The sequence below is a fragment of the Rattus rattus genome, chromosome 10 (genome assembly GCF_011064425.1).
Source record: "Rattus rattus isolate New Zealand chromosome 10, Rrattus_CSIRO_v1, whole genome shotgun sequence".
In the NCBI taxonomy this organism is placed as follows: domain Eukaryota; kingdom Metazoa; phylum Chordata; class Mammalia; order Rodentia; family Muridae; genus Rattus; species Rattus rattus.
In genome coordinates, this window is record NC_046163.1 from 8,716,187 (window position 1) to 8,788,275 (window position 72,089).

Consider the following 72,089-nt stretch of genomic DNA (forward strand, 5'->3'; position numbering starts at 1 on the left):
TCAAGACAGAGGCAGGAGAATCAGAAGCTCAAGGTTAATTTTGGCTACTTGAGACCACGGGGAGATGGCTCACCGGGTAAGAGCATGTGCTTCACAAGCGTGAGGATCTAAGTCCCAGCACCCTTGTAAAAAGTTGGGCATGGCCTGTGGGCCAATAACCTCAACATTGTTAGGGCGAGAGGATCATTGGGGCTTTCTGCATGCTGTCTTCTCTTTAGGTTCAGGTAGAGACTCTGTTTCAAGGGAATAAGGCAGAGATCAATAGAGCAGGGTACTCAATGTCCTTCCCTCACCTCTACCTGCATACCACACACACACACACACACACACACACACACACACACACACACACACACACAACACAGTACACCACACGCATACCATACCTGGACCTTCCTCTTTCCAATAAAGGACACAAATATTAATGAACTTGGGAATAGAGATTAATGTACTAATATGGGAGCCAGGAGATCTCCCAGATTAGTATCCAAAGAAACAGTAATACCTACACATCATTGGTAGCTCCCTAAAAGTGCTGTTGTTCACAACAAGCACCCCCAAAACCTGTTTTACAAAATTTGTGCATTTACTATTTGGAGAAAAAAAATGAGACATATAAATAAAAATCTTTGCACATTCTGAGCTTCCAGGACTGGTTTATCGCTCAGTCCCTGGTGCCGAGCCCACCCTAGAATCCACAAAAAGGAACGTTGAGGGAAGGAGCGAGGCAGCCCCCACCCCAACTGCCGCCACCACCCACCAACTCCACCACTCTAACTGCAAATGGATATGTGCTCCATCTTGGCTAGCCAGCTGGAATCTCACGGGCCACTTCCCACTTGCTCCCTCTCTACTCTGCACTTCTTCAATCACCGCCCAGCCCCCTCCCTCTTCTTCTTCATGTTTCACACCGGCCCGCAGTTCTATATTACAGTGTGAGATTAAAAAGCAACTATGGAGGAGAGCCCTGGGCGACTGGCTGATGGGTGAATTCAGCTACTATACTATCTCCCACAATATTATATTTCTTTCTCCCAGAAACCTCCATATATACTTTTGCCCCCTCCTGCTATGATTTTAAGCAAACAGGTTCTGAGAATTCAGGGGGCAGCTGGCTTTAGGCACAGGCCAGGGCTTTGTGTATGCTCTCTGAAAACACCAAGGTTTCTCAATGGTTGATTAAATGATTGATCCTGCCTGGGTTTAATTTCTTGCTTTTCTGGAACTCGGCTGCGGTCTAGCTTAAAGCGTTATCCATTTATTTAGGGACCTGAATTCAGTTTCATCTAGTGCACCTGTTAGGAGCAAATCTCTACCCTTCAAAACACAGCTGAGCCCACCTGCTTTCTGAATGCTTTCCCTTTTCTGCCCAACCACCACTTTTTCTTCTTGGTTTTTATTTTGAAACAGATCTCGTGTATTCGAGGATGACTTTGAACTCACTGTATCTGAGTGATGGTTTTGAACTGTCAATCTTACATCTCCCTCCCAAGTGCTGGGATTACAGGCATGGGCCACTAGCTGGCTTATATGGTGCTGGGTGTTGAATCTGGGATTTCTCATACACTAGACAAACTCGTTACCAATTGAGCTGTATTTCCAGTGCCCCTTTCTCTCCCTTCTTTTATTTTTACTTGTCTTTTTTTTCTGTTTCAAAAAAGCTTTATTTTTACCTGGTCCAAGACTTGGGAAGATGCTCCAGGGCGGTTACAAAGCTGCCTAGTGGCTTTAGAGGTTCATTCAGGTGGAGGTCCTGAGGCGTCTGGTGCAGAAGCAGAGGAGGGAGCCCCTTGGAAGGCGTAGAGGCCTCCTAGTCATGCTTGAGATACCTGGGGCATGCCAGTTTGCGTTGGTTGTGGTCCTGCCAGCCAACGGAGATGGGTCAAGTGCTTGCCCATCTTCTTGATCGGCTTCACTTCTTTATCCAGGAAGTGGCTTTCCAAGAAGTCACAGAGGTGAGGTTTTGTGCGGATCGAACCCAGGGCATGCAAATCCAAGAGGGCCTGGTTCAGGTTCTTCTCCACAGCCAAGGCAGCTTCCATGGCCTCCTGTGTTTTACCTCATTCATTTTGAGATGGCTTCTGCACATCTTGGATGAGTGCACTGCCTCCACGATCATTCTGCAACTTGAGGAGACATTCAGTGCCCTCGCACTTCTGCTCCGCCAATTCGTGGAAGAAGCGGCCTACGCCCTCCAAAGCCACATCATTCCGAACAAAAAGGAAGCCCAGAGAGAGGTAGGTGTAAGAGGCCCGCAGGTGAAGCTTGACCAGGCGGTTCACAGCAGCTTCCACTTCGGTGGAATAATTCTGACAAATGTGGAGGTCATTGCTGATCCAGGAGTATGGGGCTAACCACGAAGATGGTGCTGGCTGGTCCTAGGAGTCGAAGGCAGCAAGGAGATGGTCCTGCGACTGGAGAGACTTGCAAGATGGCTGGAAGCTAATAAAGTGGGAGTCCCCAAGTCTGTTCAGTCCAAACACTGTTGAAGCAAGTCACAGATCCATGGGACCTCCAAGACGCTGCCTTATTGGATCTAGACAGGATCCAGCACAGATTGCTCCTGTGCTGTACGACAGTCTGTTACCTGTCTGCTCTCACCTTGCCAAAAGGCACAAAGCTCATATGTCTAAGCTCCTTCTATTTGAGTACAGTTAGGACCGTGTGTATGATGGGAAGTCCACAGCCAGGGACCTTTATAGAGCAGAGGAAACTGAATAGTTAACCTGTGATTCCCTACGTTATACATGGTGTAGTCAACAGCATGTCAGCCTTACCCAAGTATTAACTGTAGCCCACTGAGCCTGACTGAGCACCTCTGGTTTCCAGAGCTGTGTTGAGAGGGAAAAACACTTGTGTTCTTTTAAACCTCAAACCGTGTGGCAACTTGTTGAAGCAGCAATGGGAGGCCCTGCAGGCTTCCTGTCTTTTATTGGCTTGGTGGGCAATTCAAGCGCAGCCTAGATTTTCTCCCTTGGCTCGCTTAACATTTTAAGTGAACCGAGACCAGTATAGGAAGGGATGCATTCGGAGCTATAGAGGTCCCAGAGGCAGAATGGTATGTGGTATGAACTTTAGCACCAGAGTTCTACTGGCCAGTCCCAGGATAAGGTCCATTTCATCTTTAAGAAACACATATGTATACATATACACATACAAACAAACATACATAGCAAACATAAATATACATATGTACACATGTATATACATACACACATATTCAAGTACACATATAAACACACACACACACACACACACACACACACACACACACACACACACACACACACACAGAGGCCAAGTTTCTCATTGTCACCTATGTATTTCCCGTAGCATCTGGATTCAAACATGGGTCTCCAGCAGGAGGTAGCTCAGTTGGTAGAGGGCTTGCCTAGCACACGTGAGACCTCAGGCTCTATCCCCAGTACCACATACACAAGGCCTGGTGGCCCACACTTCCAATTCTAGCACTGGGAGTGGGGTGGGGATAGGAGATCAGGAATTCATTGTCATCCTTGGCTATATAGTGAACTCGAAGTCTGCCTGGGGTACATGAGCCCTCATGATACATGAGTCCGAAGCAAACAAACAAACAAACACACACACAGCTCTCAAGGGTCCCTTTGCCTGAACACACGGCTATCTTGTTTTAAAATAAGTAATAAGCACCACAGAAAGATAAACAAAATGTTCACCACAGAGCACAAGGCTCTAAGGGAGAGGATGGGGGAGGAGAGCAAGGAGTTGTAAGTATAGAAAATGAGGTGGGAGAGCATTTTCTGGAAGGAAGAAACCCAAGAAGTAGAGGAGCTAATGAACTCTTGGTTGTCCCAAGCCCCACCCTGTGCCAACCTTTGAACCATGATGTCTGAACAAAACAAGATAGAGAGGGCTGAGAACAAGAAGTTTCCCTGACCAGACCACAGAAAGAAACAAGCTCTCGGGAAGATTATGCGTACAGAATGAACTTAGTGAGGTGTTTGGTAACTGCTTGGGCTCAGTAAACATTTGCTCTCACCCCAGGACCAAGCCATCCTTTTGTAAGGAGAGATTTTCCCTTGAGATACAGGCAAGGTTCTTCCAACTGAGACTTGCCCCAGCCTGCAGCCTCAGTCCCAGGCTGTTTGGTTTTCTGTTTGCTTGCCTAAGGATGATCTTATTTTTCTCCTCTTTAGTGAGTTCCCTCTAGGGCCTTTGTCCTTTGACCACATCAATTACCACCCATACCTAGTCAGGAGTGGGGTGGGCTGGGATGTTTTTCACCCCGTTACCCCACTTCCTGAATGAGTGGCCAGAATACCCTCTTTGATGGGGAGGAGTGGTTTGTATAACAATCATAGCAACCCTGTTGAAGGATGGCTGTGTTCAGTGATCCCTTCCCAGGTTGCATTGCTCAGCTCAACAGAGGACCTACAGCTCAGTCAGTGAGGTGCCTGCTGTCCTGCAAACATCAGGGCCTGAGTTCAACCTCCAGCATCTCTGTAACATAGCCCGTGTAGTGGTAGCATGCCTGAAACCCCAGCATCAGGAAGGTATCGAGAGACAAGAGGAGCCCTGTGGATTGTTGAGTGGATAAGCTCAAAGTTCAGTGAGAGATCTTATCTCATAAGTAAGGTAGGACTGTATGGTTAAGAGTATTTGTTCTTACAGAACATGTAGGTTCAACTCCCAGCACCTACATGGTGGTTCACAATCATTTATAGCTCTGGTTTCAGGGGATCTGAACACACACACACACACACACACACACACACACACACACACACACACACACACACACACACACACACACACACACAGACATGCACGCACACACACACACACACACACGCACATGCACATGTACACACCATTCTATACAAATACAGTATCTATCAATATCTATCCCAAGGAGATGGAAAACCTAAAACATTTCTTTCTAGCGCCATCTAGGGGAAACTAACAGGTAGAGTAGTGGTCCAGATCATGAAGGGTAGAGAGATGACATCATCTATAAAGGGGAGCAGAACTGAGAGTGAAATCTGGAGTGTCTTACCTTGTACATAATGAGGATTGTACAAAAGGAGTGAACCAGCCTGACCGACCATTCTAGAAACGTTCGTGGACATTTACTGTATTTCGGAGAACATGTTTTGCTGTCGTGGTTTGATTCTGAGATAGTCTTAGGTAGCTCAGGTTGGTCTTGAACTCACTATGTAGAGCTGAGGATGATTTTAAACTTCTGATCCTTCTACCTTTACCTCCAGAGTATTGAGATGACATGTACCATCATGCCTTGTGCATGTAAGAAAGTATGCTACAAACCGATTACTAGAGTCTTCTAGATCTGGTATATGTTTTGAAGGAAGGCCTAGGGGTATGGTGGAATGGTGGCTTGGATTGGGCTTGCCACCAAGCTTGGTGACATGAGTTTGATTCCTAGGACTTACAAGGTGGAAAGCGATATCTGATCCTGAAAGTTGTTCCTCTGACTTTGACCTGTGCTCCTGGCACGCATGCGTCATCCCCCATACACAAACAAATAAATGAAGGCCACTAGTGCCACATCCTGCACAGCTTGGTCCTGGAAACTGGGCCTGGGGTGGCATAGGAATGAAGAAATGACAGACTGTGAAGAAACCACAGGGTACACACGTGCAGAAAGACTGGGATCAGCTGAGCTGTATTCATTCTCTCTCTCTCTCTCTCTCTCTCTCTCTCTCTCTCTCCTCCCTCCCTCCATCCCTCTGGTGGAGGGCACCTCCTATGAGACCCAGAAGTTCAGAACATCTATTACATGCAGCACAAAGAGAAGGGGATAGCTAGTCTTGCTAGGAAGTCTCTATAGGGAAGCAGCCTCCGGTTGCAGCCATCTGGGAGGAGGAAGCTGCAGTTGCCAGTGTTTGTCCACACTAGTCCCTCATTGGTAAGCACTCATAGGTGGACAAGAGGGAGTTTAACATTCTCCTTAGTTTCTCTTGGTAGAAGTCTTTGCCATTCCCACGGGTCTCAGTATTGGGCTCTATTCCATGGCTATGCCCACAGCGACAATATGTGCTCACTTGGAACTTCCTCTACTCCCCACACACAAACCTTAAGGGACCCTTACAACAGTGCAGGTACAGGAAGAAACACCCGAACTAAGGGAGAAAGAAGATGGTTTCAGAGATTGATCAGTGCTGAATGATAAGACAAAGATACTAGTCTGTCACACAGTGCCCGGGGAGGAGAGAGGTGGCCTGGGAGGGTCTCTGAAGTTTCATAGTCGTGTAGAAGACTAAGCAGCAAGAGGCAGCATCTGGAAATGGAAATAAACAGTGTTCTAGCAAAAGAGGACGGGCTTGAGCTTGGAGCATGGCTCAGCAGATAAAGCCCTGGCTTTGAAAATGTCAGGACCTGAGTTTGAGCACTGACATGTACCCTCATGGGAAAAAAGCTGGGCGTGGTGTTGGCAGAGGCTTGCAGTCCTGGCACTGGGAAACTGAGGCAGGAAGATCCCTGGGGCTCACTGGCCAGGCAACCTAGCCAAAGTAGTGAGAAACACTATTTTAAAAAAAAAAAGGAAGGAAGGAAAGAAGGAAGGAAGGAAGGAAGGAAGGAAGGAAGGAAGGAAGGAAGGAAGGAAGGAAGGAAGGGTAGATGGTATCCTTAAAAACAGTGCCTGAGGTTGCAACACACACACACACACACACACACACACACACACACATTCACACACACTCATACACACACTCACACACACACAAATCACACACACATACATTCACACACACTCATACACACACTCACACATACACACACACATACACATAAATCACACACAAACACTCACACACACACACTTACACATACACACTCACACTCATACACACACACGGTGGGGGAAGGGAGGGGAGCACTAAGTTCAATAGGGAGGTAAATAGAAAGTATGATTCAGCCAGGAGAAGAAAAAACAAAGCCCTGGTTCTTGTGCTGGTGGCCATGAACTTGATATAGTCCATCAGTGAACCCCTGGGATGGCTGTTTATGCACAAGCCTTAGGATGCACATGATTGTGTATGGTGGGATTTTGGTCTTCAATGGCATCTGTCAAGGGGATAAGTTGGGGTGAGAAGGAAGAATTGCAGGCACAGAACATTGTGAAAACAGGGGATGAAGCTTGGGCTAAAACTCAAGTTCATGGAAGACTCTTTCCCAACTGTTTTTAAGTAGCCCCTCCCCCTCCCCTCTCCTCCCTCTCTATCTCCCCCCCTCCCCTCCCCTCCCCTCCTCCCCCTCCCTCTCTGTGTACACCCCCTTCTCTCTGCCTGCACACAGAGGTAAGAGAGTATTAGGGGTCCTTCTTTTTTACTCTGCAACTATTTGCTTGAGGCAGGTCTCTCTGAATCTGGACTCCATGTTTTCTTGCCTAGACTGGAAGGCAGCAAGCCCCAGTGATTCTTGACCTCTGCCTACCTCAAACCTGGAGTTACCCGTGTGGGCGGAATGCTAGACTTATTAGCTAGACAGTGAGATCTGAGCCTTCCTGATTGCATAGTAAAGCACTCTTTCTTTCTTTCTTTCTTTTTTTTGTTTTTTGTTTTTCGTTTTGTTTATTCTCTCAGATATTTTGGTCATGACAATTGAAAAAATAACCAACACATCCTCAAACCATGAGTACAACACATACATTCCACTTGACTTCTCTTAAAATTTTAGCATTCTCATGTGTTCTCAGTACAGAAATCCTAAATCTCCATGGTCAAATTTACTCCAGACTCTATTTTAGTGCTATTATAAGGGTGGAATTGTTTCTCTCTTTTTTTTTTCATCTTTTATTCACTTGGGTATTTTTATTTACATTTCAATTGTTATTCTCTTTCCCAGTTTCTGAGCCAAAATCCCCCTAACCCTTTCTCTTTCCCTTCTCTATGGGTGTTTCCCCCTCCATTCTCCCCCTATTACTGCCTTCCCCCCAACAATCACGTTCACTGGGGGGGGGGTTCAGTCTTGGCAGGACCAAGGGCTTCCCCTTCCACTTGTGCTCTTACTAGGCTATTCATTGCTACCTAAGAGGTTGGAGCCCAAGGTCAGTAAGATGGATGAAGCAAAAAAGTGCAGGCTTACAGGAACAGGATGTAGATACAGCCAGAATACAGCAAATACATAGGCGAATGCCATCATTAAACCGCTGAACTGAGAACGGGACCCCCATTGAAGGAATCTTAGAAAGGACTGAAAGAGCTTGAAGGGGCTTGAGACCCCATATGAACAACAATGCCAACCAACCAGAGCTTCCAGGGACTAAGCCACTATCCAAAGTAAAGCACTCTTAACCACTGAGCCATCTCTCCAGCCCTCCATGTCCAGGCCCTGAACCACTTGGTTTCAAGGTCAGTTCTTGTCTCTCTTACTACAGTGTGATAGGCTTGGTGACAATCCTACCATATTGTTCCTGTTTCCCTCCACGTTTCTTTCCCTCTGTGCATGTGATGAATCCCTTTTCCACCCATCTGCATGAGCTCTGAACATCTTTTTGGTGAGAGGGGATGCAATCATTTCCGTATCCAGTAGAGAGGGCAATAGGTTTTAAACTACACTGTCCTTTGACAACAATGGGGTACTGGAAAGATCTCATCTCTCCCTCTATTACAAAGTTCTCACTTCCTTTAATCATAGGCCTTCAGGAGCTCTCAAAGAACACCAGAGGTCTAAAATTCTATGTGGACCCTGGTTACGACACATGTTCTAGCTCAAACCCCAGAAAATCTAAATCTGTGTACACAGAACACCAACATAGAACACCAACCTATCCCTCAGTTTGTTCTTCCCTTTAAATCAAATGTAATCTGAACCAAATGAGATTTTAAAACAAAAGCTACCTTCATTATCTGTAGGAACAGAGATGTGTATACATGTGTTCAGGTGGACATACCTGTGTGAGTGAGCGTTCATGTGTGTGTAGAGGACAGAAGACAAGCACAGATGGCCTTCCTTAGGCACAGTCTACGTTGTGCTTTGTTAGTTTAGTCTCGAGACTGAGGCTGTCAGTGGACTGGAACTTGCCTAGTAGGTTAGCCAGGCTAGCCAGTGAGCCCCAGGAAGGTGCTCGCTTCTGCCCACCAGCACTGGGATTACTACTGTGTACCATCTGGTTGGGTCCTCATGTCTGGGGCAAATACTTTACAAAGTTAGCCATCTTCGAAGTCCTGACTTGAGTCATAAGGGTTTCAAGAGTAGGATTTGGTATTTCTTAAATATAATTGGGATTTAATATTGAGAATACATTGTTTACTATCACAGCAGCAGAGAAATACAATAATGTCAGTCCCATGAAACTCAGCAGGTAAAGTCACTCTATGGCCAGGAGTGAGGTGTGGAGGGGTGGGGTTGTTATCAGATGTTCCCAGCCTAGACTCTGCGTCTTGGCTTTGTCACCTTAGGTGAGGTCGTTGTACTGCTTGGTTTCAGCTTCCTCACTGGACCTGGTGATCCTCTAACCTGTCTGTCAGGTGCTGTGAGGTAAGTGTCTGGCTCCTGTTGGCTGTCCAACATGATCTCTCACCTTCTTTTTCCTTTTGGCTCTCAGCTAGGAAAACTCTCCTCCCTTCCTTCAAAGATCTAAAGGAAGGCTTTTGAGAATTTGTTCCATGCACCTGACATGACCGCACATGTATGTAATCCTAGATCTTGGGAGTTTGGGAGGCAAAAGCAAGAAGATCACAGTTTCAACATCAGCGGTGACCTAAGTAGTGAGATCTTGTCTCAAAAACTTAAAAAAAAAATCACAATATAGCAAGTGGTAAGTGCTATATGCATGCCAGCCCACGGGACTAGTTTATTGTCTGTGATGCAATTCAACCTTGCAGTCACATAGTGTGTTCCTGTGTGGGGTTGGTAGAATAACAGGTCAGGTGCAGCTTATACACCAGACACACATAGTCTGTGTGCACCGAGACACATACACACACATAAACACACATAAACACACATAAACACACACATACACAGTGTGTGTGCACACACACGCACACACACATACACACACACACACACACACACACACATAAACACACACACACACACAGTGTGTGTGCACCAAGACACACACACACATAAACGCACACACATAGTGTGTGTGCACCAAGACACACACACACATAAACGCACACACATAGTGTGTGTGCACCAAGACACATACACACACATAAACATAAATACACACACACACACACACACACACACACACATACATGTATGCTCAAAACTTACAGAATCCCCTGTCTATGTTAAAGCAATATATACCTTGGGAATGCCAACATTGGGGATTCTTCTATGGTCTGAATAAGGTCCATGCATTAGTAAGATTATAGAGGAGAAAAGCAATTACATCAAGATATAGTTATTAAGATTTTGAAAAACAAACACACAATGATGTCATATGTAATCATAGTTAATGTACTGCTTTTTTACCAATGCATTGAATATTAATGCTGGCTTCAGACTGCCATACATTTGGAACTCAGACAAACATAAATATTTAAAAATAGTTGCAACCACTGCAGTAGGAATGAAAATACCTATAATTTCTATTAGTCACAAAATTGCAGAGAGTTCTCTGTCTGTGTTCATTGGAAGAAACTCTTCATTTTACTTGGAGGGTAGCGAAAATTGGGCTGTAAATTTTCCTGATCCAAATTCATGAATTTTCCTATATTTTCTGTTTGCCTCAGCCTGAGGAGCCCTGCTCCAGAGTATAAAACTGAGACACCGAGACACATACACACATAAACACACATAACAACTGGGGGTTGAAGAGATGGCTCAGCCCGTAAAGTGCTTGCTGTACAAACATAGGGGCCTGAGTTTGAACTCAGAACTCAGGAAAAACCCAGAGCATGGTGGTAGATACCTGTGATACCTTGCTGAGGATGTAACACAGATATATCTCTTCAACTCAATGGCCAGCCGGCTTAGCCACTTGGTGAACCTCTAGGCAGTGAGGAATCCTGTCTCAAAAACCAAGGTGAATGACACCCCCAAAATGACAGCTGAGGTTGATGTCTGATCTCTACATTTGTGTATACATACTCAGAACAGACACACACAAATACACACACACACACACACACACACACACACACACGTGTGTACATACCTGCCCCCAAAAGCACAGAATCCCCTGTCTATGTTGAAGCAAGATATATACCCTGAGAATGCCAACGTGTAGAGGCTACTCATTCATCTGGCCCTTTCTTCCCTTTTCCCTTTGGAATGACAACTTGGGGTAAACACAGAGACTCCCATGACCATTAAAATAGTGTCCAGCACAGAAGGTTTTCAGTGGCAGTTACTGAGTAAGAATTTATTGAGAGACCAGCACATTACCCAAGGGGAAATGGATCCTTATCACCCAATTCAAAAGCTCTCGGGATCTGTGTACCTGATGCTTTTTTCCTGCTCTTCAGGTTCCGAGGGCACTGGCTTCTAGAACCTTCTGGAATCAGCTTCTGGAACTTTCTGTCAGCATGCCTCATCCTTCCCTGGCACCCAGTCATGTCTCAGCACTTCCTCCTGTACTTTTGACCAAAAGCAATCTTCTTCTCCATGCCAGTCCTCATCCCACTCCCAGTCTTTTTTTTTTTTTCTTCTGTCTTCTACCCATGAACCAGGAATCTTCTCCTCCCTTCATAAGCGAACTTGATAACAGACAAAACCCAGATCCCAGAGTCATAAGGAAGCCTGAGATGCTGGACCCCTGAGCTGCATTCTTACCTTTTATATCAGTGACATTTCTTTAGCGCTGAGACAGAAGCAATTTGAGGGAGGAAGGATTTCCTTGGCTCACAGAATCCCCTAAATGTTAGCATTCCCAGGATCTATATCTTGCTTCAGCATAGACAGTGGATTCTGTGGGTTTGGGGCATGTGTATGGGGAGTGGGTGGGTGCACACAGACTGTGTGTCTGCTGCACCTGGCCTCTTGGTTCACCAACCACACAAAAGCACACACTGTAGGCTGCAAGGTTGAATTGCATCACAATTTTTAGTTCCATGAAGCATACGCCCAGGGAGGGGCCCAGCCCATGGGGATAGTGCTACCCCTTCAGTCAGGATAGATCTCCATCCTCTGGTAAGCTTCTCTGGGATCCCTCCTATAGGTACCCCGAGAGGTGGTTACCCTGGTTAGTCTAAGTTCGGTAAACTTGACAAGGAAGAGGAACCACCACAATGCCCAATACACTTGTTTTCATGGAAACGAAGTGGGTTTTATGAAAAATAAAATACAAAGAAGTAAGAGGGTACCCTTGGTAGAGAGGAGGAGCCAGAGAGGTTGAAAAGGTTGAATACCCAGCGTCTGCGTGCCTGCTCTCTTTCATATTGGTCTTCATCCCATAGAACATTTCAGCAGGAGGCATGTTTCAGACCTGAGATAAGGTCAGGCAACATGCCTAGGGCTGTACTGCTGAAAAAGAACAGATGAGATAGGATCTCTCTCTCTCTCTCTGTGTGTGTGTGTGTGTGTGTGTGTGTGTGTGTGTCTCACACACACCCTCAACTACTGCCTGTTCTTTCCTAATTAAAGTTGGGAAACCGGATGGAGCAGCCTGCAGTAACCTGCCTCCCTCCCGTTGGCTTTCAGACTACGGAAACAGAAAACCCCCAAGAAATGGACATTTCCCCAGGAATTTCACGCTGGAAAAGGGAGAGGGCAAACCCTGAGCTAGTCCAAGGAGGGACTTGCCTCCCTCGAAAAGACAGTTCAGACCTTTGTGACAACCGTGGCCTACTTTCTGGCAAAGCCTGGAGCTGAGACTGGGATGGGTTAATGGTGAACAGGACCATACCTTGACTGTGTAGTTCTATGCTTCTTGCCCTCTGTTTAAATCTGAAGTACAACTTGGGTGGGGAAGGTCTCTAGACCTCTCTGCCCCTCTTCTCAACGTGGCCATATTAAATACATGGCATCTTTCCTGCTTTTCACTAATATTTGTGTCTTTAATTGGCAGATCTTGTTTATTAGGGCTGCCAGGGCCAGATCCAGGCCCTAACTCCAGTAATGTTTCCTTCTTAAAAAAGAAAACTCTCCTCTCTCCCTCTCCCTCCCTTCTCCTTCTCTCCTCCTCTCTCTCTCTCTCTCTCTGTATGTGTGTGTGTGTGTGTGTGTGTGTGTGTGTGTGTGTGCGTGTTTGAAAAGAGAAAGAGAGACAGAATCAGAAGGTGGGTACACAAATTTTGTGGAGTCTATTCTCTCCTCCTATCTTTACAAGGATTCTGGGATCAAATTGAGCTTTGCAATAAGCATCTTCACCTGGTAAGCCATCTTGCAGACCTGTCCAGTAACATCCTCCTTCCCAGAGGGGCCTGCCTGGTCACACTGGCCACAGCCTCTCATCCTGTGGTGATGTAAAATGGCTGTGAAAAGTTTTTATATTCAGTCACTTCTTGGCTCCCTGAGGAGTGAGAGCCTGAGGAGTGAGAGCTTTCCAGAGGGCCAGCACTCCACGGGTTCGATGTTGAGTACCTGTTTCTCAGGGTACCACATCCTGGCCTGTAACTGGGTCTGCAGCCCAGGGACACAGTTGATGTTTCTGCTGGAAGCAGATTTGTAGACATTTACAAACCTGGTGGAATTCACAGCTGCTTCTACATAAATAATTTGACAGTGTCCTCATTCTAAGGGAAGAACACCTAGGACTCCTCCAAGACCTTAAACGAAATATTTTCTGTGTTCCCCTTGCTTGGCATGAGATGTTAATTATAGTGTGTTTATGGCGGTTGCTATGGCTTAGACTAAGAGGCAGCTGAATCATTTAAGACTTGCTTTTCAAACAAGGACATCCTTGAGGCTGGGAACTGCGCCTGTAATTTTTCTTTTTCTTTTCCTGTGTGTGTGTGTGTGTGTGTGTAGATCTAGGCACACAATAGATGCTGGAACAGAGACATTATGTTCTGTGGTGTGGCCACTCCTAAGCTGTCCATTCTCCTGTAAATAAACCCAATTAAATAGACGGGTTCACCAAACTGGGCTTGGGTGGAATCCTTTCTTTGCTTTCCCATGTCTGCCCTACCCATGGTGCATAGGTATGCATTCGTCTCCTCAGGAACAGTTCACAAGACACTCAGGCACAGCCGGCTTCTGAAGGGAGAGACCAGTCCTTCTGGCTCCTCTCAGCAGAGAGAGGGTAAGTGCTCAGACAGGACACGTGGACGCTGAGAGAGAAACACTGTCTCTCTCACTGTTGGTTCACAGCTCTGCTCTTGATTCTTCTTTGCAAACAAAATGGACCTTGGAGTTGGTGTCTCTTTTTGGTATATCTTTCATAGAAGTAAAACATTCTACCTTAAGGAGCTTGAGAAGTGAAACTACACATTGGGGGTTGGCTTTTGCCACTGTGAAAGGGCAAGAGATGAAGAAAAGGTATTTCTCATGACATTTAAGGCATTTGAACACGATCCTGACTACCAAGGCTCAGTGTGTATACCAGGTTTTTGGTACACACATCTTTTTTTTTTCTACAGGGCAGTTGCATATTGGAAATGGAAAGTGAGCCACTAAAAATGACAGAAATGGACTTTCTTTGTATACACTTGGGAATGTACACACCTAAGTGCTATAGAAACATGCCTTTTGTGTTTACTCAGAAACTAGTAGTCTCAGGAAGAGCACAAGTCTAGTTTTGGGGTAGACTTGGAAATGTGACCCTCACAGGGTTCTGGGTACCCAGCACCTGAACTGAATTGGGCCCCAGTGAAGATTGAATTCCTTCTTTTCTGAAGGCTTGACCCTGGCCAGTACTCACCATGAATACCGGGAATGGGTCTGGAAATGGCCTTGTGTAGCTCCAGGCTTCAGAGAGAGGCTCAGAGCTGCAGAGATCTGGTCTCTAAGATAGAGTGAGGCCAGCGCCTATAGATGCTTGAACTTCTCTTCATGTTGCCTTTTGCAAGGCCCCAAGTTCTCTGTTACAGCGTGTGCATGAGTGCGTGTGTGTGTGTGTGCGCGCGCGCGCGCACGTGTGTGTGTGTGTGTGTGTGTGTGTGTGTGTGTGTACACTGTATGAGGCAGATGCTGAGTAGGTGAATAATCCTCAATGCTGAGAATCTTCCACAGGAGACTAGAATGTCTCCATAGAGCATTTGGGAAAGCACCTCTGTTCTATAACTGGTCAGTGGGAGAGGAGGGCCATTAGAGGTGAGACAGGCTTCTGAAAGTCCCAGACACGGGGGCCTCACATGACAAGCCCCTAGTAAGATTGGGGAGCTTATTAAGGTCTGGATTCTGTCTTCCTTTCTCCCAGCCTTCTCCCTTCAGGGCCAGGTGAGTCCATATTGGCTGTCCTGTGGCTCCCCATGGAGGCCATACTGTGTTAAACCTCTCCATTTCTGGAAAAATCTTTTCCTTTGCTGCCTACTTGATTAACTCCAACATACCCTTGATTTTCACCTTTTTTTTTCCTTTATAGAGTCGTCTCTGATTTTCCAAACTGAATTAATCACCAGCTCCCTCTGGGAACCGTCTGCAGCGTGTACCATGTCACCTCTGTTGTTCCACTCAAAATTGATTTTTTATGAGTTGTCTTTCCCATTAGACCATGAGCACCAAAGGGCAGGAACCTGGTCATATTCATTTCTGTTATCTTCAACCTGTGGCTCGGGGCCATAATGTCGATATTAAATAGACACTCAGGTTCAGACCTCAAGTGTCTCACTGAAGACCTTCCTGCATTTAGAAGGGCTTGGCTGAGGAAATGATCTACCTGGCGCCCAGTTGACACCCCGGTGCTGCCTGGCTCTCTGAGCAGCTCATACCCGTCTGTCTCCCTCCCTGGCTGGGGCACCCCATTCTGTTCTCAGAATGCTTGAATTCTGTGCTTTTCCTGCTTGCTGGTAGACCAGTTGGCTAACTCAGGGTCAAAGTATCATTTCCAGAAGTGGTGGTGCTTGCTTGTAACTGCAGCACATAGGCAGTTGAGGCAGGAGGATTCTTATGTACTAGAGTGAGACCATATGTCAAGGTATGTCTTTGGTATGCTGGGGGTAGAAATAAGAAATCAAGGCAATAAGTGTTTCTGAAATACAATTGTTCTTCCTGCACTTTGTGTTCAATTGCTACCAGTAATCAGGATTTTCTAAAATAATCTTGGAATTATTTGCTCGATCACTGTCAAAAGAAATGATATTGATATGACTAATAGAAAAGACTCTCATATAATCGCTGTTAGCTAAATGTTTCTTCCAGCACTCTGTGGAGTTTTAAAAAGCCTTCTAAGACTTGTAAAGAAGATTATAAGATCTGTAAAGAAGTATAACCAGCTCGTGTGTGTAGCTACCTGCCCTGACTTGAGACTTTGTATACCGGCTCTGAATTTTTGTAATGACTTATTTCAGGTCACACCCTCCTCTCTGGGTCCTAATCCACCTGTGGCTATCAGGAAATTCCCACCTACCCAGAGACTATGGGAAGGGAATGCTCAAGGCTTAGACATGGCAGTGGAGTGTCGGGGGAGGGGGGGTTCTTTCAACAAACATGCATTCGTGAGCACACACAGGCGAATACTTTCACATACATATGTGCACACGTAAGCTCATTGTTTTGGGGACATCATTGTAACCACATGGGTTTTCTGAGATTATAGTTAACGGGAGAGGGAGCAAATAGCCTGAAACTCAAATGTCACACACAGGGACCCTGAATCTTCATGACATTATAGCTGTTGATTCTTTCACAGAGCCCCTCTACAGATGGAATTCCCATAATGTGAACCAATGAAGCCTTCTCCTTGTTTATGCCAGTGTTTAGGAGGCTCTAAACAATTACAAACCAAAATTTCCCATAAGCCGGAAAACTACGCTAAAATCCAAAGTTGATAGAAAGCAGAAAGCTAGCAACGAGGACCCTAGAAGAAGTGGAATGTCTGAATAGATCTGTAGCAAAAATCAGATGCCTTTCATTTCCGTCACTGCTGATAAGAAGATACCACAGGGAAGAAGGGGTTTCTCAGCTTACATCCAGGCTACCGTCTACCGTAGAGAGGAAGTCAAGGTGGGAACTCAGCCTCTGGCTACGTCAAAGCCACACATGAGCAGAGCGAACGGAACACACCCGTGCTGCCTGCCCTCTGCCCCAGAGATTTCACACAGCGTTTGCCTGTCCTCTAGCTTTGAGCCCTCAGCCTAGGGACGGTGGGCTAGGTGCTTCTTATATTAACAGCCATGACAATCACCCTCAGAGATTTCCCCAGGCCAATTTCCCCCAAGACAAGTCTATAACTGGCGCTTGTTTCTCGGGTTGTGGCGAGTTGACATTTAAAGCTAACTATCAGGGTTTGTAATAATAATATAAAGAAAGGGCCAGGTGATGCCACCTGGAGAAACTCATTGGTGGCCCTGGTGCACTTTGGGGGATTATACTTTGCCCTTGGGAATCTTAGGAGGAGATATAAATCTTATTTACATCTGTCCAGCGAAGGAATTCTTGCAAAAGTAGCAGAGAAAGCTGTCATTCTGGAAAGACCCTGAACCAGGAGTCAGTCAGCCAGGGAATGTGATGTCACTCCTTCCCTCACTTGCGGCACAGCACCACTTGATGCTTTCATCCTGCTTTGTTGTAAGACAAAGACTAGCAGAATAGCAGCAGCCTGCCACTCTTACAGGATTAGTGGGAGGATCCGACGGGATGAAATTATTATCCTATTTGTAAAATGCTATAAGTGTATTCTTTTTCTGCCTTCACTTGGAGCTCCCCGAAAGCTGTCAGCGAGTGGCAAACAAAAGGATGTCACAGCTCCTGTCACCTTTCATTCCTTCTTAATGAATATCCCCCAGCTAATCTGCAGTCACGGAGGACTCTCATTAATATGGAACTTATATAATTCATAAACAGCTTTGGCAGCTCAGAAAGGGTTTAATCAGTTGCCTTCACACTTAATTATTTTAAAACCTCGATAATGGTCAAATGAGCTGCATGGCACTTTAATTAATTTGCATTAAGCCCAGAGGTCTTGAGTGAGCAGCTGAGTTTATGAACACACAGTCTAAGGGGCTTGGCAGAGACATGTCAAGCCTGAATGAGCATCTGGGTTAGTTCCCATTGGTACCTCCCAAGTCAGTCTCTTTGTGTGTGTGAGTTCTATTTACATAATTCCTTTCTTTGTTTATTTTATTAAAATTGGCCTCGGAGCCTCTGAAAGTGAGCTCATTGCTGTAATTTGCGGGGAGAGCTCTGGAGTTAGCTACAGATCTCCATTGTTTATTTCTCCCTCCTCCAATGCCTATGGCTAATAGAGAGGTGGAAGGATGCTACTTAAGTTTTCAATTTTAAGCTTAAGTTTGTGTGTGTGTGTGTGTGTGTGTGTGTCTGAGTGTGTGTCTATGTGTCTCTCTGTGTGTGTATGGGTCTATGGAGAGAAGAATTGGTGTTTTGAACTCCCTATAACAGTGGGCTGATAATCTCTGCACCGTACGAAAAATTCCCATTGGATATCAAAGACCTTTTGCACCCATTTGACCTGAGCCACATGCAACTTTGAATTGGCTGTGCTCAGTTGTGGAGGGCAAGGATGACCTTGATACAAGGCTTTCTCCAAGACCCTGATAGAAGGAACACGAAGGAACACACTTGGCAGAGCCAGCTATGGCTTGGGGCCAGGGCTCCGGGGGAGTTGTAGATCCTGACAAGTCGACCCTAAGAAGCTATGTTGATCAGTTCCAAGGCCACTGGTTTCTGACACCCTTGAGATATTCAGTGTTCCCCTTTGCAACATTGGTTGATTAGGCAACTTATTCCCATTATATGATGGAGCGTTCCTTTGACACTGCCCATTTATCCCCTGGAAACAGTATACCTGCTGCTGTACTTCTTAATAGGCTTGCTTGACATAAATATAGCTTGCTCAAGACATCTGGAGGCCACCTACTCCATCTTCTTTTTCTCTGATTCCTGCATCCCTTCTTCCTCAGGACCCTGTCACTGAAGAATGACCTGCTGGTCCAGGTCACTCAGTGACATTACCACTTGTCCCAAGCCCCAGATGTTGCTCTCTCAAGCATGGCTGTGGAGTGAATGTATTACCCACCTCTCTAGATTTTGGGTGAAAACCTGTCCCATCGTGAGACATTTTTTAAATTGAAATTATTGGTTGGACAAAAAAGAAAAAGAAGGGGGTAAGAGAGCCATGCATGCGGATTAATTTCACTGCTCTATTTTCTATTTAAGATTTATTTCTGAAAACCGTGGTGTGTGTGTGTGTGTGTGTGTGTGTGTGTGTGTGTGTGTGTGTGTGTGTGTGGTATGTGCACAGATGAGCCTAGGTGCCTATGGAATCCAGAAGATGGCATCAGTAATGTCCTGCAGCAGGAGTTACAGGTACTTGTATGCCCCCTGATGAGGGTGCTTGGGACATGGGTCCTCCGCAAAGACATGGTGTGCACCTAACCACTGAACCATCTCTCATTTGTCCCTGGTACATTTCCCATCATTCCCAGAATGCCGTTGGTTCTGGGAGAAGAAGGCAGTCTTGTGTCAAAGTTGATTGTCATAGCTTCCACCTCCCCCTCCCTCCACTCCACTTCAATTCCATCAGTGGCATTGATTTTTATCAAGAGACAAAGAAGTGAAAGGCAGCCATTCAGGATAAAATGGTTGGGGTGCTCCCAGAGTTTGGAGCAATTAAATCTGCTGTAACACGCAGTGTGAATTGTATCGTGGTTTGTTAGAACACCTGTTAGACCTAGGTTAGATTTTGGAGCCAAGTGTTGACAAGAAGTTGATGATCTGGCCTGTGTAAACTTTTGGGGTTAATTAACAGAATGTATATTGTTGGGAAGTCTCATGTATTAACATTAGGACCTGCCAGGCATGCCTTGCAACAGAAATGCCACGCTAGGAAGGGCATGGAACTGGCAGTATCTGCTACACATGTTTGACTCAGGTTAGACTCCCAGTTGATGCCAAGAGTTCTAGTTTAGATCCGACCCTCCAGTGATCAATCTGGTTTATTCAGATCTACAGACAGCTCTTGATTACAAGGTGAACGTAGAAGTTATCAAGGTTGCATGCAAGGAAATCAGGTCTTTTAGGGGTATCTTGTGACAGAAGAGAAATGGACAGAGAGAATGGGGTTAGCTCTTGCCTACTGTATAGTAGTTGAATGCAGAAACTTGTGAGTCATAGAGATCCGTGTTCAAGTCCCGACTGGAACGTACAATGTAGTACTGATACACTGAGTTTTTGTAGCCTCCTATACAAAAGGGGTCATTGAACAATGAATTGTATCCTTCCTGTTCATATTAACCTCTCTCTCTCTCTCTCTCTCTCTCTCTCTCTCTCACACACACACACACACACACATACACACACACACACACACACACACACACACACACACACACACACACACACACACAGTGGTGGGGTGAGGGTCGAGTAGCCCAGGCTAACTTTGAACTCTCTGTGTCACTACAATGACCTTGACCTCCTATCTCCTGGCCAGTGCTATAGTTACAGATGTATGCTAGCATGCCTGGTTAATGTAGTGCTGAGGATAAAACCCAGGTCTTTTCATGTGTTAGGCAAGCACTCTACTAACTAAGCCACATTCCCCAGCCCTGAAATCCTAACACCAAGTACCTGAGAATGAGATCATTTGGAGCGGAAGTCCTTCAAGGTAATAACAAAGTCAAATCAAGTCATTGTTATAACTTCTAATTTCATGCATTTGGTTTGCCTATGTTGTGGTTTGAATGTGAAACACCCCCCATAGATTCCCATGTTCAAATGCTTGTTCCCAGCTGAAGGCACTGGGTGGGAGGGCGGTAGACTCTTCAGGAGGCAGTGCTTTGCTGGGGGAAGCAGATCTCTGACTATGTGCCTTCGGGTCTTTATAGCCTGGTCGCTTTCCCCTCTGCCTTCTACTTCCCAGTGCAAACACAGTGTGAGCAGTTGCCTCATATTCCTGCCACCATGCCTTCTCCACCAAGATGCACTGTGCCCTCAAACTGCCAGTCCAAATAAAACCTTTCAGCCCTAAACTGGTTTTGTCAGATAGAGTAACAAGTAGTGATACCCTTGTAAGGAGTGAGAACACAGGTTCCAGGGAGGAGACTGCCATCTACAGGCTGGAGGAAGAGTCAGAGTGGAAATTGCTAGAAACTTAACTCCAGGATTCCCAGCATCCAAACATTGAGAAAATAGTTTTCTCTTGTTTAGTTAGCTTGTCTGTGGCATTTTGTTATAGCAGTCCTTGCCAGCGAATGCAATGGGTAGAGAATTTTTATAAATCTCCTATGCTGTGTGGATTTAGTAAGCATCTAGGGTCAAAACAGGTATCACAGAATCTGACATTCAGTAATGCAAATTCTCTTGGATATTCACCTAGTGAATGAAGATTTCAGGGGACCAATCAATCACTGGGCAAGTAGGCGGGACTTCCGGGTCAGAGGGAGAAAGAGAAGAGACAGGAAAAGGTGACTAGCTTTGGGACCGGGAGAGCCTGGGGGAAGCAACATGTAGCAAAACATAGGCCCCCGGTTTAGATGGCAGATCCGCCAGGATTCCCCACCAGAGGATTTAACTTAGAATGGCTTACAAATTAGGATGCTAGTTGCTGCACCCAGCGATTGAGTTACCTGTTGGTTCTAAATTAAGTTTGTGTGGCGTTTTCCTTCACATGGCAACCTGAGTTCCAGAGAAAGGTACAGTGGCAGGGCACCCCAGCCAGCCATGGGGATTTGGATGCATGGGGCTGGCGTGGCAGCGACCCGCCATGAAAACTTACTTAGGGAGTCGGGCGGAGAGATTTCAGAGCTCCCTGGTCAAGAGTCTGCGGAGAGAACAGGCCAGGCCCGCCGGTGCCCTGAGGCGATAGCATGGGTGCTTGGAGGCAGGCTGTGGCGTTGGTAAGACCACTGGGGCCAGAGAGTAGCATTTTTTTTTAGTATTTAACGCTGTGTGTGTGTGTGTGTGTGTGTGTGTGTGTGTGTGTGTGTGTGTGTATGCACTAGAGAGTGCGAGCTGAGCACAGGCCCAGGCATGCATTAATTTACTGCTCTCTGCTCTTGACTAGGAGTGTGATGTAACTGGCTGCTTCAAGGTCCTGCTGCCTTGATGTCCCCGAAGGGATGGGCTGTAATCAGGAATTGTGAAGTAAAATAAGCCCGTTTTCCATTAAACTAGTTTTTTTTTCCCCCAAGATATTTTATCATAGCGACAGATGTGAAACTAGAACACTCCACTACAGAGACACATGTCCACTGAGAGTCACTATGATTTCATTGTCTTTCCCAGATCAATGGTATTTGATCCGGCTACACTTTATGTCCTGTACTAAAGAGCAGATGTAAATATCATTTGAAATACGGTGCATACGGGGCATCCTTTTTATAAGCTACAAATGGTTTCCTTAAGACTTTGATTTATTGCTAATCTCCTTTCCCGTTCAGTAATCACTGAACTTGACTGCGGTTTAATATGCATGTGTGGGACCATGGGAATTATCACTGGGAGGCCTGGGTCGGATTAAGCAGTTAATTCTGAGTGGAGAGCAAAGAGCAAAACCAGATCAGAATGCTATGACAGAAGGGCAGACTTAAGGAAGACTTTGGGGTAGCTGTACTGTGAGGGAGGCATTGAAGAGTACACAAGGAGAAACTGGGGAGCAATGATTCTCAGCCTGGGAGTTGAACAACCCTTTCACAGGGGTCTTCTAGGACCATCAGAAATATCACATATTTGCATTGTGATTCATAACAGTAGCAAAATTACAGGTATGAAGTAGCAATGAAAATAATTTTATGGTTGGGGGTCACCACAACACGAGAAACTGCATTAAAGGATCATGGCATCAGGGAGGTTGAGAGCCACTGTGCTGGAGTGTTATCTGGGGTTCGGAGAATGGATATTCTCTAAAGTATTGTGTTGTTGAATGAATGTACAGCATAAACAATGAAGAGATAATTTCTGCGTGTATGTGAGTTGCGTATATGTACATTTATGTGCAGGTATGTATATCCATGTCCTGTTTTATCATGCCCTACCTTGTTCCTTTGAGGCAACGTCCCTTATTGAATCTGGGATAGGCTGATAGCCAGTGTGGTGGTTTGAATAGGTTTGGCCCCCATAGACTCCTGCGTTTGAATTCTTGGCCCACAGGGAGTGGCATGACCAGGAAGTATGGTCTTGTTGGAGTAGGTGTGGTCTTGTGGGAGGAAGCGTGTCATTGTGAGGGTGGGCTTTGAGGTTTCCTAGGCGAGCTCTTCCCAGTGTAAAATCAGAGCCTCCTCCTGGCTGCTTGCAGAAGACGGTCAGTCCCCTTCTGTTGCCAGCAGATCAAGAGGTAGAGAGCTCTCAGAACCTTCTCCATAGCCATGTCTGCCCCGATGCTGCCATGCTTCCTGTCATGAGGGGAGTGAACTGACCCTCTGGAACTGTACGCTAGACCCAATTAAATATTTTCATTTATTAGAGTTGCCTCCATTTTGGTGTCTCTCTACAGCAAGAAAACTGTGACTAAAACAGCCAACAAGCTCCAGCCATCCTCCTGTCTCCATCCCCAAAGTTGGAGTCACAGGCACGCACGTGACCAAGCCTGGCTTTTCATGTGGGTATAGGAAATTCAAACTGAGGCCCTTATGCATGGACAGCAAGTGCTCTTACTTACTGAGCCATCTCCCCAGCCCTGGGAACTAATTAATTTGTGATTTGAAGTTATTCAGGTAAATGATCACAGGACCAGAATATAGCAGCCTGTCTCACGCTCTTCAGAGAAGAGCCTGCTGCAGAATTGCCTGGCTCCTTTTGGACCTTGGCTGTAGACAGCATCTGAGGGGAAAGTGGTTATCACTGCTGTCACCTGAGAAGGAAGGTTTCCTTGGGGATAATTGAAATAGAACACATCCACCAGGCTGGTTGCCTGAAGCCTGTAGGAGCAGTAGGTTGGCCAAGGAGTCCCCTGATAATTCGGTCTGTTCTCAATTGAAAACCAGTATTTTCTTCTTTCTCTCTTCCCAGACCTTCAGCAGACTGACTGTGAACGAAACTCATGTGGAAAACAGAGGGGATAGACTGGCTGGGTGGTCAGCTCTCCGACCCAGAGCGTGGAGCTGGACTCGATTCAGCAGAAAACAATTTTAAGGGAAATAAGTCTACCTCTCTGGATGTCCAGCACCACAGGAGGCTAAATAACTTCAGTGGCTTTGTCTGTGCTGTGATGACAGCTGAGTATCCAGGTCCTGATGGCACCTAGCAGCAGAAGGGAAGAGGGGATGGACACGATGTCATTAGTGACTAGAGGGAGAGAGGCCTGTTTAACTGGGCCATTTGCTTCAGGGCCAGCTATGGGGGGGTGGGGAGGACCTTGGGCTGAGCCTTCACTGTATGGATGTAGTTACAAAACCTTTGTAGGTGGTGTGTGTGTGTGTGTGGGTGTGTGTGTGTAGGTGTGTGTGTGAGAGCACATGAAGGCCAGAGGTCAACCTCAGGTGTTTTCTCAATGATTTTCTTCTTTATTTTTTGACATGGTCTCTTACCCTGGAGATTACAAGTTTCTCTCTCTAGCTCTGCAGTTACAGGCTTGTGTCTGTACACCTGTTTGTTTTTGTTGTTGTTGTTGTTGTTTTTACCTGCTTGCATGAGAAGCACTTCACCAACTGAGCCAATCACCCCAGCTCCTCTGCTATCATTTGTCTCGCCCAACCTCGACCAGCAAGGAAGACACGACCAGCGAAGATCTTCTTCAAGCAGTTTACTCAGGAACCTTGATACAATCTTCTGACCCCAGGGAGCCCCCGCACCACACTTAAATAGCTAGCGCTGGCCAATCCTAGCAAGCCACGTGGGTCATGCAGATAGGCTGTCACTATGCGGAAGCTAGCAGGCCAGGCAGGCATAGCCAAATAAGGACTTGTTTACTACAAAGAGCGTTCACCCTTGGGAGGGTGGAAGGCGGAAACCAGCGCCATCTTTGAGGTGCGGCACGTCGCAGCTCCCTACAATCATTAAAAAAATTTATCTTATTTTTATTTTTGGCAATGTGTGAGGATGCACGTGTATAATATATGCACTCGCAAGTGTGTACCTGAAGGGACCAGGAATTACTGGATCTCCTGGAGCTGGAGTTCAAGGTGATTTTGTGAGATGTACAGTGTGGGAGCTGGGGACTGAACTCTGGTCCTCTGATGAACAGCAAGTGCTCTTAAAGACTGAGCCATCCCTCAGCACTGTCTACCGCTATTTTACAAAGGAAAGCAAAGCATGAGAACTTTCCAGAAGGCCAGGGACCTGCTCAACTCTCCTCCTCACCTAGCTTCTGGATGATTTGAGAACTCAAACCAAGAAGAATAAGTGAGAACAGTGTAGGATATTTTTCTGGGAGACAATTCCCTCCTCAGGATGACACCAGGCTTCAGACTTTTTCTTCTTTGGGGAGGGGGTTCAACTCCTTAGGGTCCACTGTTTCAATAATCTTAGAGCCATGGGGAAGGGCACAGATGTCTCTTAAGAACATCTGAATTTGGGGTGGGAGGGGAAAATAAAAAATAAAGGAATATCTGAATTCATGCAAGAATAGTTACACAGGGGGTTGGGGATTTGGCTCAGTGGTAGAGCGCTTGCCTAGGAAGCGCAAGGCCCTGGGTTTGGTCCCCAGCTCCGAAAAAAAAAAAAAAAAAAAAAAAAGAATAGTTACACAGGTGGCTCAGGATTGGGCAGGTTCATCTGTGGTCATAGCCACCCCAACCCTAACCTGTGACACATGAGCCTGTGGGCCTACCCTCCCCATGTAAGAAAGACCCTGTCCCAGGGTGGTACCAAGAACAGTTGGCTCCCTAAGAAAAACTCGTTGCCTTGAAGAGAGAGGATGGGCTGGAATAAGCAGGTTTTCCCCTCCTGACTTATCAAACTGACCCTTGACAGGAAGATAGAGGGGAAGGAAGTGTAGAGCCAGCATTGCAGAGAAACAGCATCTTCCTTCAATGACTGGCTGAACCAGGTGGTGTTCTGACTCATTCAGGAACTTACTGGGCAGCTCCCTCTCCTGTCTTTCCTCCCTCCTCCATTTCTCTCTCTCTCTCTCTCTCTCTCTCTCTCTCTCTCTCTGCACTCCCATCTCTTTTACCTCTCCCCTTCCCTCCCCCTTTCCCCTTCCTTTCTTTTCTTCACTTTCCTTCTTTCTCTCCCCCTCTCCCTCCCTCCCTCCCTCCTTTCCTCCCTCCCCCTTTCCTCCCTCCCCCTCTCCTTCCATCTTTCCTTCCTTTCTCCCCTCCTTCCTTCCTTCCTTCCTTCCTTCCTTCCTTTTTCCTTGGATCTAATTTTATGGTGTTCTGAAACCTCAAATCTGTTGAGTTTATTGAATGTCCACAGCGCTGTTCTTGCTACAGGACATCTTATGACCCCATTTTCATGGTTGTAGGTGATCCATGTCGTCTCTCATTGATCTGCTTAAGAACCACAAGTCACTTTATCAATTCCTTTCTTGTTTCTGTCTTTGCCTGTTACCTTATTTGTTTATGAGGTTGTCTCTCTGTAGAGATTTTTGAAAACTGTATTCCATTCTGCCCCAACTTGTTAGAACTGGGTTTCCTAAGGAAATGACCACATAATCCAAAGTGTTAGACAAAGCAGAAAGTTTTCCTTCTGCGGTAGGGTGTGTGGCCATGCCAAGTCAAGCAGGCATGTAACCAGCAATAGTTCAGAAGGGCTTTTACTCCAAAGACAAAGAGCTCCTGTGCCTCTCTGGGAGTGGTCAGAGCTCAGCCTCACATTGTTCCAAGCTGATTTAAAGAGGTAGTGTTGATAAGTGGGACCAACCTTGAATATACACTTTGTTTTAGAAAAGTGCTAAGTTGAGAGGGATTTTTACCCATGGCATTTTTCCAGATATATATATCGCTCTTTTCTTATTTATCCCTTTAATAGAAAATTCGGTATGTTTCCTTTTCACTTTTCACGTAACCTAAAATGCTTGCTTTAGGATGTGGAGGAGACATGCGTATATTAATTACTTTTCTGTTGCTATGACAAAGCATCATGACCGAAAGTGACTTAAGAAAGAGAGTTTATTTTGGCTCACAGTTCCAAAGGGATCAGAATCCATCATGATGAGGAGACATGGCATCATGTGGCAGATATGGCTACAGGAGTAGGAGTTGAAGAGATTCTATGTTCAACCACAAGCACGTAACAGAGATGGGTGAGGTGATGAACTCTTAAAGCCTCCTCCCCACTGACATACTTCCTTTAGTAATGCTGTACCAACTCCCTACATAGTGTCACCACATGGAAACCAAGTGTTCAAATATCTAAACCTATGGGGGACCTTTCTCATGCAAACTATCATAGTACCTAAATATCTTTTAAGTTTGTCTAGAAGGTTATAAGAACAACTGCAATGGTTTGTGCAGAATAGTGGGGTGATCAGGAGTGGCCCATGTTTGCCACATTAAGTCTCTCTGCTGCTTCTCTAGAGACCAGTGTTGGCAGCTGTTAAGGCGAGAGAACAAGTACAAGAGGGCATCACCAATAAACCTGTGAGCAACTAAGTGTCTGAGAGTGTGATGTGCCAAATAAGGGCTCCAGATAGTTTGTGAATATGAAGAAAGTGGATATATAGTGACTATTGTGAGCTGAAGATCCCCAAAAAAGAAAAAAGCCACACATGTGTTATCAATTCTACAAGACCCAATGACTAAAGTCAAATTATTTTGGAATAGTTTTAGTCTATGAAAAAGCCATTCATTGTGTACTTTTGTGTCTGACCTAACATTCGTGTCTGTTAGAACACTGAACATGTGCAGACGACTAGTTTCAGCCAATCCAAAAAGACACACCAGATAGCCTCTGAGGCCCATAACAGCAATCTCCCTTACTTTTCTATGACTTGCCTACCTGATGTTTAAGACAATATATTTGAAAGTGTCTTGATTTATGATTTTCTTTTGTTGTGTTTCTATAAAAACTTAATAAAACTGTTACATGAAACTTGAGGAAAGCTGAGTCCATATTCCCAGGCCATGGTCATTTATCTATGGCTCCAGAACAAATCATCTCTTTTCTGCTTTGAGGAGAGAGATACATTAGCACGCTGCTCCTATAAGATTTCCACAACTCTCCAGATCGGTCTCCTGCATTCACAGGGACTCTGTTTCCAGTGGTCCAGTATGTGGATGAAGCCCTTTGTCATACTATCCTCTAAGGGGTATTGTGGTATCACATGCATGTGAGAGGGTTCATGTGAGTTATTGACCAAAAAAATTCCAGAAACCACAAGGCTTTCCCATAAGAAACTTAGACTCAGAACATTTTGCTTTGAAAAATTAGGACGAGAGACTATTTATTACAACTTTATTTACACCAAGTTCACTTATCCTGTTTATCTACTGCAAGAGCCAACCATCTGGAGTGGTTTAGATTGGATCTAAATATTTTTCCACAGTTGAATGAGCTCCAAGAGCCTGCTCCACAGCCAGAACTGATTGTCTGCCCATTCTAGAGGGGAACTAACTTGTCTGAGTGTTCTGTCTCTGTCTGGCTAGACATGGTCAAGGTAACATCCCTCAGTCAGTTACCCTCTAGCTTCCTCTGTGGCTCAGAGCTCATGGTCAATGTCAAGATCTGGAACTAGGTCAGCATGGGAATCCAGCAGATGCTCTATCCAGCTGGCTCACCTATTAGACACTCATTGTTCATGTTGTGAGAACAAAGGCTCATCAGAGTTAGTACTGTTTAAGAGGTAATTCCACACCAGGTATCGTTCTTAGGCAAGTCCTGTGACAATTCACTTACTAGTCATGTTTTTCGAGGTAGCTACTGCCACTGTTCCTTTGTGGAGATAAGGAAGTTCAGAGGTGGAAAAGCCTTAGGGTAAATGACAGGGGGGAGATTCATTTGTTTTAGTTGGGGAATATATGTGCCCATGGGCAGAGGGCAGAGGATGGTGTCAAGTACTATGCTCTAGCACTCTCTGCTCCATTTTCTTGAGTCAACATCTTTCAGTGAACTACAGATGCTAGCTTGGAGGTAGGTTATGAACCAGCTAGACATAGCCATCCTCCTGTCTCTGTTTCATAGAGCAGCAGGGTTACAAGCATGTATGGCCACACCTGAATTTTTATGTAGGTGCTGGAGTGCAAACTCAGGTCCTCATACTTACTCAGCAAGTGGTTTGCTGATCCATCTCCCTAGCTCAGGGGAGTGAGCATGATCCAGGCAGTGGCCACAGATAGGCAAGGTTTATATACCATAGATGCTATCTAGAAACAAAGCTGACTTAGCCATTGCTGGGGACAACATATGATGACAGGGACAGCCAGCAGTAGGCCGGGATGGAGACATCTAAGAAGCTTGAGGCAGTTCCTTGTAAAGTAGGGTGGCGTCTGGGACCCTGAGAAGCAGGAGACACATCCCTTCAGGGGACCTGCCATCTGAAATAAGAGGCTTCCTGCAGTAGGCTGGGATGGAGACATCTCAGTAGCCTGCAGCAGCTCTTGGTAAAAACTGGTTGCTTCCATTTCTCCTAACCTTAGCCGTGGACGACGGCTGTATAGATTTCATTTGTGCATGACTGCCTTTCAGTTGGCCTTGGTGTGCATAATTATTCTATTATATCTGACTTTCCTACTTCTTTCTCCTTCTGCTCTGGTGAATTTTGTGAAACTAGATGCTCCTTGATGTTATGATTCTTAAACAATTAGAGGCATAGGGGCACAGCACAGCACAGCCCTAATGGTCCAGATGCATGCTGTGTGTTCTCATCTTGGAAACAATGTAATAACTGCACAATAGTAGTTCCAGATTAATGCTTGACTTGCAAAGAAAACTTTAAAGAAATTTTAGAAAATGAATTAGGGCCAACATTGGGACCCTAAGAAAGGAAAAAGTTATTGAAGTTAGGAATTAAGTTTTATATAACATTTGAGAGTGGTTTCTGGATAAGGAAATATAGAATATATAAAATTATATACTAGTAAACTAAGTCAAAATACTGGGACTCTTATGAGAGTCACTCTGTGCAAGGAACAGAAAGCTAGCAGAACCACTGAGTTAAGGGTTAACTTGATTCTTTCTGGCCACCGCCTGGCAGCTTTGCGTATGCCATTTATCATTAGAGCTTCACAGGAAAATGCAAGTAACTGTCCTCGGAGCTCTGAGCTCTGAAATATAATAAGTTAAAACTTAAAGTTTAAATAATGATGTTTATAATTATTATTATTGTGGCCACAGGTCTGGGAATAGGGTAAGCTTGAAACTCTGGGGAACAATTGTAATTCTTAGTTCTTTGTGGGATGTGGTTATTCTTTTGAATTTGATTTGGCAGTGATTATATAATGCCTTTTTTCTACCTGCTTTTGAATTATCAATAAAAGACTGGGGCAAGAGAAAGGCTGGAGAGAATGAGAGAGTAAATGAGAGTGAATGTGAGAACAAATGTGAGAGTGAATGAGAGAGCATGAGACGAGCATGTGAAGAGTGAGTGAAGAGGACATGTGAAGAGTGAATGAGAGACTGAATGAGAGAGTAAATGAGAAAGCAAATGTGAGACCAAATGTGAGTGAAAGGAGAGTGCATGTGGTGTGTGTGAGATACGTGTGAGGTATGTATGAAGAATGTGAGAATGAAAGGATAATGAACAGAGGTGTGCATGAGTGTGGGAGTTTGAGAAAAGAAACCGCAATAAAAAAAGCAAAAAAATGCAGACAGAGACAGAGAGAGAGAGAGAGAGAGAGAGAGAGAGAGAGAGAGAGAAAGAGAGAAGGTTAATCCTGATTAATTGTTTTGGAATACTCTTCTCTAGGCATGGTATGCTTCTTTGAACTCCGCTTCTGTGACTAGCCACAGGAGGAATGTACAAGACTTGCCCCATTAATGGCCCATCTTGGGAGGGGAAGGGGCTTCACACCTCCTTGAGACTTTTCATTGGTGGTGTAGCTGCCCATAAGCTGCCCATGCTCCAACCCCTCACCCATGATCCTATAACTAACTCCAGTCAAACTCAGTAATATACTCAGGCGGAATCATTTCCTCCTAGTGACCTATCTGGGATGAGTGGACTTTTGTTTATCTCCCCAGGCAAAGTTCAAATGATACCAGTGTCCCCACATCTGCCCTTGCTTGCTTAAGCCCAAGGACTGCTCAAAGGTATGGGCATGGAAGAATCTAGGAATAGCCAGAAGGAGCATATATAACCTGTTTTGTAGTATGCACTATTCCAGTGAATGGTCCTATGCTGTTTGATGCCATGGAGAGACTGGCTGTAGAAATGGGGGTTCATTTAGACTTAAGCATGCTTGTCTCAAAGTATCCTCCAAGATCTGATATCTAGGAAGACCTGGTCCTCAAAAGAACAGAAAAACAGCCCAGGAGTATCCTTGAGAACAGCTAGAAGGGGAACCATTCCAACAGAGCTCACTGTTGGGTATTCCCTGGTAGAAAAGTGCCTTTAGAGGAGAGAGGAGCTGGAAACTCAGTCTTAGGATGCTCAACCATGGAAAGAACACTCAGCTGGGAACTCCACCTGATGGCTTCAACTTCCCTGGTTGGTTATGCTGCATATTGTGTGCTTCATATTTGATGATGTCATCACTACCTGTTGCCACATGTTCTTTTTATTAGAAAGCCTCACCCTAGGGGACACTTGGCTGTGCCTGGAACTCTCTATTGGGAACTCTAGCTGGCTACCTCAAAGGGGCTTCTACAGTCAATGTCTGCTGTGTGTCTTGAGTGCCTGATTTGATGTTTTTCTTCATCTATCTATCTATCTATCTATCTATCTATCTATCTATCTATCTATCATCTAATAATCTATCAATCATCCATCTATCAAACATGTCTGTCTGATGATCTATTTCATTTCAGGTGCTTAGTGTCATTCTACAGGGAATTTGATCTTCAAACTGTCAGAAAGGCAAACTAAAATTTCTTTTGTACTCTACCCCGACTCCCTGCCAACTCTCTCCTCAGGATAGCAATGCCCTTCTCTGGAGCTTTCTCCATTTAGTCATCTGCACAGTAGCTTTCACCTCTGTGAGCCCTGAGTACAGCAGGAACATTTTTACTGCCACATGCTGGCACTGGGTTAGATACAACAACCAGAGGGTATATCTCTCTGCTTTGTTCATTCTTGTGAAAATGTGGAACCTGTTCCAGGCCCTGTAAATGTGTGATGGGTAAATGTGCAAAGCATGATTAGGAAGGTGTGATAGGTCAGTGGGGGTGGTACATTCTGCCTGTGGAGTCATCAGGTTCCAACTGTGTCACCATTCGCGTCTCGAGCAGGTGCTAACTTAATCCAGACTGGGCTTTCTCCTCAGCGTAATACACATCACAGTGTTGCTATAGAGTTGATAACAGTAGATGATATATTTAGACGGTAGGCCATTTGTGAAACTACTGTCAGTGTCTGGTACACTGAGTATACTCAGGCAGTGGTATCTATGGATATCAATGGGAAAAGGAATCACATGTCAGGTAGATGTGGGGTTTGGTGGGTGGGACAGGTGTGATAAGAATGCTTGGGCTCTTTATCTCTCTTAAGGTTTGACAACGCTGTCTTCAGTGCTAAGGAGGGGAGGACTAGGTTTCTGAGGGTAGAAGCTAAGGAGAAGAATGTAGTTCTAGAATCTAGCTGCTGTTCAGGCCACGATATTTGCACACCCATTCCCCTCTCACAGATTCAGAACCTGTTAAGACCTTATCTGTGAATTTTAGATAATAGACTCTCAGGGACCAGGCTGTCTCACTTGGGAAAATGAATTTACATCAAAGGCAGTGGTCCCATAGCTGACTCTCCACCCCCTTCCCTGCCTCCTGCCTGAGTATCCTGGATCCAGGCTTACACTGCGAAGTAAACTCGTGGTCAGAAATTTGTAAGACCAGAGTATCCCTTCCACTACATGGGCCCTGATTCCTTTCTTCACAGCCCTCACCATGCTGTCTGTCTGTCTGTCTCTGTGTCTATCTCTGTGTCTGTCTGTCTGTGTGTTCATACTATTAATAACTCTTTTATTCAGAGCTGGGGACCGAACCCAGGGCCTTGCACTTGCTAGGCAAGCGCTGTACCATTGAGCTAAATCCCCAACCCCAATAACTCTTCTAATAAACCTTTTACACCCAACAGTCTGACTCTCTGTCCCTCTTTGGCCTGCATCTGAGACCTTCCTATGTCCTATCCGTGAGACAGACACAGAGATCCTGGAAAAACAGACAGCAGGAGCATGCTTCCTCCTCTGGGCTTTGCTCCTGTTTCTATGGGGCTTTTTGTTTAGTTCACCATCTCTTTCATAGACAACCTTTCTGTCTGTGTCCATCGGGGGCTCTTGGTTTCAGGCAGCCTAGAGGCAATCCCAGTAGAACTGGAACAGGCTTGTGCTGAGAGCCATGACCTCATGAGTCTATCTGTACTTGATGGGAGAGTTTGGGGGTAGTGCTGTTGTTTTCTACATAAACATGATACATCAAGACTCTTCATAAAACACCTCTTGTTCAATTCCCTTAGTTGTATGTGGTGTTTGTGTTAGCTAACCCCTCTTATGTGCTGTGGGAAGATATACTATGCAGGGTGATGGGTGTTCCAAGTTCCAATATTACCAGTTTCAGAATGACTCTCTTCCCTACCTGGGCCTGTGGAGGTCAGGCACCCTTACAGCTGAACTGCATGCTCAGCTCTGGCCACTGAATGGAGGCAAACCAAAGCCCACTTATATCTGTCTGTCTCCATATGTCTGTGACCCAGGAGGAAGATTTGTTGTGAAGACAGAAGCCTAATGCAACCAGGACCCCTCAGCCCCCGCAGGGAGGAGAGACAGGCCTCACATATCCTCTATGACTGTTTTCATTCTGTATGGCATGAGAGCTGAGGAGTCATGATGGGAACAATGGGCTGGCCATCAACCCCAAGACAAGATTACTGGCTGTCAAACTGGGGGCATGTACCAGAAATGTCTGATCATTAAAAAAATCAAAACACAGATTTCTGGCTCCTGTTTCAGAGCTCCTGACTTGTATGATGACCAATACACATCCTTCTGCCCAGGTCTAGATAAAGCTGAGAGTACCTGCTTCACATGGAAAACACATTTCTGGACTCACAGGACCAGAGATCATAGTTCACCAACATCCTCTTGTGACAGACTGTAATGGGACAGAATGTATATGTGCTTTTCTTGGGCTGCTCTTCAATATCCAGGCAGGAGAGGACAGAAGTAAGTGGCCCAGTGCTACTTCTTCTATGGCTCTTGGGCTCAGGAAAACAACTGTTGAGGGGACTAACCCATAGTTACACAGAACTGAAGCCCCAGGGCTTTGGTGATGGAGTTCATGGAGAACATGTGTTTGGAGAACTCTGTGAACAAAGCTGGCTCTAAAACAACCCTTTTATTTATTGGGGTGTGGGAATCTTGTAAATCTGTTACACCCAAGGCAAAAGGCTCCCTGGGTACAGTCAGCATGTCGTAGCTTGTGGTACAGTAATTACTGAATTGCAGATGAGTGTGGTAATCCGCCCGAGCACATCTTTCTGAGAGAGGATCAGCTATTTCACCCTGGAAAGGACACGACAGAAATCAATGGTTGACAGTCTTGCTTCACCGATGTTATTTGCTCACTTTATCCCCTCCCCCACCTTCCTCATCTCATTCATTCCTTGGGACATTAACTAATTCATGCAGGGATTTTTACAGAAGATACCAAAGTAGGGGAGGTGGAAGGTGAGCGAGTCAGAGCAGGGCTAGGATGCAGAGTGGAGCTGATGTCTACAAGAGCTCTTGTGTTTAAAATTCAGCTCTTCAGGAAGAGAGCAGGAATTGAGTCTGATGCTGTGGTAGGAACTTCAGGGGTGACACTCTTGGCTTTGTTGGGAGTTCCCCAAACTTCTTCCACATAGGCAGAAGCATGACGTGAAGGAGGGAGTGTTTCTGGTCCTACTCTTCTATACCTATCAGACTTAGTTTCCTTTCAGGCAGGGCCTGTGTAGATAGCTCCTTAGAGATCACCAATAATGTCAGGTTCACTAGCAGCTGTGCCTTCTTCCCCTCTACCTTTCTCTTTCTCCGTGTGTGTGTGTGTGTGTGTGTGTGTGTGTGTGTGTGTGTGTGTGTGTGTGAACATGAGTACAAGTGACTGTGGAGGCCAGAGAGGGAGTCAGATGCTCTGGAACTGGAGCTATTGATAGTTGTGAGCTTCCTGGTTTGGGCACTACAAACCAAAGAGCAGCAAACGCTCTTAACCTCTGAGACGTTCTCAACCCCTTCCTCTTCATCTGTTGAACAGGCCACCTTCTGGACTCTCATGGAAACTTGGCTGTTGTCTCCAGGGGAAAATCCATACAGCTCCTTTCTGATGTAGCAGTTGGCTTAGCCATACTGATCACAAAGGAGCTGTGCTGACCATGGGGAGGAGGGCCGTCACTGTCTTACGTCAAAAAGGTTCTTGCCATTTTAGTTTTGACAAGTTTTTCCCACCTCCTGATTGGGGCCATCCAACTCTATGAGCATCTACAACACATCTTTTCCCATAAATAGGATTACTTCGCTATGTGCCTGTTCTTGCCTATACCCCTGTTTATCCCTTTATGTTGCTTGTTTAAAAACACTTGATAGCTAGACATGGTGGTGCACACCTATAATTGTAGTGCTCAGGAGACCAGAGCAGGAGACTGAATTCAGAATCAACCTGGGCTATATGGTGATTTCAAATTCGGCCTGGTCATTAAATAGCAGTATCTTCAAAATGAAAAAAATCAATAAACAAGCAAAAATAAAAATACTTGATATCTGTAGTGGGTTAACCTGATGTTGCTTATATTTTAATGCTAATAATATTGGTTTCTCAAGATTTAGTTGCCCCAAAGTTGAGAAGGTCTGCAAGTAGAACCAAATGATGTTATGTGACGTTGCCTCCAAGTTATTTTTGATTGGTGAAGAAAGATGCTGGGTAGAAGAAATATAGGTGGGGTTTAGGGTTTCCAGGCTTGGAGGTTGGAGGAGAACCAGGAAGGGAGGGGGAGAGGAAGAAGAAGGTACTGGAGGAGGAACGTGTCATGGGTTAGGTGAGTCGAGAAAGCATGGTCATAAGGGCTGGCCAATTGAAGAGCAGCCCAGGTAAAACATAGTAATAATTTGGGGTTATTGCTAGGAAATAGATTTTAATAACATAGAGGGTAACTATCTGCTCAGTTCTAGCAATGATTAAGACTTATCGTAAATATAAAGTTTGTATATGTCTTCCTCAAAGGTGGTGTAGAAACCCTGGATTGGGATTAAAAATTTCTACAACATAGTAAGTCTTCCCAGTGCTTAACCTCTAATAAGTCAGCAGTCTTCATGGTAGGCTTATGAGGTGGGCACTAAAGTGAAACTCGCCTCGCAGATGCAAAGCCTCGTCACATGAAGGTCACACAGCTTCTGGCTGGCACAGGTGCCGCAGCAGCCAGGGCCGGCATCTTAAATAGCCACCCTGGCTCCAGAGTCTCAGCTGCTGCCAGGGAAGGACAGCGTGCCTGTCCCACTCGTTTAGAATTTTGAGCTTTTAACCAGGCCTGGAAGAACGCAATACATTAACAGATGGTTTGGAGAAATAGAACATAAGGTCTATTTATTATAGAGCGAAAGGAAAGAATGATTGTTCTGGAACCAGCACCTACATTTTCCATCTAATGAAATCTGTGCTCTACTAATTTATTATGTTATTTGTCTCTGAACCCATTTCCCTAGGGGAAAGATATATGTGTGTGCACATAGCAAAAACCCTTTGTAGTTCGCTGTTATATATTTTCCTGGTGTCTGAGTGCTTCTGTGTATGTCCGCTGGATGCATGGGAGAGGCTGGGGAGATGCTCAGGGCATTGCTGTTTCACGGAGCATCAGGAGTTCAGGTCCCACCTGTGTGGGGTGGCTCACAGCTGCCACAACTGTAGCTCTAGGGGATCTGATGCCTCTGGCCTTGACAAACACCTGCACTCATATGAACCTACCCACATATACTCACACATATTATTAAATACATATGCACACTCATACATACAGTTAAAAACAATTCAAAATATTTCCAAGAAGTGGGAGTCTTTTGTATATTCTTTTCAAAAGGAGAAGAAACAGTGTTTTGTTTGTTTGTTTTGAGTATCTTATGTTGACTAGGTTGATCTTGATCTTACCCTCTAGGGTAGCTCAGGCTGCCCCTCACTCTGTAGCTGAGGCTTTCCCTGGTCCTTCTTCCTCTACCACCCAAGGTCTTGGATTCCTGTCACGTGCTGTCATACTCTGATTCTCTATGTCCTTAAATAAGGCAAACCTTCACTTCACAAAGAGGATCTTCAATCCCTCTGTAGCTTCTGTTTCTTTCATTTATTTTGTGTTTTTGTTTTTGTTTTGTTTTGTTTTGTTTTGTTTTTTTTTAACTCAGAATGACTGATAGGAAAACCTAGTGTGTAAATTGTAGGCATGAGCTGGTCTCAAAGGAACAGGTCTAGGAATACTGGAAAAGGCATGACTCGGTGTCCTCCTGACCTTGCCTTGGGAACCAGCATGGCCCCAAGGCTGTGGATTTTGCAGGAGAAATCCAGGCCCTCTTTATTCGCCTTCAACAACTAAGGAAGAACCATAGACTACCCCTCTAGGAGGCAGCCTGGCTGGTTTGGCAGGTTTACATGGTGGGCAATGGCATAGTGTCAGTGATGAGCTGTGTTTGGATTCCTGAGTGTCCCCAGGATTACTGAATTGGCTCTCCTGGATTGTTTGCATTTCAGATTAACCTGGATTTTGTTGAATGTCTGTGACTACAAGCCCTTAACTTGCGGAGAAAGAGCCAGACTATAGGCATGTCCAATACAAGGCTGAGAACAGTCATGGATGTAGCCCAACACAAGACAAGCAAAGAACTTCAAAGGTCATGACATGAATTGTTGATCAAGCAGTTTAATAATAACTCAACTGCATGGTTGTGGAGTGTGAGCTATGCAGATGACTGGGTTAATGTCAAAAGGATAGACATGCATGAGCTGGTGATGGCTGTCCACTCCCACTGGGCACCCTGCTTTGCACAGAACCTAAGACCTCGTGGTTTATTGTCCCAAAATGACAGATGGCACTGCCTTCCCAAGTGGCTACATTAGTCACATTAGGCCTGTATGGTCCCAGAAGAATACATCATTTTCTGAATTTGAACGCATTTACGACACACTATATTTCTGTGAATATGAGTTTATTCGTACTAGCTCAAAGAAAGTGTGGAGTTGACTGTCCCAAGGTGGATTCCACACTGCAGCTTAGACATGCTTGTGAACATTTATGAGGTGTTGGCATACTGATGAAATAAAATGGCCATTTTCCCTTATAAATCATGACGGACTGGATATCCCTTCTAGAATGTTCTCCCCTCCCATAGTCCTCTAGAAAAGTCAACACCATAAAGAAAATAATAATATTAATGATGTGGGCCCTTTGAGGTTGTGGACGGGCACAGGAAAGGGCCCCTTTGTTTTCACTTCTGCCACAGTGCCACACAACCTATTTGTAGCTTAAAGGATGTTGAAACATTAAGGGACTCTCTGCCAAACATAGCTGCCCCCATGTGGCTTTCCTCAGCTAACTCTTCTCTAACTTCTTGTCCACTTCGTTCTACAGTATTAGTATCACTGTCTCATTGAAAACTTTCAGTCATTATTTGTTTTTATTACATGACTTACTTATTCGAGGGGCACATACCATGCCATACAAGTGGATCTCAGAGGACCCGTGGGACTCGGTTCTTCCCTCCCATTGTGCAACCTCCAGGGACCGAGATCAGGACATCAGCTTGGCAGCAAGCCTCTTTACCCGCTGTGCCGGCTTAGTGGTTCTAGAACTCACTTGAACATTTTACTATCTTCTCTGTGTATATATGTATGCCTGTGTGAGCTTACACACACCCCATACGTGTAGGAGCCCCCAGAAACTAGAAGAGGGTGCAGGATTATAGGAGCTGGAGTTTTAGATGGTCATGGCTACTATGTGGCTGTCCTCTTACTTCCATAGTAATGGGAAAGTGCATAGATTTAAGACATTAGAGATCTTTCACATGGGGTATTAAAATGTGGTGTGTATGAAGGCATCTTACGGATTAATAATAAACCCAGAGTGGCCAACAATGCATGGGTGTTGCAGTTAGGAGGAAACAGAAGCATTCTCCTTGGTGGCAGTTGACTAAGAGTGAGCTTGGACTTGAATTCCCTACTTCCAGCTCCTGTACCTTCCGTGGTCTTTGTCCATCCATCTGCTGTATGAGTCTGACTCTATGCCTTCCTGAATGCTGTCTTGGGAATCCAACAATCTCTCTCTTTATATCTAACTAAGGATTTGCTCTCTCTCTCTTACTTGAACATCACAGGAAGCATCCCATGGGGAAGGAACAAAGAATACTTACAGAAATCTTAGAGTTTTTACGAGGGATTAAGTCACTGGCTCCAACTGACCTTAATTGACCCAAACAATAAATAATAGTACAAACATCATTTTTTATCAAACAACATCCATATATTATGTCCAACATTTATGGTGATTATTCATTCAAAATAACATTCCTTGCAGACTATTTGCTGTCTCCAGAAAAGTATTACCACAACACACATGCAAACACAAATGCATTATTCTGGGTCAGGGGCATAAAGAGCACATGATTTAAGATTATAGCTATGAATTAGCTTAAATTGGACAAGTTGCTTAAAAGGGGGGATTCATAGCAAGTAAGGTTGGTTGTTACATTGTTTTCTTTAAGGATCAGGCAGAGTACACGAGCCTAGTGTCTTATGTTATTAATTCTGGCTGTGGGCTCCAGCAGTAGTTCCAGTCAGCGTGAGTGTGAGAGAGATTTCCATCATAATGCATCACCACAGGAAGGAGCTAATTAGGGACCATGCTAGCACCATCATTATCTTCCTCTTGCTCCTCAGACCACACTTTTGTTGTGCATTCATCCTTCGTAATGAAGGTTAAGAAAGAAAATGAGTTATGTTGTGTGTGTGTGTGTGTGTGTGTGTGTGTGTGTGTGTGTGTGTGTGGTGTTGGTTCCTACCCTTGAGCTTTGGTTTAATGTTCAGTTTTTATATTTCCATGAATAACTAGTGGTGGGACAGAGCAAGTGCAAACACATAGGTTCGGTGGCTACCTCCACATGTGGACCAAGGCACGGTTAGAGAAATCAGATGCTCAATCAGAGGCAGGTAACAGGAGAAGCAGGATACAGCATCTCTGGACCCAGTGTGACTTTCATTCTTTTGCTATATAATAACTGTATCTTGATCATCTTAGTGGATGGCTCATGGATGTAGAAACTAAGCTAGGTGCTCCAGAAATAAGGGGTATCTGTCGGCTGAGAAGCCACAGGCAGCAGCTGGCTGTTCTCAACTTCCTGGCGGGGAGGCTAACTGGAAAAGGGATGCTTATGTTGCTTGAGAACAAACGTCCATTCGTCCAGCAAAGGTTCTTTCTGGAATCTTATGCCCTCAAGGTTATTCACACTCCGGTGTCCAGCTGGAGTGAGTACTGTCCAGATGGGTCTTTCTTTCTGTCCTCCAAGCAAGTGTGGGATGGGGAAGGTCAGTTTAGAATCCGCTGAGATGTTGTGTAACTTCTCTATGGTTCTAGATTAGAGTTGTAAGATGGATAGGAAGAAAGTCCTCTGTGCGGGCTGGGAAGATGGCTCAGAAGGTAAAGCGCCTGCTGTGTGAGGGGGAGGGTCCACACTTAGGTGTCAGAGCTCCCGTTGAAATGCCACAGCAGGGCTGTCTACAGTCCCAGTGATCCCTGGGTAAGATGGGAGGTGGACACAGAGACAAGAGAAACTTCAGAAAGTCTGAGGGCAGCTCGGCTGGAGCATGCTACAGGGAAAAGCAAGAGACCCAACCTCAAACAAGGCAGAAGGTGAAGACCAACACCCGAGGCTGTCCTCTTACCTCCATATGCAAGCTGATAACCTGGGGTTAATCCTCAGGACCCAGATGGTTGAGGGTAGGAGAGAACTGACCTCCATAGTTGTCCTGTGCCATGTTGTCACACACACACACACACACACACACACAGAGAGAGAGAGAGAGAGAGAGAGAGAGAGAGAGAGAGAGAGAGAGAGAGAGAGGGAGAGGGAGGCAGACAGATAGACAGACAGGCAGACAGATACATATACACAGAGAGAGACAGATACACACACATACATACACACAGACAGACAGACACACACACATACATACACACAGACAGACAGACACACAGTTACACACACAAACATACACAGACAGATGGACACACATACACATACATATACATGACACTTAGACACATACAACACACAGACAGACAGACACACACACATACATACACACAGACAGACAGACACACAGTTACACACACAAACATACACAGACAGATGGACACACATACACATACATATACATGACACTTAGACACATACAACACACACAGATGTATAGACAGACACATACATACACACACACACACACACACACAGGTGGGGTGTAGTATGATGCACACACAGTTAAGAACGGAAAAATGAACTCTGAGGTCTTGCTGATACTGTGAAAACCATATATCAAACATGATGTAATAAAAGTATAACTGATGGTTCAATAAAAACATTATACCTCCTCATCTTTGGGACGCTCAGCATCCAGAACATTACCTCCATTAGCAAACTGGAGAAATTGGGGTTTAGGGTGGGAGATGTGGATTAGGGCACATGGCCAGGATTGATGGGCTAGTTTCTCATCATGAATCCTTCCCACTAGACTCTGGATCATTTAAATGCAAACAGAAACTATGGGTTGGCAACTATAACCCAAGGGGTGCTTTCCTGAGAAGAGGCCCTTTCAGCTCTGCCATGACCCCAGATTTCCAGTAGATGGTGCCAGAGAGCTGGAAATAGTTTCAGAGACATGACACTGACCACCAAAGTTGGGTAGGGGCGATCGCAGGGTAGGGGGTGGGTTTAAGCACTGTCCACTCTCATAGCTGCAAGTGGGATGGGCGGAATCAGAGTGTGGGGACCTGTGCTTGGCATTTTCCACTTCATTCAGGGACCTGGGAGGTGGTTCATGCCCGGCCCAGACACTCACCCTATGCAAAGGGACATGTGGGGAGTGTTTGGGAAGAGGGTTTACAGTTGAGAGGGGAGACTGTCTTTAGGAATGGAGTGATACGTTACTGGGTGACTGGGAGGAGTCAAAGCAAATACTGTAGCTGGATCTGGAACGCCCTCAGGGCCCACATGTTGAAGACTGTGTGTGCCCAACAGAGCATATTGGGAGGTGGTAGAAACTGGGAGACAGACCTACCGGGAGGCCTCCATGTGGCCGTGGGTGTACCCTCAAGGAGGACTGGGGCAGGGCTACCAGGTACTTGTTTAGGGAGCCGATAGCAGGTTAGGGACTACATGCCTTTTTAGAGTAAGTGGCAGATTAGGAGCACATGGAGGAAGAGTTCTGATAATCAAGGGGTAGGTTCTGAATGATCTAGAGAGAGAGGAGGCAAGGTCCAAGAAAGCAGACAGGTGCCATTTACTCAGGCAGCAGAAGGCCAGCGTGGCTTAGAATGATGGGGCATCTCCTTTGCTGAGTAGTGCTGGCAGTATATGAGCTGGCCCTGAGCCTTTTCCAGCAAAATCCAGGCACATAAAGGGACCCTCGTGGCCAACAGCAACAAATGCCGCCTTGAATTGTGCTCAGGGACTCTCTCCAGGGACACTCCTGGCTCCCCAAAGCAGTCTGGCAGACAAGTCTGGCTAGCATATGGAGTGAGCAGGCAGATGCCAGGCCCTCCCAGCCGAGACATTCCTGTGGACATTAAATAAGGCCACCGTGGCCCAGGGGAGCCATCGCCAGGCTCCTGACCATCCCAGATGTCAGTCAGACAAGACAACCAGATGGATGTCTGTCTCTAGGTAAGTGTTTAAGATCTGGTTCTGGCTGACACAGAGACCATGTCTTATGAGTGTCCCAGCACCACACAGAATATGATCTCCTCTCTCTCGGACCCTTTGAAGAGAAATGCTGAAGCCCACTGTTCAGAGGGGTCACTGGGGGGGAGGTAGGTTGGTACAACTCTCTGTTTACGTAGGTTAGGGGTGATGGTAAGTAGGTCAGATAAAATGGCTTATCTTTTCCTCATCTTCACACATATACACACACAGACACACATGCACACACACACACACACACACACACAGACAGACACACACACACATTTCTATACCAACCACTTCATTTCCTGAACAATCTCTGAGGCTCTGAGGCCACCCAAGTCCTTGGAATTTGGTTTTGGCACAAGCAGAAAAAAAGAGTGCCTCTCCCACTTAATGTCCCCCTTCACCCTACCCCCATCCCGCCCCACCCCTCTCCCCTGTGGGTCTCAGTTACAAATCAGCTCGCAGTTTTGATCTGTGGGATGAACCCAGAGAGACATGGGGGAAATGGCAACCTTTGCCAGGTATCTTGGGTCTTGGCATCGACTCATAATCCAAGCCTGGAGATTCAGCTCTCTGATGTTTGAGTGCCTTGGTGTGGCCCTGAGGTCCCATGCACACAGTCGGATGCTCACTGGTAGCATTTCCGGTTTCTGCTTTATCGGAGTGTTGGCTTCCCTTTGGGCCTAGGTCCTTGCCATGATTTTCCATTTGCTGGTGTGTCGATTAGCCTATGGAATTCTTTTGACTTAAGAGGGGTCATCTGAACCCACTGACTTCCATGTGGCAGGGTGTGGCCAGTGGGACTCTATTCAGCATGTGTTCTGTGTTCCAATAGTGGGGATTGAAGTCAGGCTTCTGTGTATGCTAGACGACTTGTCTACCACAGAGATCCATTCCGAACCCTTTAAAAAAATAACTTTAAGGTAAGGGCTAGCTTTGAACTCACCTGGGGTCCTTCTGCCTCTGCCTGGCCAGAAGCTGGGATTAAAGGCCTCAACCACCAAGCCCCAAGTCCATCACAGAGCACGTCTTTTAATTGTTTTAAATTTGGATGTTTTGATGTCTAGGATACTGCTGACCCTGGACAGACTTCCAAATCCTAGAAATTGCCAATTCATAGAAAGTAAAGGACTTGACATTTCTACGTGTGTGTGTGTGTGTGTGTGTGTGTGTGTGTGTGTGTGTGTGTGTGTGTGTGTGTGTGTGTAGGCCAAAGGTTGCCCCCAAGCGTGTCTTCCTCAATCATTTCTTCGCCTTAGCTTTTTGAGACAGGGTCTGTTGCTGAGTCTGGAGCTCTCTCATTATGGACACTGATGGCCAGCTAGCTCCACACATCTTCCTGCCTCTACCTCCCCTGTGCTGGGGTTACAAACCTTGCCTGACTTTTTGACACAGGTACAGGGGAGAAAGCACTTTACCAGCTCAAATCTGCCTCTCATGGGAACCAATACAAGGCCTCTGTGTTCCACATTCCTTGTCGAACTCATGCACAGGACCAACAATCACCCAGAGCCAGGCAACAATGAGGGCCAGCCCGGTGGTTATTCAACATGCCCAATCTTGGCCTGATTTCCCTGTCTCCCCTTCTTACTTCTCATGGACACCGTAGTAAAGCTCTTGCTTGTGTTTTGCCTTTGTTTACTGTCTCCTGACCATTGTAAGGGCTTCCTTTACACCAGTTGAGTGCAGCGAAGGAAGATATGTGCAGTTGCCTGCAAGTGTAGAAACTTCTCGGAATGGGGCAAGGCTCCCTGGTTGATGAGTGCTTGCCTAGCATACACAGAGCACGGGGTAGTCCCATCCGTAGTACAGGATATACCAGGTAAGGTTGTTCAAGCCTGCAGTCCCAGCTCTGGGGCTCTCGGAGAGTAGAGGTAGGGGGTTCAAGGTCATCATTAGGATACTCAGGAATGTGAAACTAGCTTTGTCTACATAAAGTTCTGTGTCAAAATACAAGCCTTCCTTGATGATACTCACTTCTGTGTTTGTGCATCTTGCCATTTCTAATTAAAACAACTGTGTATGAAAACACTCCATGGGCTTGTGCTCCTATACTGTACAACCTATGGACGTGCAGCCTGTCCCTAAGTTTCTCACACTCTCCCTCAAGGCTGATTCCACATGTGACCCCCACACATTTTAGCCATCCCAGGGACCAGGACCTAAGATGAAGATCTGCCACTACCCCTGATTCCCTGGAACACATTTTCCTGAATGGGTGCTGTCACTTCTGAAGGGGGATTTGTAGAGAGAGAGCAATGTGCAGTTAGTTTTGATGCTGTTCCAAAAAGCTGTCACTATTCATATTTCCACTGAACTCTTTCCCTGCAAGTCCCTGTGGGGGATCTTGTTTCTGGAGTCTAATCCCCCATCACACAGGTGAGTGACAAGCCCAGAGGGCTGCAGTGGGGATGCCCTGTAGCTTCCAGGTGCAGCCACCAAGGCAGCCACTGACTAGTGAAAGCAGGGGACTTCCTACTGGTCTGCCCAGCAGCAGGTCACTGGGGTCTTTGATTTGAGATTATGTGGCGACATGGTCCATGGTTTTCTGTCTCTTGACTGGGCCTCCCGGGGGGTGACAGGGAGAAACGTGCTGTCAAATGCCTTCTGCTCCATTTGCTTTCCTGATTAGCCAAATAGTGAGGATTTTATGGTTCCTGGGTTCATTTGTCTTTTTAATGTTTTTTTTTTTTTTTTAAATCCATTTCCCCCAACTCTTGACTTGCAGGGCAGGACCTGTCTTAGTAGCCGTTAGCTGGTATTGGGGTGGGAAGAAGTTCCTGGGGCAATTCAGATACAAGGCCTGGCTGTTTATTTCACAGAGGCATGCCAACCATTGGACTGAGCACAGGGACACCAATGGAGGAGTTAAAAGAACCAAAGGAGCAGAAGGGGTTTGCAACTGCATAGGAAGAACAACAACATCAACCAAGCAGACTCCCCAGAGTTCCCAAGGACTAAACCACCAACCAAGGAGAACACATGGAAGGACCCATGGCTCCAGCTGCATATGTAGCAGAGGATGGCCTTGTTGGGCATCAGTGGGAGGAGAGGCCCTTGTTCCTGTGAGGGCTCAATGCCCCAGTGTAGGGGAATATGCCTGGGTGATGAGGTAGGAGTGGTGGGTGGGGGAGCACCCTCATAGAAGCAGCGGGGAGGGAGGGTTTGCAGAGGGGAAACTGGGAAGGGGGATAACACTTGAAATGTAAAAAAATAAAATAACCAATAAAAAATAAAATAAAATTAAGACATCTTAGAAATAGAAAAAAAAGGAAAGATGTATTTTACATCTTAGCAAAGTACAAACCTATATTGTTTTATAGGAAAAATATATGCACATAAGACAAATGTTATTTTTCAATTTTACTTTAATTTAAAGATAATAATTCAATATTATTTTTAAAATTTAAATGTTAATAGAAGTTATTTTTTAAACTTTTAACTTCGCCTGTATGAGTATTTTTCTTGTCTGTATGTATTTCCTGTTCTCTGTGTGTATGGTACCTATGGAGGCCAGATCTCCTGGAAATAGTATCACAGAGAGTTATGAGCCCCAGTCCTCTGGAAGAGCAGCCAATAGTCATCTCAATCACTGAGCCATGTCCCAAGGGAAAAATACTACTTAAAAATGTCACAAACTAGGAATAACTTTTACTAACATTTTGAATAAGTTTGCTTTGCAAACTTTTTTAAAAAGGATTTTTGGTGAGTAATCTACCATTAAAGTTTTGTCTTTACCCTTGAGGATGTCATACATGTATTCAACAAAATATGATTATACCTGCCCCCAGTTCCCTCATAAGTCTCTCCATGTGCCTCCTCCCAACTTCGTTTTTTTTTTTAAAAAGAGGTAGCCTCAATATTTTAATCAAACAAAACAGACAAGCAAATGTCCCCATCGTGGTACCTCCCTCATCAGTACCCTAGCTCACAGTGGCAGCCTCTATGCATGTGAAGCTCTGTCAGGCCTCAAGTTGTTTGAGCAGTCTCTGGTTCCTCTGTGGTTTCCCCTAGGTTTCCACTATGGTAAGAGCGTCCCTAACAAACAGCCTGTCTCATATGTCTCCGTAATTGCCCAATTATCCTCTCAGGCCAAATGCTTGGAAATGCGATTACAGAATTAAAACACAGTCAGGTTGAGTAAACACTCGAAAAAAACGTGGACCAATTTCTACTCTGCGAAGAAGTATTTGAACAGTGCGTTCCCCCAAGCTCTGCCTAACACTGAGAAGAATTTGGCCTCTGACAGGTGAAGCATATGTGTTTACCAGTTACTGAATTAAACCATCCTCCTCCTCCTCCCAAGAAAGCCCTCTCCTCACAACCCCACCATGTAATATGAACTTGGGATCTCTGCCTGTAAGAATCCGGGGTCAGGGGGTCAGTCAGTGTCCTCAAACTGTAGCATGAGCATCTTTAAACATGTTGTATAGCTGTATGGGAACATCTCCACCATGTTCGAGACTCTATGTTTCTCAGTAAATATCTTTTCAGAGGGTCTTTAAGATGTCATATGGAACCGGGGGAGGGGTGGGGTAAGTGCTTATAATCCCAGCACTTGGGAGAGGTTGAAGCAGGATGGCAAAGCTGGAGACCAGCTTGATGCTGAGGGCCAGGGATGTAGCTCATGAGAGAAGTGTTTGCTTAGCATGTGCAGACCTCAAGGTTGATCCCTAACACTGCAAGAAAATAAAGTCAGTTGACCTTACTTGTTTTAAGCAGACCCATGGTAGACAAGTGCTATGGAGTAATGCTGAACATAGAGGAGCCCTATGCACAGTCCAAGTTCTAGTTTCAGTGTAGGAGTGGTTAGACATGCACCCTGCACGGACGTTCCCACTACCTGCTATGTGTGCGAAAACACATACATGTGTGCACACATAGCGAATGTATGTTCAAGTTGGTTGATGATTAATGGGCACTCACAGCATGTAAGATTTAGCTTCCGGAGAAGGTTGAGTGAATTGAGCAGAAGTTTGAGCTCCTCGATGGAGAAGCAGGAAGGGCAGAAAAGAGAGGAGCTTGCGTCAGTTTCCCTGAAAGGACATTTGCCAGCTAACAACTGGCTCATGTGTCTGTCTCACTGTCTCTCTTCTAGTCTCTTTAGTTCCAGTATCGCATCAAGGGAGACAATTCCCTCAGTGCAACATGAGCCTGAAAATGCAGCTCAGAAAGCACTGGGCCAGCCTCCTGGCTTTGGGTACAGAATGGTCCTTGGGATACCACCCTGTTTCTTGTCATCTGCAGTGGTTCTCTTCCAGATCAGGCTGGGAGCAGCTCACACTCACTTTCTCTTTTGTATTCAGGTCAAGACCCCAAGCCTTGAAACAGTGCCACCCACATTTAGGGTGGATCCTCCCACCTCGTTTAACCCAATCTAGAATCTCTCTCTCAGACTTGCTCATAGGCTGGTCTACCATGTGACTGACTGCTTGTCTATACTGAGATTTGCCGTCATAGGGACCAGTCCTATAAGACATTCGCCTTCAGGGAATTTTAAAGAGCCAAACAATAGCAGTCATAAAACACAAGGGCCCAACTAAGTCAATGTCTAGAGCCTTATGGATGCCTGATAGTGACAGTTGAAGGACTTTGGGTGATATATGCTGTTTTTGGAGGCTGCCTGGTAGGAACTTTTCCTAATCTGTGACACTAAGAGCTTGGAGGATGTAAGATTGGGACCAGTAGACTGCACTGAAGACAGGGCAAGCTTTTCTGAGCGAGACAACAACACAGAAGGGGATGGAGAGAAGGGCATGTTATCCCAGGACTCTGGCCAGCCCCTTGGTTGAGAGGCAGGGAAGCCAGTTGGTTCTCCATTTGATGAAGTCACCCTGGACTCATTTTCTATTATTTTGAAGCTATGAATTCCAATTTCTGTCACCTAGATTGCTCCCTATAAGAGTGTGCAGGGTTTGCAGGGGATAGGCTGGTCTCGTCAATCTTGCCCATACATCCTTACCTTCTTCTTCCTCCACAGTGTGACGAGGGCCACGTGAAGAAAGGGAGACAAACCAAAGTAATTAGTGGTTGCACAAGGGCCCTCTCTAACCGAGGAAATGGTTGTTGATCCAAATGAGAGGAGGGGCTGTTATCTGGCCCATTTTCTATGTCCTTCCCTATGTCCTTGATCTCTCCTGGTCTTCCTTCTGTTGCCTCATGCTTAAAGAGAGGCAGTGCCACTCAAGACATCATGTCTGCCACTCAAGACAGAATAACAGAGGAAAGAAGGATTTTGTAGTTTTCATGTCCTCCTTTAGAAAGTATCAGTTTGCTCAGAGTTCCTGTGAAATTTTCTGCTCGTGCATTCTTCTATCGAGCTGAGAAACTAAATGTTTAGGCAGGTGTATTGACACTCCTACCCAATATTTGGGTTCATTCAGTAAGGAGTGGGCAGGCAGGTTCTTAGCCACTCAATGGATATAGATCTCATCCCCCACAACCTCATCAACACAATTTCTTTTTCTAAGAAGTTCCTCAAATTTCTGGGCAGAATTGCTTGTGGCACCCTCTCTCCTTGTTAGATGTTTCTAAATCACCCTGTGCCGGCTTCTACATTTGACAAGAATAGACTTGTTTGATAAAAGCAAAAGTCAAGTTACAAATCCTAGCATCAATTTATTCAATGTAAAAGGGTAAAATAGAAATGGCTGCCAATAGACAGCTGAGGTAATAGATGGTGAGGGGTATAACACCTAGCAGGTGCTGGGCCTCTAAGGAAGTTGGCTGCATTGTTTGCTTCTGATTTTGTAGCTCCCCCACTTCCCCCTAGGGTTATTAATGCAAGTATTAATAAGCACTGAGGATTGACCTCTTCCATTCCTGACCCAGAACTCACAGACCAGGATCTCAAGAAACATTACTGTACCCAGGGCTGAAGAAACATCTCTTATCCCTGGCTTAATTCAATTTGCAATGTGCTCAGCCAGAAAACTCAGATCTATATAGCAAACCAGACCCAATTAGTTCTGGTTCTTGCTTCATGGATCTGCTTGTTACCCCGTAATAACGTGATCAATACTGCCCACCTGGCATGGCGGCAGAGGTTCTACCGTGTGCAGAGGAATTCAAGAGGTCGTCCAGGCTGCAGCATGACACAGGAGACCTTATGGAAGTGTCTACTGTGGAGCCATGTGAAGGTTACTGTCACATGGCAGATATTGGGAAAGCACAAACAGGATCATTCCTCTCCCTCCTTCTTCCTGCCCTCCCTCTATCTCTCCTTCATTACTTCGCTTAGATGTGGTCTCTAGTTCAGTCTGACCTCAAACTTATTATATAGCCTAGGACGACCTTGAACTTCTGATCCTCTTAACTCCACCTCCTCAGGACTGGGGTTGCAGGTGGACAGCATCCTAGCCTGATTTATGTAGTACTGGGAATTTGTGCATGGAGGGCAAGTACCATTCAAAATGAGCTACGCTCCAACTGCCCCTTTCTCATGTTGAGGACAGACTCAATCAGGATTCTTACTGCGATTTCAGCCCTTGACTGGCTCTGTGAGTTGAGGAACATTATTTGATAATCTTCTGCCCTTTCCAAGTAAACCATGTTGAGAAGATTATGAAGAGAGCTTTCGTGAAATCACATGATACAGCCCATACTACCTCCACTCTGGTGCCCAAGGGTTTATAAAATGGCAGCATTTGCTGGGAGAGAGAGAGATTGACAGAGAGACGGGCAGAGGATGTTTCTTCAGTGGTATATCTGCTCAGGAATTGCTTACATTCCTGTAGCTAACCCCACTGAATCTCATTGCTTCAGCCACCTCCACTTGGCTAATATCATCTCTTTGTATCTATTGTTGTTGTCCTATCCTCAGGAGAAGCTCACAGAGTACTGGCCTCTACAGGAATTCTCATTTTAGGGGTGGGGTTGGGAAGCTGCCACAGAAAATACAAGGCCCATCCAGCCCAGAGCCCGGAGTTCAGAATCAATCATTGTGAGGTACATAGTGACAAGGAGGATGAATCGGGTTTAGAAGGATGAATCACTTCATTCACACATGAAAGGTACAAGTCAGAGCTGGTGATTGATGGACAGCAAAGGGTCCTTTGAAGTTACCAGGAATGTAAGCTATTTCCATCCCCCACCCGTGTGTGTGTGTGTGTGTGTGTGTGTGCGTGTGCGTGTGCGTGCACACTCATGCACAGGAACTTGCTTCAGGGTGAGTTATTAGTGTGTGTATAAGTGTCTTTGCACGCATGCATGTGTGTTCATGAACATAGCATGTTTCCGGACGTTAGCAGGCTAGGACGAGAGATGAAATCCAACCGGATTTTCCCCTCTGCCTTTCCCTTTGATGCAGGCTCTGTGTGGGCCCCTTTGATGCTTGGCTTCTGATCCCGTTGATGGGTTGCAGGTGGCTTCCAGAAGACTTATGTACCCCTTTGTCCTTTCTCTGTTGCATAGTTTGTCAGCAATGGAGTTGCAAAATTTTTTCGAGGCTGATTTATGAAAATAAAACATGACAGGTACATGTCACGTCTTCATTTGGGGCAGCGGGATGACCTTCCTTGGTTTAAGTGAACGCACTCGGGTAGCTATCAAAATGTTTAGGATTGTGTACAGGAAGGCGGGATGTCTGGACACCATCACGGAGGTCACTGAGGCATCAGGAAACATTTGCAGATGACTAACTGTGTGTTCTACATAAACTGTGGCTGGAGATGACAAGACAATGATGACTCAAAGTTTTCCTGGGGAAAAGGTTGCTATTTTTGTGATTCTAGAAAACCATCCCACACATGACCCCATCCTATGCTCCTCGTGTGCCTTAGTGGAAAAGAATCAAGGAAGCTGAGTCAATTTCTTTAGGGACAGGGATAGTAGCTGAATTGGCTAGTATACTAACCCTGAACTTGAAGTTTTTCCAGCTGTGTTCTTCGATTATCATAGAATAGCCATTGAAAATATTTGCTTGATGATTTTTTTGTGTGTCTGTATATGCTTGTGTGTGTTCACGTAGGTGTGTATGTGCATATGTGTGTGCACATCTGGAGGCCAGAGGTCACCAGCAGGTGTCTTCGCCAATCATTCTTCACCTTGTTTTTTGAGACAGGTTTCCTCACTGAATCTGGAGCTTGCCAATTAGGTCAGTGGGCCCCAAGATCCACAGTCTCTTCTTTCCCATGACTATGATTATAATTATGTGTGACCATTCTTGCCTTTTTTATGTCAGTTCTGGGGGCTTGAACTTGGGTGTTTGTGCTGGTATGGAAATCACTTTACCAACAGAGCCATCTTCTCAGCTCTTAATTTCTTTATGCTTTTCAAGTTGAAACCAATGTATATTACATACATTATGCCCCATATTGCAGACTTTATATACTCTGAGCCCAAACCGTTAGTTCCTGGGCTGTCATGGATGGTTAAATATTTTGTTTGGATTGGTTCTGTGTGGTACAGTCAACTCTGGTGACAGAGCTGCCCGCTGTTTGTGCTGTTCTGTACAGAGCAGCCAGGCAAATCTAACACTGGACATTTTCAATTGAATGTTAATGAATTCCAATTGCACGCGTGGCTAGTGCCTAATTTGTTGGACAGAGTAGCCATGGACCATTGTCTGGGGAGATGTTATGGGCTCCACATGTCTGCACTTGGCTGTGTCATACAGAAGAGACAGGTGTCTCTCTTTGGTCATGGGAATGTGATAAGCCACCAACTGTTTCTCCAGCCTGTCTGAGTGCCATAATTGTAAAGCCTCATTCTGCCAGGTACCAAGCAGTCATCACTCCTGGTCCTGCCTTGCTACCCTGCATGTAGCTATTTAGCATCATGAAGGTCAGCATTCTGTGTCTCCCCCTAGACTGTGCAGAAGTTGTACCATGGGGCTTTTGCATGCTCTCATGCCAGCTCACAAGAAGCCAGGAAACAAGGCATGCATAAATAGGACTCAACAGACAGTGACGGAGTGCTTGCTTGCATAGCTAGCTTTGCAATGTGCCATTGGTCTTGTGTCTTCATTTTCGCGGATCTCCACTTCATTGAGAGAAGCATAGCAGAGAACTTCCCCTGGCATCCCGGCTGGTCCTTGTCGCTCCAGCTTACTCGTGCTGATTTGGTAGAATATTGGCTGTTTTTGCTGGATCGCAGCACTGCTGCTGCTTCGTGTTTGGTATCCTGACATTAATGAACTGGACTGTGGTATCCTGACAGAGGTTGGAATTGCACCAAGTAACTCCTTCTAAAGGGTCCACATTCCCTGTCTTACTTACCGTCTTTCCTTCCCTACCCTTGGATGGTGGAAGAGAAGGAGGGTTGAAGTGTTTGTGAACCCTTATTAAAAGTAAGTTTTAAAAAAATCAAAGCCTACACCTCCCATTGCATTTTAGAAACTCCATTGCCCGGGTTTCCACAATGGCTTTCATCTCCGGTTGTCGTCTTCTGGTCCCCATGATGGGGCCTCTCTCTGGTTTCTGATACACTGTGAGGATTGAACTGTGCTCCTTACCAGTTTGGAGGGGGTAAGCAATTGCATTGTTCTAGTTTCTTTGTTGTTGTTGTGATAAAACCCTCTGACTGAAAGCAACAAAGGGGAGGAAAGGGGCTACTTGGCTCATACGTCCAGGTTACATTCCAAGTGAGGGCAGGAACATGAAGTAGATAGACACCTTGGGATTTGACTTGTTCACAGGCTAATGCTTAGCTGGCTTTCTTATGCATCTCAGGTTCATATTCCTAGGGAGTGCCACCCACAGTAGGCTGGGTCTTCCTTCATCCTGAATTGCCCATGGGCCAATCTGGTCTAGGCAATCCCTCAACTCAGTCTCCATTCTCAGGTGACTCCAGGCTCTGTTAGGTTGACAATTAAAGCTACCTAGGAAAGAGATGAATAGGGTTTAGCACCCCAGAGACTCACTGACATTTGATTGACATCATGGTAGTATTGGAATGCGGGGCTCTTAAGAGAGAGTTTGGGTCACAAGGACTAGGAATTATCAGTAAGTCAAGATTTGATTGGTTTTCTAGAGAAAGGGTTGTTAGAAAACATGTCTACTTCCTTCTTGCTCTTCTGGATGGTTCTCCTTGCCTGTCTGCTTTCTGCCATGCCATGAGGCAGAGTGAGAAGCTCATTTGGACTCCTCAACCTCCAGAGCCACAAGCTAAATTCTATGTGTATAATTATGTGTACGTGCAAATATGTATGTTCATGTGTTCATATGTGTGCAGGGACATGTATGAATAGGTATGTGTGTATATGTGTGGAGGCCAGACTGGGGTCAACCTTAAGTTCTGTCCTCAGGTACTAGTCACCTCCCCCCCAACATGGATTCCAGGCTTTGAACTCAGATCCTCACAATTGCAAGGCTAATACTTTATAAATTGAGCCATCATTCTATCTCCTTTACCCTGCAATATATATATATATATATATATATATATATATATATATATATATATCCATCCAGCCTCAGTCATTCTGTTACAGTAATGGGACATGAATTCAAATAGGGATGAACATGAGCATTCTTCTGAGTTTGGATCCAGTGACAGATCTTGCTAAAGTGGAGGTCAGGACCTCTAGGGCTATCTCCTTGTCTCATTGGGCAACAGAATCGATAACTACTTGTTCATTGTCTAGTGTCGACACAGCTACTTCCAAGAGTCAGCTTTGTTCCTGTGGATTGCTGCAGAGATGAAAAGTGTGTGTAGCTGCTCTGAAAAAGCAAAGTCATGACCAAGGGACAGCATGGTCACTTGAGCTACTGATTCAATCTTTTTTCTCCACTCTGCCAATTCTGAGATACAGTAAGGTTTGAATTCATGAAAAACCATATTATTTAGACCTAGCAAAAGGATAGAGGACAGGTATAGTGCATAATAACGACCGTTCTACTATCAGTGCATGGGTAGAGTGGTCCCGAGGGAGTGAGGGTTTCTTCTACAGAGGAGCAGGAGGGAGGCAGAAATGAGATAGACCTTTGGCAGGTTGAGGGGTGAACAACATGTAGGGGTGGTTAAACACTTGGGGTACACTTGGCAGGGTAGTTTGGATTCTTCCTCAGGCAATTCTAAATGAAAGAGGAAATATTTTTAATAATAATTTGTCTTTATTCTTGAGAATTTTATACATGTAGCAATGAAACATGATTATATCTAGTCCCCATCCCACCAGTTACACCCAGATTCCCCCCATAAAGGCTCCTTAAAAATTATTTTATTTGGTCTCCATCTGTGCCCAGAGCCAGGACTATTCCACAGCCCTCAGGTACAAAACATGCCTGCCGAGAGCTGGTCTGCTAGGAGTACTCTGCCCCTAAGCCCACAGCCCACAGGTAGGACCCCACTTTCTCCCCATTGACTGTCCAAGGAGAGACACCCTGGGAGCACATGGGGTACATAAGCCACAGGGCAAATTAGGACAGGACCCTTCTGGTTTCCATCTGCACTCAGAGCTGAGGATGTCCCACAGCTCTTGGTCCCGAAACCTGCAGACAGAGAGCTGGTCTGCCAGGAGTGCTCTCACTCCAAAGATCACAGACTCACAGGCCCACAGGATGGACAAGCTCCAGTCAGAGACATCAAGACCAACTAATATCAGAGATAACCAGATGGCAAGAGGCATTTGCAAGAACATAAGCAACAGAAGCCAAGACTACTACATCATTAGAACCCAGTTCTCCCACCACAGGATATCCCAACACAACAGAAAAGCAAGATTTGGATTTAAAATCACATCTCATGATGAAGATAGAGGACTTTAAGAAAGACATAAATAACTCCCTTAAAGAAATACATGAGAACACAGGTAAACAAGTCGAAGCCCTTAAAAAGGTAACCCAAAAATCCCTTAAAGAATCACAGGAAAACACAACCAAAAGGTGAAGGAATTGAACAAAACCATCCAGGGTCTAAAAATGGGAATAAAAACAATAAAGAAATTACAAAAGGAGACAACCCTGGAGATAGAAAACCTAGGAAAGAGATCAGGAGTCATAGACACATGCATCTCCAGCAGAATACAAGAGATTGAAGAGAGAATCTCAGGGGCAGAAGAGTCTGTAGAAAACATTGACACAACTGTCAAAGAAAATGCAAAAAACAAAACCTCCTAACCCAAAACATCAAGGAAATACAGGACCCAATGAAAGACCAAACCTAAAAATAATAGATATTGAAGAGAATGAAGATTCCCAACTTAAAAGGCCAGTAAATAGCTTCAAAAATATTATAGAAGAAAACTTCCCTAAACTAAAGAAAGAGATGCCCGTGGACATAGAAGAAGCCAACAGAACTCCAAATAGATTGGACCAGAAAAGAAATTCCTCTGGTCACATAAGTCAAAACACCAAATACACAAAACAAAGAAAGAATATTGAAAGCAGTAAAAGGAAAAGGTCAAGTAACATATAAAGGCAGACCTAGCAAAATTACACAGGACTTCTCAAAAGAGACTATGAAAGCTAGAAGATCTTGGACAGAGGTCATACAGACCCTAAGAAAACACAAATGCTCAGGCTACTATATCCAGCAAAACTCTCAATTAACATAGATGGAGAAACCAAGATATTCCATGACAAAACCAAATTTACACAATATCTTTCCACAAATCTGTCCCTACACAGGATAATAGAGGGAAAACTCCAACACAAGGAAGGAAACTACACCATAGAAAAATCGAGAAAACAATCTTCTTGTAACAAACCCAAAAGAAGATAGCCACTCAAACATAATTCCACCTCTAACAACAACAAAAAAAAAACAAAACAAAACAGGAAACAATCACTATTCTTTAATATCTCTTAACATCAATGTACACAATTCTCCAATAAAAAGACATAGACTAATAGACTGGATACATAAACAGGACCCAGCATTTTGCTGCATACAGGAAAGACCTCAATGACAAAGACAGACACTACCTCAGAGTAAAAGGCTGGGAAAAATTTTCCAAGCAAATGGTCCCAAGAAACAAGCTGGAGTAGCCATTTTGATAACAAATAAAATCAAACTCGTGCTCATCAAAGGAAAAATCTACCAAGATGAGATCTCAATTCTGAATATCTATGCTCCAAATCCAAGGGCACCCGCATTCACAAAAAGAAACTAAAGCTCAAAGCATACATTGCACCACACACAATAATAGTAGGAGACTTCAACACCCCACTCTCATCAATGGACAGATCATGGAAACAGAAACTAAATGGAGACACAGTGAAACTAACAGAAGTTATGAACCAAATGTTCATCTACTGAACATTTCATTGGAAAACAAAAGAATATACTTTCTTCTCAGCACCTCATGGAACCTTCCCCAAAACTGACCATATATTCAGTCATAAAACAGGCCTCAACAGACACAAGGAGACTGAAACAATTCCATGCATTCTATCAGATCACCAATAACAACAAAAGCCTCAGAAAGCCTACATACACATGGAAGCTGAACAACCCTTTACTCTATGACACCTTTGGCAAGGAAGAAATAAACAAAGAAATTATAGATAATTTAGAATTTAATGAAAATTAAGGCACAACATACCCAAACTTATGTGACGCAATGAAAGCAGTGCTAAGAGGAAAATTCACAGCTCTGAGTGCCTCCAAAAAGAAACTGGAGAGAGCATACACTAGCAGCTTGACGGCACACCTAAAATCCCCCACCCCAAAAAAGGGAGCAAATTCATCCAAGAGGATGAATCAAATTCAGAGCAGAAATCAACTAAGTAGAAACAGAAGGAACTGTACAAAGAATCAACAAAACCCGGAGCTGGTTCTTTGAGAAAATCAACAAGATAGATTAGCCAGACTAACCAAAGGGCACAGAGAAAGTATCCAAATTAACAAAATCAGAAATGAAAAGGGAGACATAACAACAGAAACTGCAGAAATTAAAAAAAATCATCAGATCCTACTACAAAAGCCTATACTCAACAAAACTGGAAAATCTGGATGAAATGGACAATTTTCTAGACAGATAACAGGTACTAAAGTTAAATCAGAATCAGATAAACCATCTAAACAGTCCCATAACTCCTAAATATATAGAAGCAGTCATTAAAAGTCTCCCAATCAAAAAAAAAAAAAAAAAAGCCCAGGACCACATGGATTTAGTGGAGAAGTCTGTCAGACCTTCATAGATCTGAATACCAATACTCTTCAAACTATTCCATAAAATAGAAACAGAAAGAACACTACCCAATTCCCTTACACTTATACCTAAACCACACAAAGACCCTACAAGGAAACAGAACTTCAGACCAAGTTCCCTCATGAATATCGATGCAAAGATATTCAGTAAAATTCTCACACACTGAATCAAAGAACACATCAAAACGATCATTCACCATGTAGGCTTCATCTCAGGGATGAAAGAATGGTTTGATATATGGAAACCTATTAATGTAATCCACTATATAAACAAACTTAAGGAAAAAAAACACATGATCATTTCATTAGCAACTGAGAAAGCATTTGACAAAATTCAATACCCCTTCATGATAAAAGTCTTGGAAAGTTCAGGAACAAGGCCCATCCTAAACATAGTAAAAGCCATATACAGCAAACCAGTAGCCAACATTACACTAAATGGAGAGAAATTTGAAACAATCCCATTAAAATCAGGGACTAGATAGGCTGCCCACTCTCTCCCTACCAAGTACAATATAGTACTTGAAGTCCTAGCCAGACCAATTAGACAGCAAAAAGAGGTCAAAGGGATACAAATTGAAAAGGAAGAAATCAAAATATCACTATTTTCTGATGATATGATAGTGTACTTAAGTGACCCCAAAAATGCCACCAGAGAACTCCTACAACTGATAACTTCAGCAAAGTGGCTGGATATAAAATTAACTCAAACAAATCAGTAGCCTTCCTTTACTCAAAGGATAAACAGGGTGAGAAAGAAATTAGGGAAATTACATGCTTCACAATAGCCACGAATAACATAAAATGCCTTGCTGTGTCTCTAACCAAGCAAGTGAAAGATCTGTATGACAAGAACTTCAAGCATCTGAAGAAAGAAATCAAAGAAGATCCCAGAAGATGAAAAGATCTCCCATGCTCATGGATTGGCAGGATTAATATAATAAAAATGTCCATCTTGCCCAAAGCAATCTACAGATTCAATGCAATCCCCTTCAAAACTCCAACTTAATTCTTCACAGAATTAGAAAGTGCAATTTGCAGATTTGTTTGGAAAAACAAAAACCCAGGTTAATGAAAAATATTCTCAACAATAAAAGAACTTCTGGGGGAATCACCATTTCTGACCTCAAGTTGTATTACAGGGCAATTGTGATAAAACCTGCATGGTATTGGTACAGAGACAGGCAGGTAGATCAACGGAATTGAATTGAAGACCCAGAAATTAACTCATACATCTATGGTCACTTCATCTTTGATAAAGAAGCTAAAACTATCCAATGGGGGAAAAGACAGCATTTTCAACAAATGGTACTGGTTGAACTAGAGCTCAGTATGTAGAAGAATGCACATTGACCCATTCTTTTTTTTTCCATCTTTATTAAATTGGGTATTTCTTATTTACATTTCAAATGTTATTCACTTTAACGGTTTCCAGGCCAACATACCCCTAACCCCTCCCTCTCCCCTTCTATATGGGTGTTCCCCTCCCCATCCTCCCCCAATTACTGCCCTCCCCCCAAGAATCCTATTCACTTCGGGTCCAGCCTTGGCAGGACCAAGAGCTTCCCCTTCCACTGGTGCCCTTACTAGGATATTCATTGCTACCTATGCAGTTGTAGCCCAGGGTCAGTCCATGTATAGTCTTTGGGTAGTGGCATAGTCCCTGGAAGTTCTGGTTGGTTGGCATTGTTGTTCATATGGGGTCTCAAGCCCCTTCAGCTCTTTCAGTCCTTTCTCTAATTCCTTCAACGGGGGTCCCGTTCTCTGTTCAGTGGTTTGATGCTGGCAATTTGCCTATGTATTTGCTGTATTCTGGCTGTGTCTCTCAGGAGAGATCTACATCCGGTCCTGTCAGCCTGCACTTCTTTGCTTCATCCATCTTATTTAGTTTGGTGGCTGTATATGTATGGGCCACATGTGGGGCAGGCTCTGAATGGGTGTTCCTTCTGCCTCTGTTCTAAAGTTTGACTCCCTATCCCCTCCCAAGGGTATTCTTGTTCCCCTTTTAAAGAAGGAGTGAAGCATCCGCATTTTGGTCATCCTTGAGTGTCATGTGTTCTGAGCATCTAGGGTAATTCGAGCATTTGGGATAACATCCACTTATCAATGAGTGCATACCATATCTGTTTTGCTGTGATTGGGTTACCTCACTCAGGATGATATTTTCCAGTTCCATCCATTTGCCTATGAATTTCATAAAAACATTGACCCATTCTTATCTCCTTGTACAAAGCTCATGTCCAAGTGGACAAAAGACCTCCACCCACATAAAACCAGATACACTGGAACTAATATAAAAGTAAGTGGGGAAGAGCCTCAAACACATAGGCACTGGGAGAAATTTTCTGAATAGAACACCAATGGCTTATGCTTTAAGTTCAAGAATCGACAAATGGTTCTGTAAGGCAAAGGACACTGTCAATAGGACAAAATGGCAACCAACAGATTAGGAAAAGGTCTTTACCAATCCTACATCCAATAGAGGGCTAATATCTAATATATACAAAGAGCTCAAGAAGTTAGACTCCAGAGAATCAAGTAATCCTATTAAAAATGGGGTACAGAACTAAATATAGAGTTCTCAACTGAAGTATACCTAATGGCTGAGAAGCACCTAAAGAATGTTCAACATCCTTAGTCATCAGGGAAATGCAAATCAAAACAACTCTGGGATTCCACCTCACACCAGTCAGAATGGCTAAGATCAAAAACTCAGGAGACAATAGATGCTGGTGAGAATGTGGCGAAATAGGAACCCTCCTCCATTGTTGGTGGGAATGCAAGTTGGTACAATCACTCTGGAAATCTGTCTAGTGGTTCCTCAGAAAATTGGACGTAGTACTACCAGAGGACCTAGTTATACCACTCCTGGACATACACCCAAAAGATGCTCCAACATATAAGAAGACACATGCTCCATTATGTTCATAGCAGCCTTGTTTATAATAGCCAGAAGCTGGAAAGAATCCAGATGACCTTTAACAGAGGAATGGAAATGTGGTACATTTGCATAATGGAGTACTACGCAGCTATTAAATACAATGACTTCATGAAATTCACAGACAAATGAATGGAACTAGAAAATATCATCCTGAGTGAGATAACCCAATCAGAAAAAAGCACACATGCATGGTACTTACTCACTGATAAATGGATATTAGCCCAAAAGCAATCATAGATCATGTGAAGTCCAAGAAGAAGAAAGACCAAATGTTTTTTCTTAGAAGGAAGAACAAAATACTCATGGGAGGAAATACAACCGTGGATAGGGCTAACTTTGAATGGAGCAGGAACTGAAGAAAAGTCATCCAGAGACTGCCCCATTTGGGGATCCATCCCATATGCAGCCACCAAACCCAGTTGCTATTGTGATGCCAAGAAGTGCTTGCTGACAGGAGCCAGATAAGGGTGTCGTCTGAGAGGCTCTGACAGAGCCCTACTGATACAGATGAGGACGCTTGCAGCTGACCATTGGACTGAACAAGGGGACCCCAATGGAGGAGTCAGAGAAAAGACTGAATGAGCTGAAGGGGTTTGCAGCACCATAAGAAGAATCACAATATCAACTGACCAGAGCCCCCAACTAAACTACCAACCAATGAGTACAATGAGTACACACTAAGGGACCCATGGATCCAGCAACATATGTAGCAGAGGAGGCATTGTTCAGCATCAACAGGAGGAAAAGCCCTTTGTCCTGCGAAGGCTTGTTTCCCCAGTGTAGGGAAATGCCAGGGCATTGAGTTTGGAGTAGGTGGGTGGGAATGGGAGAATCCTCATAGAAGCCAGGGAGAGAGATGGGGTATGAGAAAGGGAAAGGGGGATAATATTTGAAATGTAAATACATAAAATATCAAATAAAAATAAAAATTATTAAAAATTATTTTATTCTTGTGATAAACCACTACATCAAAGTAAGCCCTGTCCATGTATATGTGAATATGTGGTCATCCCCTGGAGTGTGGGAAACCTACCACTGGCTAGACATTAAAAAATAAAATGATTCTCCCTTTCCCAGCAGCCAATATCTCCTTAGTAGGGAATGGATACGCTCATGTGTGATCTTACAGAGATCTAGCAGAGTGTTGGATTGTCTCTGCCACACTCAGATGTTCACAGAAATGGATTTTCCTAAATTGGCTTGTTGCAGATATGAGACCCAGGTCTTCCTAAATTGGCTTGTTGCAGATATGAGACCCAGATCTTGGGAATTATAAGCACCAGAAGGGACCCAATGCAGTTCAGTTTGGTTATGTTGACCTGAGTCAGTATTCGAACTTCTTTTTGTTTTCTGGGATTGATGCTTCTTTTCCGATTTCTGTTGCTTCTCCTTCCCTCTCTCCCTCCCTCCCTTCCACCCTCCCTTCCTCCCTTCCTATCTTCCTTCCTTCCTTCTTGTGTGTGTGTGTGTGTGAGAGAGAGAGAGGGGGGGGGTTGGGAGTTTAGAAAGCAGAGAGGCTTGGCCTCTCTCCAGTATCTCCCCATAGTACAGTGATAAACACAGGGTTATCACGTGTGAGGCTGATGTAGGAACTTTTCAAGTGTCCAGATAGTGGGAAGTATGGGTGCTCACTGCTGAGGATATAGGTTCCTCCCTTAATTTATTTTTATTTTAAATTTAGAGTATTGATTTAGCCTTGAACTCGCTACACAGTGAAGATGATCTTTAACTCCCTCACCCTCCTTTCTCTACCTCTCAAATGTTAGGATTACTGCACACACAAACATGCCCTCTTTATGCGGTGCTCAGGATCAATCTGAAGGTTTTGTTCATGTTGTCAACTGAGCCACATTATCATCCTGGGTCCTCACCTTTTAAAGCTGTCTTTAATACTGGGACTTCTGTTGGGACACCAGGTCTGCTGAGCTTACTCACTAAGACCCTGTATGACATGTCAATAGGTAGGGATAAAGATAAGACCTGCAGCTAGTGGGGGACATACCCTCCCACCAAGCAGTTACCCTGAGTACTCTGTATGATGAACAGCATGACCAGAAACAACCTGGGGAGTTTATCTACAGCGTTATTTCATCTTACATGTATAGTCCTGCATGAAGGGAGGCAGAGAGGAACTCAAAGCTGAAACTGAAACTGAGAACACACTGCTCATTGGCTTGCACCCCCACAATCCTCTCCATTTGCTCTGTTGTACACACTCTTGCCCAAGGGTGGCCCCACCCACAGTTAACTGGGCCCTCCCACATCAATCATCAACCAAGAAAACACCCCAGAGACAGGCACACCAGCTAGTCCAATGGAAACAATTCCTGGGTTGAGGTTGGTCCCCAGATGACCGTAGCTTGTGGCAGTAAATGATGAGAAAAAACAAAAACCAAATCCTATCCATCACAGTGGGATCCTATCTGCTACTCCATTAACTGCCCTTACTCTTTAATGGTCTTTATCAGAGTTTAGACGCATTGGGCACAGTTCATAAGCACATGAATTTTGAGGGAACAGTTCAGCCCTTCTGGAGGCTGATGGGTTTCTCCTGTCAAACCCTTGTCGAGTGTTTTGTTCCTTGTTGCCTCCATTTCTAAGCTGCCTGCACCTTCCAGGGAGGATGGACCACCTTGCACTTGGTCTCAGTGCTCTGTGTCTTTGCCCCACAAGTGCTAGGGAGAGCTCACCATCCTGTCTTCCTACCTTCATTCCGAGGATGCTCAGCCACATTTAGATGGCTCCTTTCTGGATAATGTTGGGTTTTCAAGCTCCTTATTAAACCAGGATCAATTTTGACATTGCTCTATTGAAAGCCAGCCCCTCCTTGAAGCCCTGGGAGACAGCATCTGGAAGCCCAGAGGCAGAGAGTCCCAAATAGAAAGAGCGGTATTAGAAATTGTCTCTTAAAAAAACCCTCTCATCTATCCATCAGAATTTATGCATAAGCATACAGCGTTTTGAAGCCCTCTCTTTTGCTTCCCTGGAATTTGATGGAATGATTTGTATGAATGTTAGCCATTGTGAGTGAATGTAATTTGTTATATTTTACTAATTATGTGAATATCATGTTCTGCAGCTGTCGTGTTGCAGAACTCTGGTAGCAGAGCTCTCCTAAAGGAGAGTAGAAATTAACGAAGGCTCACCAAGCAAGAACAGAGAAAGGTTATTTATTCAGTGTGCTGAGGCCAGGGAGTCAGCCACTGTCACTTGCATTGAAGAAATAGACCAAAAAGCAGGCACAGGAATGGGCAATGTCTACCAAGTAAAGGAGGAAGGTTTCAAGCATCCCCAGCTTGGAGGATCCTAGCCTGGGAAAGATGGGACAGGCTAACTACAGCCTGTGGAACTGATTAAGGGAAAATGCTTTACTTCCTCCACTTGGTCCTAAGCTAGCAGTGGGGATTATAATTAGGACAGTTGTCAATTATAGCTGGAACCCTGGCGACTTGGGGCCTGTTGCTATGGGACTTCTTGGCTACTTCGAGCCACAATTAAAGACAGTATTCACCTTTATTGTGTGTGTGTTGTAAATGTGTGTACAAAACCCTTCAATAATCAAAAAATAGCAAATGGAGCAGATGAGTGTAGACTTTTCTCTTTCCTGTTTTTATATAATCCAAATAGGATATTTGGATATTTATATTGTATTGTATCTCTTTTTTTACATAATTTTCTAGAAATTTCCCCCTATTTGTATTTAGAGAGCAGCACATTTTTGTCGACATCATCATCGTAGTCATTGTCGTCATCATCATCATCATCATCATCATCATCATCATCATCATCATCATCATTGTTGTCATCATCAACAACCTTTTCTCTCTTTTCCTGAGACAGAGTCTTGTGTAGCCTAGGCTAGATTTGAACTTGCTATGTAGCCAAGGATGGCCTTGAACTTTTGCACCTCTTGTCTTGCACCTGCCAAGTGCTAAGGTTAGAGACATATATCAGCACGCCCAGTTTGTATCGTGCTGAGAGCATGGGACCTAGGGCTTTATGCATGCTGTGCAAGCACTCTACCAACTGAGCCACACCCTAGTCTCATGTCTTCAAAAAGCACAATTGCAAAGCAGTCCATTCTTATGCCACAAATGATTGAATTTATCTCCTCTTTAAAAAAAAAGTGTGTGTGTGTGTGTGTGTGTGTGTGTGTGTGTGTGCGCGCTAAAGCATGTGAATGTTTGTGAGTATGCACACACAGGCCGGAGGTTAAACCTCACCTGTCATTTCTCCGGAACATCTACCTTTATTTTTTCTTATTGTTAATTAGACTTTTATTATTTAGTGTGCATGTGTACATACATGCCATGACACACATATGCAGGTCAGAGGACAACTTGTAGAGTTTTCTTCTTCCACCATGTGGGTCCTGAGGCTCCAACGTAGTTCATTGAACTTGATAACTAACACCTTCACCAGCCAAGCCGGCTCTCTGATCCCCACCTTCCTTTCTGAGATAGGACCTTTCACTGGTCTGAAGCTCACCAAGTAGGCTAGACTGGCTGGCCACTGAACCCCAAGAATCCACCCATCTCTGTCTCCCCAGTTCTAGGACTATAATTACACAACATTGCATCCAGTTTTGGTTCTGGGGATCAAGCTCAGGTCTTTATGCTTACAGTTCAAACACTTTACTGACTGCTAGCACAGTGTCCTCCTCTCCAGCCCCAGTGGTTTTTTGACCCTACTTGTTCTCTGATTCTGCTTGGAGTTTTCTGGTTAGCATCCCCAAGGTTTGGCCTACTTCTTCTCTGCTAGGAAAGGGTCAGCTTCTTCTTTTTCTGGAGTCTCAAACAGACTTAAAGGTTAGGGCAGAAGAGCAGACAGAATGTGGGTTCCAGCAATACACGTCAAGGTAGGCTCCTTAGTTCTGATGACCATGGGTCCTTAGAGTTCTCTCATGCCTGTCAGGGCTCATTCTCCAGATCTCGTCTCATCATTTATGTCCTAGTTTCATTTCTACAACGTGATTAAAATATACACACAAAAGCAAGACAGGACAGGAAGGGTTCATCTGGCTTAGAGTTTCAGGTTATAGTCCATTACTTTGGAGAAGTTAAGGCAGAAACACAAGCAGCTAATCTTACCATATCCACAGTCAAAAGCAGTGAGAAATGAACAAAGCGATGCTTACTGATGGCTTCCTCCCATCGCATATAGTTCAGGACTCCATGCCTAGGGAATATCAGCACCCACAATGGGCTATGCCCTCCCACAATAATTAGCAATCAAGACAATCCCACAAAGCCGTACCTCTAAACCTACCTGATAAAGGCAGCCCTCACTGAGACTCTCTCCCCGGGTGATTCTAAGTTGTAGCAAGTTGGCATTTATGTTATGGCTATTTTATTTCTATATACACTGTTGCTGTCTTCAGACACACCAGAAGAGGGCATCAGATCCCATTTCAGATGGCTGTGAGCCACCATGTGGTTGCTGGGAATTGAACTCTTCATGAACTGTTCTTTGGAAGAACAGCCAGTGTTCGTAACCTTTGAGTCACCTCTCCATTCCAGCCCCCTTTTAAAAATAATTTATTTAATGTTTTTATGCGCATTGGTGTCAGGGTGTCAGATCCACTGAAACTGGAGTTACAGACAGTCGTGAGCTACCATGTGGGTGCTGAGAATTGAACCTGAGTCCTTTGGAAGAGCAGCCAGTGCTCTTAACGACTGAGCCATCTCTCCAGCCCCCGTGATTTAAAACTAATCATCACATCTACATCTTTGGGCGACAGGGCAAGGATCCCACCTGTAAGGGACATCTGAATAAAGTTGATGAAACATGGAATGATGTATCACAGGCAGATACAGAAAAAGTAGGGATTTGGTCTCTGCCTTGGTCAGATTTGCTCCTCAGCTGTAGCCTAGTCTTTCTCTCCCCTCAGTTTTTCAACTGCCATGTATTTGGACTGGACACTGCTGACCGATGGTTGCAACTAGTTCCATGGAAAGGACACATGTGTGGGTGTACATATAAGTATACACATGCCACAGTGCACATGAGAAGAGCAGGGGACAACCTGCTGGTGTCAGTTCTGTCTTCTACCATACGGATCCTGGGGACTAGACTCAGATCATCAGGCTTGACGGCAAGCCCCTTTACCCTCTGAGCCATCTTGCTGGCCCAAGAATTTCCTCTATACCACAATGTCTTGTTTTACAGTGTTGAAAAGTTGACACATGTGTGGCTTTACTCTCCCCTTACAACAGTGCAGTCAGGAAAATGGGACAGGACAGCAGCCATATTTATCATTTAACAACTGACAAGCAGTTCAGATGAGCTAAGAGACCTGTTCAAGGTTACGCTCAGTTTGTGGTAGGACTGGGCTTGGAACTTGGATCTCATAGCTCATGCTCTACGTCTCTGGTGCTTCCATTATTACTTTAAAAAAAACTTATTTTTATTATTTCTATTATGCATATGTATGTGACTGTGCACATGGCCATGTGGCTGCCTGGGGAGGCCAGGAGAGGGTGTCAGATCTCTGGAACTAGAGTTATAGGCATTTATGAGCTGACCAGTGTGGGCATTGCCCAACATGAGCAGCAAGCAAGCTTGCCTAACCACTGAGCTACCGCTCCAGGCTCCTCATTGCCTTGGTTCATAATCTGTGGGCTCATGGATATTTGTTTTCCTTTCGTATTAATTCCTTCTTAGTACCACTCGGTGATGGCAAATCTTCCAACTTGTACACAGACCTTAGAATCACCATGGAAACATATACCTATATGAAGGATTCCAGAGAGGATTAATTGGAGAGGGAAGACTCACCTTGAATGTGCACAGCACCATCCCATAGGCCGGGGTCCATCAGTAAAAAAGAAAGCCAACTGCTTTCTTCAACCACTTCTTGACCATGTACACACGTGACCAGCCAGCTTACACTCCTGACGCCATGCCTTCCCCCACCATGAGTGACCGTACCCTCCAACTGTGAGCCCAAATAAATCCTCCCTCCCCTAAGCTGTCTTTGTTGGGCCTTTTACTTCCGCAATGAGTAAAGTAACTAATAGATACTCATACAGTAAATACAGTAAATGCTGGTTATTTGATTAATAGGACATGCTGGAAAGCCACATACAAGTTATTTAAATATCATAACAATTATAAGGTATAATCTATCATAGTTATGTAAAAGGAGCGCTGCTGCTCTAGAAACTGATTGCTTTACCGTTGCTTGGAAGACGAGGGTCACGGACAGAAAATGTAAAATGCACTCATTAGTGTATGATTACCCTACTTTGTGTCTTGTAAAGTTTGCCAATTATTTCCTTCTATACTTGTGATCTCCTGTGATTTTTCAGGGAACCTCTCTGAGGTGTGCAGAGCAAGTGGCAGTATCAGGGGTGGAAATCGGAGCATTTCTGCCCCTGAGCACCTTGGGAGTAGAATTGCCAAGGGAAGTGCAGCACTGTCAGCTTATGGGTGCAAGCTGCTCTGTTCGTGTAGAGAGGAGACAGGGAAGGATTGCCTCCAGCTGTGGGTGGGTGTTGGTCATTGTGTCCACCCAGCAGCTAACATGGGGTAACTGGCTGGAGAATGTCTGGTCTTGCACACTGTATAGGTTTCAGTTCCACTCCTCAAAGGGCACATAGAGCAGTGGGCTAGGCCAGATGGCATGAGATGTACAGGCTTAAAGAACACAAATGGGTGTACAGTCTTTAAGGGCGAACGGACTGAGGCATTCCCACTCAGGCAAAACCACCATGCACAGGCTGTGGGAACTCTGTTGTCTCTAGGTCAAATGGCTGGGCCTATGGGCTCAGGAGGGGGTCAAAAGCCTGACTGCACCATGAGCCTGACTTCCTCAACAAGAAGCGAAGACAAAAATCCAGGTTTGCACAGACCCAGCCCCTTGGATACTCACTGTTTCATTTGAAACTCCAAATAAGAGAACTTATATCTCCCATGTGTCAGATGGGCCCAGTCAGCAGTTCCAGAGACAAGCTAGGATGCTAGGGGCTAGGATGGTGAGGTGATGGGTCCTGTCTAGGGTCCTTATAAGGGAACTCTGTCCCTTAGTGTTAGACTCAGCTGCCACTTCTAGGTTCAGGATGCAACCAAGTCATCAGAATGCTGCTCATCCCTCAGGGATGTTAGGATGCTGCCTGGACCTCAGGGATGCTAGGATACTGCCTGGTCCTCAGGGATGTTAGGATGCTGTCCTGTCCTCAGGGATGCTAGGATGCTGTCTGCCTACCCCTCAGGATTGTTAGGATGCTGTCCAGCCCTCCGGGATGCTAGGATACTGCATGGTCCTCAGGGATGCTAGAACGCTCCTGGTCCTCAGAGTTCCAGGTTGACTGGAACTTCCCTCTCTTTGGCAAAGTGCCACTCATGCCAGATTCCTGAAAGCACAGGTTTATTGATGTTTCATGACAAATGGAAGGTAATTACACCCCAGCCCTCCCCCCAAAGCTCCAATTCTCAGCTGTTCTTGTGCCTAGTTTTGCTAAGCACTTTTCTTTGTGGGAATGTTTGATTCATCTGCTGTAGACCCCATATAAGAGGAGTCTCTGTCTCCATTGCAGATGCCAATAGCGCCTCCATATTCCTTTCTTTTACCTGTGAGGCTTAACAGTTTTTCCTTATTTTGATCTTCAAAGCAATCTGTTGCTCCACTTTCCTAAACTTTCTTTTTACAGACTGTGCTTTGGAAAGCTTTCCCGCAGTCTTACAGCTTTTACACCTGCTTTCTGAAAGAGACTCCTCTCTAGGGTTGAATTCTCACTCAATGTAGGTACAGCCAAATCTTACTTCATGTATCAGTTTACATCCCTTCTTATGAGTGTTTCCATTTTGCAGACAGGCAAACCAAGGCTCCAAGTCTTCCAATAATTTTACGAGCATCAAAACCATGACCTGCTTTTGAGGATTGTCCTTTCTTCATATTTTCTTCAGGAAATGTCAGTGCTGAGTGTGTTTTGTCCTATTGAGCTGAATCCTGTTTTATTTTTATAAGTAAAATGTATAAGCGATTATCTTACAGGACACTCTCTGATTACTGGCTACAGTGCAGAATGCGAGGAGCGGTATCTTGCTTTTTAGTATCTTGGTGCTAAAAAGGAGCAAGATACGCAGCAGCCATGGTTAGCCCAGCCAACTCAGGCTCTTCTTGTTCCTTATAAAAATAATTGACTCATTTATTTTCACCTTCACCACCCTGTCCTGTTGCAAGGTCAAGTTCGGGATGCCAATGCATTGCACTGGCGCCAAGTTGACCCCCCACAAGAATAATTCTCACTGTGCAGACAGAACAAGGTACCCAGGCCAGGTTCTGTCAGATGTTGGTCAGAGATGAGGGGGTCAGAGGCTGGAAATGAGCGAGATTAAAGGTTCATCCTCGAGAAAGTACAAGATGGATCAATGCTCCATCGCAGTGGGGGGATGTCATGCGTGTTCAGTGGACAGCGAGAGGCCTTCTTATTAAGGGAAGTCTAATGTCTAGCAGAATTCAATCCTAGCAAGTCTACTCAGCACTGAATTAAATCGTAACCTTTTCCTCCCTCTCCAGGTAAACATTTCTTCTTCAGCGGTCAGCCTGCTGTCAGGAGGCAATGAGTAAGTGCAAGAAAATCCTCACCGACAAGTTTTGCTCCAATGCACAAATTACATCACGGGATAATAACTGGGAGAGAATATACGGTGGCAGGTCATTGATTTATGAGGCCAGCTTAGAAGAAGGAAATGAAGACAAAGTATCTTCGGAGGTTGATTATGCGCGTTTAGCAAAGATGAATGAATGGCTGTCACTAATTAGGTTTTCTTATTCAACTGTTATTTACTCAACGAGGTAGAATGCCAGACACTAAAGAGGCTACAGTGCACACAGAACTACTCATCTTTACGGGGCTCTGAACAGATGTGTGCATACAACATGGCTTCACAGTTTAGGCTGCAAGTGAAGCAAAATCCAGGGGGCCACAAGAGCAGAGACCTCTGTCTTGATGGTTGTGGTGGTTTGAATATGCTTGGCCCATGGGAAGTGGCACTATTAGGAAGTGTTGCCTTGTTGGAGTAGGTGGGGCCTTATTGGAGGAAGTATATCACTGTGAGGTGTGAAGTATATCACTTTGAGGTCCTCTGCTTAAGCTCTGCCCAGGGCAGAAGAGCACTTCCTCCTAACTTCATGCAGAAGACAGTCTTCCCCCTGGTTGCCTTAACTCCTTCCTGCTCCATTCATAGGAATATGAATTATAAATGGGCACCCAGCAGACCTAAGGGAAGTCTTTCCTTCATCAGTTAGTCCTGGAGACTCCTGGAAATGCCCTTCACAGAATCACCTGGAATGTCTGAAAGCTGACTTTGGACCCCACCAAGTTGACACCCCCCAAGAATAATTAACACAGGAGAAGAAAAAAATTTAAATTTTAACCATACCAAGATTTAAGTGTTTTGAGACTATCTAAGTCACAATGTGTGGGAAAAGAAAACAGAGCTTATGTCTGGGGATGAGGAGGTGAAATGTATGCTGGCAGTCAGAGCTACTCGATATCACAAGTCTGGAAGTGGAACTCAGTTGAATTGAGTGTCCAGGTGTGTGGTCAGAGCTGAATGAACTATTGTATCTGATACACAGGTCAACAACGGACCATTTTATCATCTCTTCTCTCTGTTTGCCACATCAGTATCTCTTCTCTATTCTTTGCAATCTCTGCAGGGTGAAATTCCATCCACCTTCTTGTTTTCCCCTTGAAAACATCTTCACAGCGCTTTTGTTTAGTACAGGATACACCACTAGATTGACACAGGTGAGGGGTGCAGCTTCTGCAAGATGGAGAGTGAGTTTCACTTCCTTCTAAAGCTAGGGTTGGACATTTTATGGTCAGCAAGCTAAATATGACCAGAAAACAAAAAGAATCCACATGCATACTGTTGTTTAACAAGTCTGTGTTCTATGAAAACCTTTCAATTATCTAATAGCATTTGGAAATGAGGAAGTATAGATGAAGATTTTTTTAAAACACACACACATAGAGGAATAATTAAAAATAAAATAAATCTTAAACACACACACACACACACACACACACACACACACACACACACACACACACGCATGCACTCCCAATAGATACAGAGCTGTGGATTCTGCATGTTTGAAAGTTCCTGACCACCACTTCCTCTGTTTGAGGAATCTGGTGGTTCAACTTCAT

At 44.8% G+C, this 72,089-nt stretch overlaps 1 pseudogene; it reads right to left on the bottom strand.

Moving 5' to 3' along the window:
• Positions 1–1,814: 1,814 nt before the first annotated feature.
• LOC116911562 lies at positions 1,815–5,504 on the bottom strand (annotated as a pseudogene).
• Between the last annotated feature and the right edge of the window lie 66,585 nt (positions 5,505–72,089).